Below are 60,948 nucleotides of genomic sequence, written 5' to 3' on the forward strand. Positions count from 1 at the left end.
TGAAATGACTCAAAGCTTTTGAAAGGTTTGGATCACTAAACATAGGCCAAATCATATCAATGCCTTGGAAGATCGAATAAGGCTCAATCAAACGAATGGTTGGATCAATGAAAATCAGTGCAAATATATAAGATTGGTTTAGATAATTGAAATTCAATCCAAATATATCATCAATTGGATTACTAAACATCAGCTTTCAAATATAACTTAGGTTTAAATCAACGAAATGGCCATAGGCTAAATCATATCAATGCCTTGGAAGATCGAATAGGGCTCAATCAAACGAATGGTTGGATCAACGAAAATCAGCCCAAATAAATAGGATTGGTTTAGATAATTGAAATTCAATCCAAATATATAATCAATTGGATTACTAAAAATCAGGACATTACACAGGTGGTGTCCCAAAAGACCAAGGGTTTGATCACTAAAATGTGGGCATCATTATAATGCCTTGGAAGATCGAATATGGCCAATCAAACGAATGGTTTGGATCAATGAAAATACAAATAATAGGATTGGTTTAGATAATGAAATTCAATCCAAATATATAATCAAGTGGATTTATTCCAATATAACTTGGCTTGGATCAACGAAATGGCCCAAAGCTTTTAAAGGGTTTGGATCACTAAAATGGCCAAATCATATGAATGCCTTGGAAGATCAAATAGGGCAATCAAAAAAATGGTTTGGATCAGAAAATAATCCAAATAATAGAATTTTAAAATGCAACAATCCAAAATAAAAATAATTTAAACACTTCCCAAATCAGCTAGAATTAAGTTCAACCATATATCATAAAATTTCCCAAATATATAATTAAAAATGAGTAGGGCTTAATCAAACAAATGGTTTGGATCAAATACATACACCAAAGATTGGTTTAGATAAATGAAATTCAATCCAAATAATAATAAATATAATAATAGAAAATGGCCCGAAGAATTCAAAGGGTTTGATCACTAAAATGTGGGCCCCACAATAATGAATCATATGTCACCTAAGTGGCTTTTGAGAAAATCCCTTTTTTTTTTCAATCCAAATAATACAACTTTATAATTTGGCTTGGATCAACGAAATGGCACGCTTTTAAAGGGTTTGGATCACTAAAATGGCCAAATCATAGAATGGAAAGGAAGATGCAATAGGGCTCAAACAAACGAATGGTTTGGATCAATGAAAATAAGACCAAATATATATGATTGGTTTAGATAATTGAAATTCAATCCAAATATATAATAATCGAATATAACTTGGCTTGATTCCATGAAAAGCATTTAAAGGGTTTGATCACTAAAATGTGGGCATCATTATAATGCCTTGGAAGATCGAATAGGCCAATCAAACAAATGGTTTGGATCAACGAAAATAAATATAAAGGATTGGTTTAGATAAATGAAATTCAATCCAAATATATAAACGTCGAATATAACTTGGCTTTGATCAACGAAATGGCCCAAAGCATTTAAAGGGTTTGGATCACTAAAATGGCCAAATCATATGAATGCCTTGGAAGTTCAAATAGGCCAATCAAACGAATGGTTTGGATCAATGAAAATAAGGCAAATATATAGGATTGGTTTAGATAATTGAAATTCAATCCAAATATATAATAATAAAAATATAAATTGGCTTTGATCAACGAAATGGCCCGAAGCTTAAAGGGTTTGATCACTAAAATGTGGGCCCCACAATAATGTCTTTGAAGTCAAAGGGCTCAATCAAACAAATGGTTTGGATCAACAAAAGCCCAAATAAATAGGATTGGTTTAAAAATTCAATCCAAATATATAATAATCCCCTCGAATATAACTTGGCTTGGATCAACGAAATGGCGCCCTTTTAAAGGGTTTGGATCACTAAAATGGCCAAATCATATTAATGCCTTGGAAGTTCAAATAGGCCAATCAAACAATGGTTTGGATCAATGAAACAATCCAAATAAATAGGATTGGTTTAGATAATTGAAATTCAATCCAAATATATAACTGTCGAATATAACTTGGAATGACCCGAAGCATTTAAAGGGTTTGATCACTAAAATGTGGGCCCCACAATAATGTTGGAAGATCGAATAGGGCCCAATCAAACAAATGGTTTGGATCAACAAAAGCCCAAATAAATAGGATTGGTTTAAAAAATTAATTTAAAATTTTTCAAAATCCCCAATATAACTTGGCTTGGCCAAATTTTAAAGGGTTTGGATCATAAAATCCCAAATCATATAATGCCTTGGAAGTCAAAAACCAATCAACAATGGTTTGGATCAAGAAAATCAAATATATAATTTTAATTTGAAATTAATAAAATTAAATCAATTAAATTGGTTATAACAAATATATCAAAAATTTATAAAAATGGCCAAATCATATGAATGCCTTGGAAGATCAATAGGGCTCAATCAAACAATGGTTTGGATGAATCACCAAATAAATAGGATTGGTTTAGATAATTGAAATTCAATCCAAATATATAACAGTCGTCGTCGAATATAACTTGGCTTGGATCAACGAAATGGCCCAACCTTTTAAAGGGTTTGGATCACTAAAATGGCCAAATCATATGAATGCCTTGGAAGTTCAAATAGGCCAATCAAACGAATGGTTTGGATCAAGAAAAGATGGCAAATAAATAGGATTGGTTTAGATAATTGAAATTCAATCCAAATATATAAAGTCGAATATAACTTGGCTTGATCAACGAAATGGCCCAAGCTTAAAGGGTTTGATCACTAAAATGTGGGCCCTCATATCAATGCCTTGGAAGATCAAATAGGGCCAATCAAACAAATGGTTTGGATCAACGAACAGACCAAATAAATAGGATTGGTTTAATAAATGAAATTCAATCCAAATATATAATCAATTGGATTACTAAACATCACCCTTCGAAAAAGCAGGGTTGGATCAACGAAATGGCCCGCTCTTAAAGGGTTTGGATCATAAAATCCCAAATATAGAATGTTGGAATTAAATAACAAATAAACAATGGTTTATCAATGAAAATAAGTGCAAAAATGGATTGGTTTGATAATTAAATTCCCAAATATATAACCTGAATTAATTGGCTTCATCAACGAAATGGCCCAAGATTCAAAGGGTTTGATCATAAACATAGGCCAAATCATATAATGCCTTGGAAGATCGAATACTCAATCAAACAAATGGTTTGGATCAACAAAAGACCAAATAAATAGGATTGGTTAACTAAAGTTTCAACCAAATATATAATCAATTGGATTACTAAACATCCGTTGAATATAACTTAGCTTGGATCAACGAAATGGCCCGACTCTTAAAGGGTTTGGATCACTAAATATCGGCCAAATCATATGAATGCCTTGGAAGTTCAAATAGGACACAATCAAACGAATGGTTTGGATCAATGAAAATAAGTGCAAATATATAGGATTGGTTTAGATAATTGAAATTCAATCCAAATATATAACCGTCGAATATAACTTGGCTTGCATCAACGAAATGGCCCGAAGCATTCAAAGGGTTTGATCACTAAACATAGGCCAAATCATATCAATGCCTTGGAAGATCGAGTAGGGCTCAATCAAACAAATGGTTTGGATCAACGAAAATCAGTCCAAATAAATAGGATTGGTTCAGATAATCGAAATTCAATCCAAATATATAATCAATTGGATTACTAAACATCAGCCTTCGAATATAACTTGGCTTGGATCAACGAAATGGCCCGAGCTCTTAAAGGGTTTGGATCACTAAATATCGGCCAAATCATATGAATGCCTTGGAAGTTCAAATAGGACACAATCAAACGAATGGTTTGGATCAATGAAAATAAGTGCAAATATATAGGATTGGTTTAGATAATTGAAATTCAATCCAAATATATAACCGTCGAATATAACTTGGCTTGCATCAACGAAATGGCCCGAAGCATTCAAAGGGTTTGATCACTAAACATAGGCCAAATCATATCAATGCCTTGGAAGATCGAGTAGGGCTCAATCAAACAAATGGTTTGGATCAACGAAAATCAGTCCAAATAAATAGGATTGGTTCAGATAATCGAAATTCAATCCAAATATATAATCAATTGGATTACTAAACATCAGCCTTCGAATATAACTTGGCTTGGATCAACGAAATGGCCCCAGCTCTTAAAGGGTTTGGATCACTAAATATCGGCCAAATCATATGAATGCCTTGGAAGTTCAAATAGGACACAATCAAACGAATGGTTTGGATCAATGAAAATAAGTGCAAATATATAGGATTGGTTTAGATAATTGAAATTCAATCCAAATATATAACCGTCGAATATAACTTGGCTTGCATCAACGAAATGGCCCGAAGCATTCAAAGGGTTTGATCACTAAACATAGGCCAAATCATATCAATGCCTTGGAAGATCGAATAGGGCTCAATCAAACAAATGGTTTGGATCAACGAAAATCAGTCCAAATAAATAGGATTGGTTCAGATAATTGAAATTCAATCCAAATATATAATCAATTGGATTACTAAACATCAGCCTTCGAATATAACTTGGCTTGGATCAACGAAATGGCCCCAGCTCTTAAAGGGTTTGGATCACTAAAATGGCCAAATCATATGAATGCCTTGGAAGTTCAAATAGGACCAATCAAACAATGGTTTGGATCAATGAAAATAAGTGCAAATATATAGGATTGGTTTAGATAATTTAAATTCAATCCAAAGATCGAATAGGATTGCATCAAACAAATAGGGCCTTGGAAAATCAGCCCAATGAAAAGCATTTGAAGGGTTTGGATCACTAAGCATAGGCCAAATCATATGAATGCATGGGAAAATCGAATAGGGCGCAATCAAAGGAATGGTTTGGATCAATGAAAATCTTCCCAAATATATACATATATTTATGATTGGTTTGGATCATTGAAACATATGCCAAATACTAAACATCAGCCTCTGAATATAACTTTGCTTGAATCAATATAATGGCTCGAAGCATTTGAAGGGTTTGGATCACTAAACCTATGCCAAATCATATGAATGCCTTGGAAGATAGAATAGGGCTCAAAATCAAACGAATGGTTTGGATCAATGAAAATCAGCCCAAATATATAAGATTGGTTTAAATCATTGAAATTCAATCCAAATATATCATCAGGATTACTAAAAATCAACTTTTGAATATAACTTTGTTTAAATCAACGAAATGGCCCGAAACATTTGAAGGGTTTAGATCATTAAACATAGGCCAAATCATATGAGTGGCCTGGAAGATCGAATAGGACTCAATCAAACGAATGGTTTGGATCAAAGAAAATCAACCCAAATATATATGATTGGTTTAGATCATTGAAAATCAACCCAAACATATCATCAATTGGATTACTAAACATCAGCCTTTGAATATAACTTGTCTTTAATCAACGAAATGGCCCGATGCATGTAAAGGGTTTGGATCAGTAAACATATGCCAGATCATATGAATGCCTTGGAAGATCGAATAGGGCTCGATTATACGAATGGTTTGGATCAATGAAAATCAGCCTAAATATATATAATGATTGGTTTATATTATTGAAAATCAACCCAAATATATCATGTGAAATAAAATAAATTGCATCTGGTCTTGAGCTGCAAAATCACGCAGCTTCTATTGGCAGATGCAGCCATACATCCCGGTTAATTGTAATTGTACCATATTCCTCATCAATCTGAACATGAATATCATTTAAACCACTTGTACTACCAGTGCGGTTATATATTCGATGAATGAGTCGTTAGCTCAGTGTGAATTTCCCTTGATTTTTGTGCACACTATCTCCATACTGGAACTCTTGAGCTGCAAAATCACGCAGCTTCTATTGGCAGATGTAGCCATACATCCCGGTTAATTGTAATTGTACCATATTCCTCATCAATCTGAACATGAATATCATTTAAACCACTTGTACTACCTGTGAGGTTATATATTCGATGAATGAGTCGTTGGCTCAGTGTGAATTTCCCTTATTTTTGTGCACACTATCTCCATACTGGAACTCTAGTAGCACTTGAACCAGGCCCAACTCGAACTGTAGTGCGGCAGCCCTTGCACTTGACGGGAGTGCGGCACCACCCCACACCGTCCCTGTCCCCCTCTCTATTTCCTCTTTCTTACCTACTGCCTTGGTAAAGAGTCCGATCATCTCTATACTCAGAAAACTCAACTAAACGTGCCCAGAAACACCAGTGGATGCAGCACTACACGACTGAGTCGAACTCGTCTCAACAACCTGACTTCCTTATTCTCTTCTGCTTTCCCTTTCATTCATCATTTCATGGCTGACCATTTGTCTTAGGGCTTGATGACTGAATGTCAAGGATGCAGAGACAGTGGCTACAACAGTAGCTACACTCGTGGGTGATCAATGGAGAAGAAGACGAACTCCAATGGCAGATCTCAAATAGGAGCCTCTCTCTTCAAGATGGAGCTTCTAAAAAACCAGGATGTATCCTATATGAGGCTTGAGGAAGGAGGAAAACAAAGCTCCATTGAAGATGCATGATGGGTTCGAGTTTAGAAGCTCTCGGCTAGATTTCAGAAGGACCGAGAAGTTGTTTATGTTGTGGTTTCTCTCCATCTGGCTAGGTTTTTGGGGTATCCAGGATGGTATATCCTAGCTCGGACGGTCTGGATTCATTTAAAACTAGGGTTTTCTGTTTTTGGACAGACAAAGAGAAAGAAGAGGATAAGCTTTCCATTTTTACGTAGCCTAGTCACTCCATGCGAACAACGAATGGACAATCGAGATTCGTTCAAATGGAAGGCTAGGATTGGTGGAAAATGGAAGGCTGGGATTGGTGGAGGAATCCTCATGTGGATCACAATAGCTGGCTGGAGAAAGGGGTGGGGATAGTTTCAGTTTTTGGAACGGGTCACTTGCATGGTGGTGTCTGAATTTTAGTACACACACGTATGCATGCATCTATGTGGGGTCCACCATCCTGGATGAATTTGAGAGGCCTACAATCTGAACAGTTTGGATCGGCTCAAGGTGGTCCATATAGATCGAGAAAGGGGTGGGGATAGTTTCAGTTTTTGGAACGGGTCACTTGCATGGGGGTGTCTTTGAGCCGAATTTTAGTACACACACGTATGCATGCATCTATGTGGGGTCCACCATCCTGGATGAATTTGAGAGGCCTACAATCTGAACAGTTTGGATCGGCTCAAGGTGGTCCATATAGATCGCAATGGTTTGCTTTAGAAGTTGCTGGAAACACAATTCCTTCGCACGCCAATCTTCTTGTGATCGACGTCGTGTGTACATACGGGCCCACCAGCTTGCAAAACTTATGAGGGTGGGTCAGTTGTGGCCCCTCTACCAGATGGACGGCTCAAATCGTGCTCCTGGCCATGATGGTGGGCCACAAACCAAGCACACGGGCAGCGTCACCCGTAGGCGGGAACAGAAAGGAAGAGGGCTTCCTCCGGAATTCTCAGTCAAACTCAGTTTGATCAAGTCTCTCAAGCCCAGTGCATCGTTGGTGCATACACATAATGCACTCTCGAGATCGATTGTGGGGTCCACAGGATTGTATGGTACCATCCACACAGACCATTCGTTTTGAATAGTCCCTATAGGACATTAGACCAAAGATCTGGTAGATTTGATGCTTAGGTTAGGTGGGCCATACTTTTAGGTCTTGGCATTTAATTTTGGGTTCTTATCGGTCCAATGGCCAAATTGCATTCGGATCTGACCATCAATGGTTGTTAGAGTTTCTTGTCCAATCTAGATGGGTTCTTGGGAGTTGTTTTCATAATCAGGTGGTCAAATTCTACGATTAGGTGATGATTGGCTCAGTAGGGCGTGGTGGACACGATGAACGATGGATCTTGTGATCCGGGGTTCTAAATCTAAGATGGTCGGTTAGATTTGTGTATCAATAAAATTGAAATCCTAAGAATAAGTTTTAATGATGTGGTGGTCCATCTTGAATAATAACGGATGGATAGCTTAATATATGGATGAGAACTGCTTTCAATGGTTGGATTTAGACTAGAATGCACATGAATGTTCGCTTTAGCTAGGTTTGTATTTATACTAAATTAGGTTACATGGTAACACCCAAGTGCTGAAAAGTACAGGGTATTACAATCTACCCCCCTTAAAGAAAATCTCGTCCTCGAGATTTGGTAACGCACGTCCCGATTATTAGTATGCGAGTGGTTTGGTCATCATAATGGTGTACCCTATTTCGAATATGCCTAAGTGTGAAATCCCAACATATGTCCTTAACAAGCTATACCTAAATTTGTTACAATCCAAGTTTCTAGTCTAGCAGATCAACTAAAGTATTTAAGTTCCACTAAGGATTGGAAATCATTCCAATATAAACCAAATCTAAGGAATCATTTTAACGCTTATCAACATCAAAATTTCCTATATCATTTACTAAGGCTGTCAGTTCATTTAGGTGGCAACTAATGTTAATATTACATCTTTCTTTTTATTTTCTCTTGCTTTTACTGATAGTTCTTCGTTGTCTAAAGTACAGTGCAGTTTTCCATTTTCTGTGTTTGAGGTAACAAGAACGGATGGTTGTAATAGGTTTGAGCCAGATACATCGGTCCTTTGCCTGCGCAGAACAAAGGATCCACCGGTATCAATTCGTAATCCTAGAAAGTCTTGATCCTCTGCTTGATCAGGGCATTGAGATCATTGAGGTTTGCTAGGTCTTAGAATTTGAGTCAAACCGCGTAGACTTCGCTTAAATATGGTTCCATCAATCCGTGATCTTGATTATTCTAGACTCCTAGGGAATATCATATAATCTTCTAATTTCACAATACAAGTGCCTGAAATCCATGTGAAGCAACTCAAATGAGCGTCATGGATTGATCCACCGGTATCAATTCGTAATCCTAGAAAGTCTTGATCCTCTGCTTGATCAGGGCATTGAGATCATTGAGGTTTGCTAGGTCTTAGAATTTGAGTCAAACCGCGTAGACTTCGCTTAAATATGGTTCCATCAATCCGTGATCTTGATTATTCTAGACTCCTAGGGAATATCATATAATCTTCTAATTTCACAATCCAAGTGCCTGAAATCCATGTGAAGCAACTCAAATGAGCGTCATGGATTGATCCACCGGTATCAATTCGTAATCCTAGAAAGTCTTGATCCTCTGCTTGATCAGGGCATTGAGATCATTGAGGTTTGCTAGGTCTTAGAATTTGAGTCAAACCGCGTAGACTTCGCTTAAATATGGTTCCATCAATCCGTGATCTTGATTATTCTAGACTCCTAGGGAATATCATATAATCTTCTAATTTCACAATACAAGTGCCTGAAATCCATGTGAAGCAACTCAAATGAGCGTCATGCTTCCACTGCGCACTGAGGTAAACTTAATGCACTATATGAAATATCAAGGCCAAGGTTTTCTACATGAAATCTAGGTTTGAAATTTGCCAAATTCACCTAGGATTTCAAATTTAGCCCCCGATATGCTCAGTCTATGATTGGAAATTTACCCAAAATTCTATAACTTTACCTTTAGTTAACCCTAAGTGCTAAAATTTGTGAGAATTATAGTATTTAACTAACGAGATGTATTAGGGAATTAAAATTACAATTCCTAGTATGATTCCCTAAGTTCAGAGAGTGCTTATGTTTAATCTAATGTACGATTCGGTGGGTAAGGAGTCGTCCATTGACCTAAGGTTGTTTCATCTACTAAACGTGATAACGATGTTATTTCTAACTAAGGAAAATTATGGAAAAAGTTCAAACTCTAGATTTCTAAAAATTGTTTCTTAGGAGTAAAGTCTAAGGAATGTTCTCGTTTGGTTTTATGTACATATAGTGGATATTTGTTCTCCCACGACACCAAGGTTTAGTTTCTAAGTTCAGATAACAAGACATGAAATTTTCAATGGGGCCTAAAGTTTTAAGTTTCTATGTTCTCAACTTTCCCTAATTCTAAGGGAATTCCACATAAATTCGAATGGTTATCCTAATAATTTTTAAGGGAACCTAAGTTTGGGTTTCTAGGCTCATCCATATGCATCAATGAGTTGACTGTTTGAAAGGCTCATTCTTTGCTTAACGAGCCGACTATTTGAAAGGCTCACTATCTTACTTGAGCGGGTCGACTGTTTGATAGGACCTGAATGTTCCCGTTTGTCATCATAGTGGGTATTTGTTCTGCCACAGTACCAAGGTTTAGTTACTAAGTTCAAATAACAAGAAATGAAATTTTCAAAGGGGCCTAAAGTTTTAAGTTTCTATGTTCTCAACTTTCCCTGATTCTAAGAGAATTCCCTGATTTGAATATAACTCAGCTTAAATCAACGAAATGCCTCGAAGCATATAAAGGTTTTGGATCAATAAACATAAAACAAATCATATGAATGGCTTCGAAGATCGAATAGGGCTCAATCAGACGAATGGTTTGAATCAATCAAAATCGGCCCAAATATATGTGATTGGTTTAGATAATTGAAAATCCAAATATATCATCAATTGGATTACTAAACATCAGCTTTTGAATATAACTTGGCTTCAATCAACGAAATGGCTCAAAGCATTTGAAGGGTTTGGATCACTAAACATAGGCCAAATCATATGAGTGGCTTGGAAGATCAAATAGTGCTCAATCAAACGAATGGTTTGGATTAATGAAAATCAGCACAAATATATATGATTGATTTTGATCATTGAAAATCAACTCAAATATATCATCAATTGGATTACTAAGCATCAGCCTTCGAATATAACTTGGCTTGAATCACGAAATGGCCCAACGCATATAAAGGGTTTGGACCAAAAAACATAGGCCAGATCATATGAATGGCTTGGAAGATCGAAGAGGGCTCAATCAAACAAATGGTTTGGATCAATGAAAATTAGCCCAAATATATATAATGATTGGTTTAGATCATTGAAAATCAACCCAAATATATCGTCAATTGGATTACTAAACATTGGCCTTCGAATATAACTTGGCTAGAATCAACGAAATGGCCCAACGCATATAAAGGGTTTGGACCAGTAAACATAAGCCAGATCATATGAATGGCTTGGAAGATCGAAGAGGGCTTAATCAAACGAATGGTTTAGATCAATGAAAATCAACCAAAATATATATAATGATTGGTTTAGATCATTTAAAATTAACCCAAATATCTCATTAATAGGATAGATCACTACATAGGGGGCAGTAACAAAGCAGGGTTAGATAAGCCTTCAAATATCATTTCGCTAGGACCGATGAAAATTACTCGAGTCCTATGAAGAGCTTAGATCACTAAATATAGGCCTAATCATGTAAATGGCTTGAAACATCAAATGGAAGCCCCATCATATGAAGATATGGATACATGAAAATCAGCCTAATCATACCAACAAGATCGAATAGGGCTCAAAATCAAACGAATGGTTTGGATCAATGAAAATCAGCCCAAATATATATGATTGGTTTAGATCAATGAAAATCAACCCAAATATATCGTCAATTAGATTACTAAACATCAGCCTTCGAATATAACTTGGCTTGTATCAAAGAAAAGGCCCGACGCATATAAAGGGTTTGGATCAGTAAACATTGGCTAGATCATACGAATGCCTTGGAAAATCGAATATGGCCCAATCAAACGAATGGTTTAGATAAATGAAAATCAGCCCAAATATATATAATGATTGGTTTAGGTCATTGAAAATCTACCCAAATATATCATCACTAGGATGGATCACTATATAGGGGCAGGTAACAAAGCATGGTTAAATAAGCCTTCAAATATCACTTCGCTAGGACCGATGAAAATTACTGAAATCCTGTGAAGAGCTTAGATCACTAAATATAGACCTAATCATGTGAATGGCTTGAAACATCAAATAGAAGCCCGATCATATGAAGATATGGATAGATGAAAATCAGCCCAATGATACCAACAAGATCGAATAGGGCCCAATCAAACAAATGGTTTGGATCAATTAAAATCAGCCTAAATATATACAATTCATTTAGATCAGTGAAAATCAACCCAAATATATCATCAATTGGATTACTAAACCATCAGCCTTCGAATATAACTTGTCTTGAATCAACGAAATGGCCTGAATTATATGAAGGGTTTGGATCACTAAACATATGCCAAATCATATGAATGCCTTGGAAGATCGAATAGGGCTCAATCAAACGAATGATTTGGCTCAATATATATATATATATATATATATATATATATATATATATATATATATATATATGTATGTATATATATATATGTATATATATATATGTATATGTATATATCTGTATATATATATATGTATATGTATATATATATATGTATATATATGTATATATATATATATGTATATATATATATATATATATATATATATATATATATATATATATATATATATCATCAATCCATTAACAGTGGGTCCCACCTTCTAATATAACTCAGATTGAATCAACGAAATGGCCCGAAGCATACGAAGCGTTTGGATCACTAAATATAAGCCAACTCATATGAATGGCTTGGAAGATCGAATAGGGCTCAATCAGACAAATGGTTTGGATCAATGAAAATCAGCCCATATATATGATTGGTTGGTTTAGATCATTCAATATCTACCCAAATATATCATCAATAGGATGGATCACTACATAGGGGGCAAGTGACAAAGCATGGTTAGATAAGCCTCAAATATCACTTCACTAGGACCGATGAAAATTACTCAAATCCTATGAAGGGCTTAGATCACTAAATATAGGCCTAATCATGTGAATGGCTTGAAACATCAAATAGAAGCTCAATCATATGAAGATATGGTCACATGAAAATCAGCCCAATCATACCAAAAAGATCGAATAGGGCTCAATCAAACGAATGGTTTGGATCAATGAAAATCAGCCCAAATATATATGATTGGTTTATATCAGTGAAAATCAACCCAAATATATCATCAATTGTATTACTATAAAAGATACACATCAATCTATCGTATCCCTCCGGGTGGAAACTTCGTATCGAGTGGCTGGGAACATTCCTTTCACATTCAGTCATCGAAGCGAGTGTATAGAGATGGCAAATTGTTTGACTAAAAACTCCAAATTTATGTTCCTCTTCAACGACTAGTGCTCTCAATCATCAGAGCATTAATTCAAAGCAGCTTCAATCATTGCAATTCATAACAATTTCAATTGTCTATGATGGAATATCAAAATATGCAAAACATGTTGACATACTGTCACTTTGTCTTACAAAGGAGCTGTTGTCTGTCCAATAAATAGGTTGTTGACATTTTCAGCAAGGCTTATTAAGGGAAGGCATTAAACTATCATAAATAAATAAAGAAACACACAAACAAAGAGCGCAGAATTAATTATGATTATACTAGCTTATTACTTTAATTACACAAAATGTAAGGGTGTGTTAATCACTTGTATTTTACAATGTTAACATATCACAAAGGACCTAGTTTCCTTTTCACACACCTATTTCTTCTTATAGGGTGTTTCTTTCGTCCTCATTTGCTTGTTGTTTCCTTTTGTTTTTGTTTTTTTGTTTCTTTTCCTGCTTTATCTTTGTTTCCCTGTTCTGTTCAATGGACAATTTTCCTGTTCTCCAGCCTTATTGCTCCAAACCAAGGGGGATCATTCTTCTCATGTCATGGTTCTATCAAGTACTCCGTCACATACCTTAGGCCTGAACATGCCGAGCCCATCTTTGCTTCTTTCTTTTGCCAACAAGAGTGAACTGAAACCTTTTCTACTACAAGTTCCTTTTTTTTTTGGGGTGGTGGTTGGGGCAAGTATTGCCTCTATGTTGTATTTACTAGCTGTAAAATGTTTGATCCCTTTGAATTTCTTGAGTTTTCATTTCCAGAAATACTCTGAGGTTATTTTAACTTATACACTTCTACAGAATCATCAGTAGAGAATGAAACAAAGAAATTTTCTCAGCAATGACAAGGACAAAAGCCTGGCTGCTCGTAACAGAGATGGGAAACTCAAAAATCTGCTAAAGAAAACATACCTAGGATGTTGGGTTGGCAGATGGATCTCCATGGAAATGAATCTGGTGTTCGTGTGAATAATGATGAGAGCAGTCCCATGAACAAAAGACCAAATTATTCTGTGGATTTCGCAAGGTCTGTAACAAAGCAGAAGGGTTGGATCAGGCTTCAAATATCACTTTGCTAGGACCGATGAAAATTAACCAAATCATATGAAGAGCTTAGATAACTAAATATAGGCCCAATCATGTGAATGGCTTGAAACATCAAATAGTGGCCCGATCATATAAATGATATTGCATAAATGAAAATCAACCCAAATATATATGATTGGTTTAGATCAGTGAAAATCAACACAAATATATCATAAATTGGATTACTAAACCATCATCCTTCGAATATAACTTGGCTTGAATCAACGAAATGGCCAGAAGCATTTGAGGGTTTGGATCATTAAACATAGGCCAAATCATATGAGTGGCTTGGAAGATCGAATAGAGCTCAATCAAATGAATGGTTTGGATCAATGAAAATCAGCCCAAATATATATAATGATTGGTTAAGATCATTGAAAATCAACCCAAAAAATGAACTTTTAATAGCCCTGAATAAGGGCCCGGATCATTAAACATAGGCCAAATCATATGAGTGGCTTGGAAGATCGAATAGAGCTCAATCAAATGAATGGTTTGGATCAATGAAAATCAGCCCAAATATATATAATGATTGGTTAAGATCATTGAAAATCAACCCAAAAAATGAACTTTTAATAGCCATGAATAAGGGCCCTGCAATATAGAAGTATTGATCACTGTGAACCAACTCAATCAAATAAAAGATATGGATCAACTTAGCATATCGATTACCTTCAATCACTAAAAATAGAGTCAATCATATGATGAGTCCGGATCACTAAAAGTGGCTTAAATCATATTATGCTTTCTGATAAATGGATATGAGCCCAATCATGTGAACAGTAGTTTGGATCCACTAAAATGGCCCAATCATGTCATAGATTTGAATAACTAGAAACAGGCCAAATCATATGAACAATTTAGATCATCATAAGTAGACCTAACCATATTAATGGTTTGTATCACTAATATGGGTCAGCCATATGAACAGACAGAATTGGAGAAAATAAGCCCAATCATATCAATGGTTTGGATCAAATTGAAGAAAACGAGCCAAATCATATTAAGGTTTGGATCATTAAAAACAAGCCCAATTGTATAAATGATTTGGAATACAAAAAAGGGCGCTATCATAAGACCACAAGGATCACTAAAAATTAACTCAATCATATAAACAGTTTAGATCATTGAATACAGTACCCTACCCTCTGAATGGGTTGGATCCCTGAAAACAGGCCAATTGCAGTTGACCTATGCACCAAATGTCTCAAACAAGAAAAGATTGCAAGTCTAAACTTAGTAGCTAACAAATTGACTATTAAGAAGGGAAATACCTCAACAGTCTGCATTCAATGGCAAAAGGTCAAAATATTCCATGAAAAAATTCCTCCACCCATGACAATTTTTAGTGGATGTCGACTCCAACAAGCATTGTAAAACATCAACAGATTTGATTGTTGGACATAGATCTTGGCATCCAACAAGCATTGTACAACATCCTAATTTAAACACCTGACCGAGAAAACTGTATCAGCATTTGAAGTTGTGTAGCCCAAAAGGATTCTTGTAACTGACCCTAATTACTTGGGATAAGGCTTAGATGACGATTTGAAGTTATGTAGCCATAATAAAACCTTCAAATAAGACCCTTGTATTCTTACATGGGCACAGACAAATTGATTCTTCAATGGCTAGAGCTAGTTACCAATTATTTCCAATGCCCATACAGAGATCAATGCAGGTTCTGTAATCGACCACTCAGCCAATCAAAGGTCACCAATGTCTCTTCAGCAATTATATAAGCACAAAGACTATTAGCGGCATCAGGCCCTGCGCCCATACAAGTGAGACCCATGGCTCAGTTATACATACTGTCGATCACGCTCTGTTGATGGGGCCACAAAAATTGCCCAAATGGGACAATGCTAAGCCTTTGAATGGTGGCCATTAAATGGACAATCAAGAAAACAGTACGGCAAACATTCATACTTGAAAGATTGAATGCTAGGATCTTCCACTCTGGGTTATTTTATTTTATTTTAATGATTGGGACAATACAACCAACGTTTTAAAATCATCAAAATGTGGGGCCCACAGCTCTGAACTCAATACTCAAAAAAATAATACACATAAGGCAGAGAATCATACAGTCCCTCTCTTCTCATAAACATCCAAAATTCATGCCCTACTATCATCATCTATTTAGTTCGATCGCATTTCCCAGCATCATAAAAAAAAAAAAATAATAATAAATAAAAATAATAAATAAATAAATAAGAAGAAGAAGAAGAAGAAGAATATCAAAACCTTAGAAACAGAACTTCACAGAAATTCAACCATCAAAATCTGTAAAAGTACTGAGACACAGAAGATCGAAGAAACGAACCTGAAACCGACACATCGGTGACGGCATCCTGAGATGGAACCACAAACATCAACGATGGAGATGCCGCCGGTTTTCCAGACCCCATCTCTACTCGCATGCTCGAATCCAGAAACCAGCAATCGAGATCTGAAGGCAAGGATTGGGAAACATTGGTAGGGTATTCGGGGATTTGCCCGGTTTTTCCTGTTTCGTGAAGATGCCGGAAATATCCAGAACGCTAGTTTTGGCAGGTGAGCCCTAGCGTCCTTAGACGAGAGAGAGAGGGAGAGAAGGTTAGAGAGAGAACGCTGAAAGAGAAGGTAGAGAGGGGAGGCGTGGCAGAGAACACGGACAGAGGGTCGAGAGAGAGACGTTGCTGTTTAAACAGGGAGAAAGGAAATGGAAAGTGGAATCATAGCGCGTGGGATACCGAGATTTTATCGATCCCGTTTTCTCACTTAAGCCAATAACTGCTTGACACGTGTAGGAAGAATGGAGGGAAACTCGACCGTTACATGCTCTTACTTGCGTATTAAGCAATATAAGATTTGTGAGAAATCCACCCCATCCGTCCGTTTTTCCAGTACATGTTACGACGACGCGGATTTCCTTGCGAAAAGCCTTTGCCAGGAAGGATTCTTGGTGGGGCCCACCTAGATTTTTGTGAGAAATCCACTCCGTCCACCCTTTTTGAGAGATTATTTTAGGACATGATACGAAAAATGATGTTGATCCAAAACTTAAGTGGGGCACACGAGAGGAAAAAGGGGGGATTCTGTGTGAATCGTTGAAACAATCTTGGCCATAAATTTTTTGTTACAGGCAATTATTTTTTGTATTTTTACTTCATCCCAGTGGTGATGACCTTATAAACGGCTTAGATGGCATATAAACATCAAGTGGATCCCAAAAAGGTTTCAACGGTAGGAATTTCTTCGCCCAATTTTCCCTCTCATGTGACCCACTTAACTTTGGATCCACCTCATTTTTTGTCGCATGTATTAAAATGGGCCCTCAAAACGGATGGACGGGGTGGATCTCTCATAAACATCTCTATTGGCCCCACCCAGGAACTCCTTGCCAAAGGCTTTGTACGCGTCTAAAATGAATACCGTTGAAACCTTCCTGGATCCACCGTGACGTTTATATGTCGTCCATTTCGTTCATTCGATGAACTGAAAAAAAAAGAAAAAAGAAAAAAGAAAAGAAAGTATTATCGTGATACGGAACCTACGTGTCCTCGCGAATGCTTAAGGGTGGACATACAATCCTTATTGTTTCCTGCCTTGATGCCCACTCTAGTGGTGGATCTCCCACATTTATGGCCACATATAACATGATCCCATAAAACTGATGGACAGGATGGAATTCCCACAAACATAACGGTGGACGGGGTGGAACTTCGTGATACTGGCATACGCATGGCCGTGGGCCCATCTTGACGGTCCATCCATTTTATCAGATCATTTTAGGGCATGGATTGCGGATCATACTAAAAAAACAAAACAAAACAAACAGGGGTGATTGGAGGCCAACCATTAAAAACTTCCTAAAGCCCATTATAATGTTTATTTGCCATCCAATCGGTTTATAAGGTCCCACGGACCTGGATTAAACAAAAATCACAAGATCAGCTTAATCCAAAATTATTTTGACCCACAGAAAGGTTTTAATGGTGGGCATTCAATCACGACTGTATTCTGTGGTGTGGTCCACCTAAGATTTGGTTGTTTTCATTTTTAGACCCATCCCTTAAAATGAGTTGAAAAGATGGATGGACGGTTCAGGTATCCAAAAGACCAAAGTTTTTAATCAAGCTAATATTTATGTTTTACCTTTGTTCATTACTATGTGATCTTATAAACAAGTTGGATGGTAAATAAACAACATGATAGCCCCGAGAGATGACTGTCATTGTTCCACTAGTTTTTATGGTGTGGTCTACTTATTTTTTTTATTGGCCTAAAATAATATGGCAGAATGGATGGACAATAGAACTTGTCACGTTAACACACTACCTAAGTACACACCAAGCAATTCGCGTCCGCTTATACTTATGCATGGCATGACGCTTGATAACAGGGCTAACAAATTGTACACATGGCTTGGATAAAACAGACCAATTGCACGTGCCAGTGTCTCAAAGGCATGATTCCAATATCATATTATTTTGCATATACTCACCTCGGGTTCACATGCACTTAGTTGTGGAAATATAATTATTAGAATATTTTCATTTTTATTTGTAAATAATGATTAACAATTCAACACTTATAGAGACATAAATTAAGTAGTGAGGCCCATTCCACCCTTAGTCGTGGTGTGGTGATGTGGCAAGATTTGATTGGTGGATCGTATGCTATCAAAGATGAGCCGAGTTTGTACTCAGATAAAAAAAACCTTCAAAAAATGATTGGGCAATCCTCAGCCCCATAGAGCAAATATCACCGTATCACTATATCATCCTTAAGATATATAATGAGCTGCCCATCACCTAAACAGTGTCCTAGTTAAAAATATAAGGGTTTTTTTTTTTTTTTTCCAAAACATCGATGCACTTTTTTAATAGTTCAGATCCTATTTCGTATGTCATGTCTACAATTTTCAAGTAATTTCTAAGAACCTGTGTATTATACATTAAAATCTATGATAATATGAAAGGTTTTGATGCCTCTTCTTGTCAAAACACTTGCCTGATGCATGTACTCATTAGGTATGTGACTATTCGATAATGTGGATAGAGGACTTCATGCCAATGAGATCTTCTCCGCCTATTAGGTGTGCCACCTTGTGTCTATTATGGGCCAAAAACTTAGGAAAATTTAAAACTCAAGCATAACACTTTGCGTTAGCAAGCCAAAGCTTTAGGGCGGAGAAATCCACTTTGCCCATCAATTTTAACAATAAATCCATTGTCCATCAATTTTTACAGCTCACGTTAGGACATGAGGCAAAAGTGAGGCGAATCCAAAATTCTAGTGGGACACATCATAGGAAGTGGTGGAGATGGAAGCACTAACAGTTGGGATTGCCTTGGCACTACAACAAAACTGTTCTACACCAGCAGCGGTCAAAACCGCCGGTAAAGGCTGCCTCAGTAAATAATTTTCCGGCGGCCAGAATCCTTTATTAGTATTTGTATATTGTAATTTTACCGGCGGTCATGAAAGCGCCGGAAAATGTGCCAATATGCTGCTATATGTGATGGCCACTGTTTATATTTGATTAAAACCTGCGTTCTGTTTTTACACATAAAAAAGTTTGTACTTATTCACATGCAAAACACAGGCATAAATTGCTGCTCACAATATCCAAAAGCCTCCTGTGTCCAGATTTAATTGGGATTGAAAATTAGGAAAACTTAACCTAGACCTTACCTGTGTCCGGATCCATATCCTCTTTGCTCCAGGTTTCACCTAAAACAACCCTGACCCAACCAAATCCAGCTTATGTTGAGTTGGTCTAGAACATTCCTTGACCTGCCCAACCCCATTTGTACCCTATCAAGCACCCTATCATTCAGTGTGTTCGATTAAATATTTCAATATGACAGCATGTGAAAGGAAGTAAACCAAGCCTGCAAGAACCCAACAAAAACAGAAATCAAGGCCATCAGGTCATCAATTGTCCAAGTGATGCTTGCGCCGCACGTCTGAATTGGCACACATGTGAAAGATCTGATCTATCCATCAATCAGGGCACATACCCAAAATCAGGCCAGTCACTTGTAGACAGCTAGAGCAAAAATAACTACATTTTTATATTCAACATACATATGTTTCCTGCCTGATTAGCGACCCAGCCAGATTAATGGACTCGATCTTGCAAAATCCAAATGTTGATTGGAAGACACCAGAGAAGAAGGGTGCAGTGAAAGCCAGCTTTCTGTATGTGAGCAGATCAACAGAAGGATCTACTACTTTCTGAAGCATGGAAGACAGCAGCAGCGAAATTACCACAACTGGACCGATGGCTATCTCCCTCAAACTCCTCATAGCAGCATAAATCAGCAATGTGAACAAAAGCACATACCCATGCCCAGCTATTGGGATTAATAGCTTCATATAATGGCCTAACGATCGGATAAAACGAGCTTTGGTGCTAAGAACAATTTCCGCATTTGGTCTCTCTATAATCAGTTACCACCAGTCGACAAAACCTTCCCAGGTGCAGACACAACTCTGCTAGCACTTAGAATTCATTGCAAAACCAGTACCATCTAAAGTTCCAAAGCAAACAACTAGAAAGCTGCTTCATTTTCCAATTTATATCTAGAGAAAAATGACCAACTGCATTTCTAGATTCTATATTTCAACAACAGAGCTGGTGAAGATTGGAATCAAGAGATTTGGCCACAAAATGAACTTTTCATAAACCTGTCGACTAGACAGGGCCTTATCTATCCCTTCATAGTTACCACCCTGAAAATTAAGTTTTATTACTCATGAAACCGAAACAGTAATGCACACACCAGCAAATTGCACAAGCCAATGATATAAGGAAAACTTTTGTGAATGGATGAAGCAAATTCTTCTATCGATGAAGGAAGATGGCCAAAACATTTACTGCATATGTGTGCAAGATTTGTATCATGGAAAATAAATAAGATACCTTATGATGATAGGGAAATTATAATTTTACCCATGCCAATAAGAAAGGCCGAATTGCCTTTTGACCAATTTGGTCTGAATTTTAGGCCTTGACCCACGTAAAATGGGCCCACATGTTGGACAATTTAATTTCAGGTAAATGTTTGTGATGCCAATGGTTATCCACATGCATATGGATCATCACACTCATAGTCTAGAGTATTAAATGAATAAAACTGAAATTAAAACATATATTTAAAGAACATTTAACATAAAACATATATTTAAAGTACATTTGACATAATTTCTAAACAACATAATTATTCCAGGAGCTCAAGAAGTCTGAGATATTTATATACTATTCCCATTAGGTTAACTATAAAAAATCGACCCAAACATAATACATGATAATTAGACAGGAAGAGTTTGACAGTTTTATGCATTGCCTAGTGATTTTTTTCTCTTTGGAACTGGCTCTATATGGCATTGGGATTTTGAGGCTTAGAGGATATGGTTGGTTTGTTCATAGTTCCCTCATATTCATGTGAGTTTGTTTGGAAGATATTGTGATGAAAATAAGAAACCTATTAAAGAGGAGTAAGATTACAAAGTACATGCAATAGATATGTGCATACTGATACATCCATATTTATCTATTGCATACCGATATATCCAGATTTTCTTTCCAGAAAAGGTACTTATGTTGCCTGCTTATTCAACTAAATCTGCAATTTAAGAAAACACAAGTCAATGTTTTAAATTCATTTTTCTGACATAATCAACACCCAAACAATACATCATGGCTTGAAGTGTATATTTAGAAGCAAGGAAATTACAATTTGGTCATTTCAGTTTATAAGTACAAATAATTGCAATTTGTTTCAACAACACATCCAAACATTCACATCAAAAAATTGGATAAATTAGAAATTTTACTTGTCCCAGTTGATTTCTCTATGACCAATGGATTGACTTGCAGAAGGAGAAGAATCCATGGATGCCGAAATAAAATACTCCGGAGCCCTTCAAAGCAAGGAAGAATCAAGCCCCATTTTGAGAAAATCTAAACAAATGGATGGTTTGAGAGATTACTAAGATTTGCAAATGCTGGAGAAACAAGAAGAACAAAAGGAAGGGAGGATTTTTTTAAACAAGAAGAACCCAGCCAGTGCATCAACAACCTGAAATATATTCCTACAACAACATAATCTATTCATGCACACATTAGAGCAATGCCATTGATCATTGAAACAAGCGGCAATAATCAAAGAAATATGTCCACCCCACCATGATGATTATATAAAATCAACTCTAAACATTACATTCGAAACAAAAATTTAGTCATGGAGACCAAAATAAGGAAGAAAAACCCAATTTCTTCATCAACATATTTCAGTCTCAGCAAAACATGAACCATGGAAAAATTTGGCATACACTTTGCAGTGCTCTTGCCATCTAACTTGGACCAAAATAAGCAGGTTTCCAGCAAAAAATTTCAAGGCCACCCACAGAAAGCAAAGTCCAAACTGTTTGGAGGCTATCATTTTTTCATCAAAATGACTAAAAACATTATTCTGCTTATATAGATGAAATGGGTGGTGGGCTATCGGTTTTAGGTAGAATCAATTCCATCTAGTACAGACTTCAATGATAACAATGTTCTTTTTCCCACCATGCACTCATATATATCAACCAAAAACCAGAAATTAAGAAGAACCAAGTCCTTATGCTCAATCGGATTTCATTCAAAGTCAACAAAAGAATCCCCATTCTTAGAAATCAACATATATAAAAGAAAATCCACAATATTTTACCATCACACACTCAACCAAAAAGATTTATAAAAAAAAAAAAAAAGTGATCCAAATATAGCTCAGCACAAAAGATTGAACAGCTCTGTTCGAGTTTCAAGTTTTTACAAGTGAAGCCCATGCTTCACTGAATCCAAATAGGTGGATGTCATCATCCTTTCATGTGAGTCACCAAATAGATGTCTAAGAAAGAAAAACAGCAAGAGTTCATACCATGATATCATTCACATATCTCTGTCAAGGAAGTGCGTCATGGATGAGACATGAATTACCTTCAGTTCAGACCCATACTCTAGTCTTGAGCATATCCCAACTATGGAATGTTCAACTCTGCATTCCCTTAAGAAGCATCCATGTGAAATTATGGAGTCCAAATTCTGCAGTAATAACAAGTAAGCACAGGTAAATATTTGTATCAAAGAGTTCAAGGCTCATCAGCAAGAATAGTAAATACACATCATACCCAGCATTTTTCTATCTTTGTTGGCGGTAGAAACCTAGGAGATGTGAAGATTGGCTTCAGCATATCATAAAATTGAAACTTGGGAGGCTTCACCAAACATTAGACAGCTTCAGTTTGAAAAAATTTGTCAAACTAAAAAACAAAAAACTGTACACAGACAACTAGTTCATGGGAGATTTACCTAATCTGTGAGAGCCAATTTAGCATCAAAAAAGGACTTAACGGTCCCAATATCTTTCCAGTAGCCATTAAATAGATATGCCTGACAAGGTATGAATGTGACAGCCTTGTTAGAGACTTCTACTTCTATGGTTTAAATGCCCAATTTTTGTTCTCAGAAAACTGAGACCAATATATGGTTCCTTTCTTTATATAAAGGCTGACTGGAACCTGATAACACACTCTTAGGCCTAGAAAGGAGCCAACAATTGCAGCAGCAGCCCCCTTGTAAACTGGCCTTTGAGAGAATCTACACTTCTTCTTTTTTTGAGAGATAATCTACAATAATACAGAGGCTTTTGAGGAATTCATTACCTGAACATTGTATTCTTCAGCAGCCATTGGAATGATCTCTGATCCAAAATCCATTAAATGTAGAATTCGATATGCTTGGAAAAAGAAAAGGGTTGTGGAGAGTAGTCCATCCTCTGCAAGAGCCGCCCAATGGACTGCAGAAGCTTTTGACCTTGTGTTAATGTTTAAGACTGCAGGAGCTTCAGGTTAGCTTTGGTCCCCACGTTTTATAGATGTTGTCAAATTGTCATTGATCAAGCTAAATAGGACGATAATTCCACCTTTCCAACTTAGATTTGAGATGCTACTAGCAAAGGGAACTCCTGTCTTGTTAATTGTACCATCAAGATTCAAGATAGAGTTAGTATTACATGTAGCAAAAAATCATCACAATAGAAAGTTTAACCGGGCCAGCAAATTTGCAATACATGACAAACCCATTCAAAGTGCATGTGCCACTTAAAGGGCATGGAAATAGAATCAAGATACACTACAAGGATGAAATGGTCGAAGAAATGCCTTCAACAAGGTTCAACATTTGCTTGATGGCGATATCGTCCGATGTGCCACTTAATGGGCACTGCCACATTGATATAGAATCAAGATAGACTACAAGGTTTCTGTGCTAAATGAAATGTATTCACCATAGTTTTGCATTTGCCTGATGATGATGTCATTGCATGTACCACTTAATCAGCACTGCCACATGGATATAGAATGAAGATAGACTAGTACAAGTAGTCCATGGTAGAAGAAATGCCACCATAATTTACACTACATTTGGTGTTTTTAGACTTCTCTTTTTCTTTTTTTCTTTTTCTTTTCTTCACTTGATTCCACCTCAGGAAAGAAAATATCAGCTGCCTAATACCAAAGGTCCCTCATGAAGATATATAACTTCATGTAAATGACACTAAAATGAAATGATATATAAGAACTAGCTGCTAAGATAATACATACATGCATACATATATACATATACATACATATTGTACTAAGTTGCATATAAGGTAAATCAAAGGATGTATGTTGTTCAAGAAGATCAGTGTACAACTGAATAAGTAAATCAAAGCAAGGGCACTCCACGATTACATTAAGCACCTCTTCTTCCAACTGTCTCAGAGCTTCCAAGAAAGGCAACGCCCAGGAATGGACTATTTCTTGACTGTCAGCATACTCATCTTCGGTATTCCACTGCTGAAAACTAAGCCGTAGCAAGCTCACGGAATGGATAGCATTGAATGGATGCTTTCAGGATGTTTCCAATGCATCATTTGAAGCAGCCAATTCAACCAACTCCAATGAAAGCAGAGGTAGAGGTTGTGCATCAACATTAATTTGAAGATGAGCAGTAATATCTCTCCAGCAATGCATTATACAACTCCAAATTGGATGGTTTCTTTCTTGTTCAAGTATCGTAAGAAACGAATTGAAAAAGCAGCAGTATGGGTGCAAATGAGAACTATACCATTTAAACTAGAGAGCATATGGTATGAGGTTACTTGCAGTGGCCTGTTCAATTGTCCAGTTGGCAGTAAAGAGAAGCATCCTATTGGCCAGTTCCAAATCAAACTTGGTGAGACCCATGTTATTGATAACATGCTTTTTAAAAGCATTTGGAAATAGAGTATGGCATATATTCTGCACAGGAATTACTGGCGGTTGGAGTTTCACGCAATCATTCAAGAAAGCCCCGGAGTGACCATCAGAAATGACAGAACCTGCAGTTACCAACGGAGTCCTGGGTATCATTAAGATTTGTTTGTCAATCATTCGAGAAATTACAGAGTCCTCACTCTGATATTTCTTCCAACTACAACACAATAAAACAAATTTTCTTTTTCTTTTTTCTTTTTTTCCTTTTATTTTGATAGGTATTGAACCCAAGATAACAATGTTGAAACAAACCCTGTCTGCCATTGCGCTATGGACTCAAACACAAACAAATGAAACAATTAAAAGTCCTTATTTTCAAATTCTAATGTACTAACTTCAACTTCACCTAGACAAGCAAAGATTGATGAGGGAGAAATTTTTAAATCCAATGGTCCTCAGATGATATGCATGACAAATTTCCATGCAATGGCTTGCAGGTGAATATTCCACTAAATGTTACCATGTGTCTTTCTAAACAACAGAACAAAAAGAATGTAATAGGTTGTAGGTGAATATTCCCAATTAAGATAATGTCTAATCTTGATACGGTTTAACAACCACACATTAGACATTTCATAAAAGAATGTACTCTTAACTTGTATCATTGCTCAATTTTGGTGGAAGTGGACACAGGGAATGGTATCCAGTGGTTTTTTTTTTAAAAAAGGTGTCTAGTTTCTGGTTCCAATATTAGCAAGCATCATAGAGTGATTTTTTATTTTTATTTTTTTGTCCTTTTTTTTTTCTTTTTTTATGCACGCACACACACCCCACACACTCACGCCATAGTGGAATTTCACCACCTATGGGTACTCAAACCCTTGACCAGGTGTTGAAACTCCTGAGAGTCTACCACCGGAGCAAGAGTAAGGACCCTGATAGAGTGATTAGCAATCAGAGATATTGTTGGATCGCCTGATAGTGATTTCTTCCACCTCCCAAGAGAAGTTAATCAAAAGGTAGACCACTTGAAAGGCCTATCTTAATTAAATTTAGTTATCATTTAGAAAACGAGTTGGTTATTTATCCCCCAAACAAAAAACACTTCTTCTATGGTGCTCTCATGCCCAAAGAGCATCATGCACTCTTATGGCTGAAGATAATATATGGTGTCGACCCTAACTTAGCTTCATGTTGCATACTAACTACTGACAGGTAACAAGCCAGCAACACCCATACTCTAGTGAATTACTCGCAACATTAGCATAACAGTTAACATTTGAGAAAGATGCCAATGTCCTTATTATGAAGAAAAAAAAAACACAATGAGAAAATGCAACATGATGATTCCTGATCAATGCATCATGTGCAATTTAGAACTAGAATCAGTTGATCATATTTTTATTCACTGTGCTATGGCCAAGTCTGTTTGGAGTTGCTTCTGAGGAAGGTTTGAAATCAGCTGGATCTTCAATGCCCCATTTGGGGATTGGTTTTCTTTGGGATCCTACAGAGGATTTGGAGGGAGAGGAACAATGGGATTTTCAAAGACAGTCTTCTAGTGCAGTTTTTATTGACTTGCATGTGTGCTTAGAGAAACTCCACTAACAAATCTGTCCATCATTTTACAGGCATGCATACATGGTTGATCATTAGAGATTAGGCTTTAGAAGAGTTTTATTAGAATTAGGATTTCTATTAGAGTTAGAATTTTACTATTTTTGGTAATTGCTAATTTTGTTTTTTTTTGTTTTTCTATATTAATGGTGTAACAGGGACACACACATTAGACTATTATCTAGCAATTTATTTCGAATTTTCTAGAATTACTTCTAGTTTCTATCTTTCCTCATGGATTCGAGGTATCTCTGTGAGTCCAGAGAATCTCTATGGATTTGGAGTAGTTATCCCCCTGAGGAAGATGGTGCTCGACCTCAAAACGTCCTTCCCTGCATCAGTGGCACAGAACCAGATGAGTTATGGGGAGGTGGACATGAAAAGCATAGACATTTTCCTTAGACAAACAGACATGGCCAAGTGCCATATATCTAATGAGCTTCTGCGTAGACAGAAGTTCAGATAGTCTTCTCACTATGCTGCTGCCAGATTGAGGCAGGGCAAGTTGCTCTTGGTTGGTAATAAAGTTCTGCTTGCCTTTCAAGAAAATTAAATAATAAAAATAAAAAAGAACTGATGCCTAGGAAGTAGGACAGAACAATGGCTATAGATAATAATGCACAACAACTTAAATGCGACTTAGTACAATATGATCACATGATATTTAGGGTTACAATAAAAAAGAGTTCACAAATGCAACTTATTGGGACTCTAGTCTCCAAATAAGCATGTCACTTGTTAGTCTTATTGTGAGGTTATGAGCTTTATCTCTACATTCTCTTGATAACATCTACATTCCGCCTCTGCCTCCAAGCAGAGATAATTAACTTTTGCACAGAATCCTGAATCTTGTGGTGAGTTTCTTGGAGGACAAGATGGTTAGGACCACATCCATGATCCGTGTGTCCAGCTTCTAATATTTTCTCCGGATCCCACAACATGCGGCAGCCCTTCATTTAGAAACAGACAGGCGTTTAGGATGCTTAAACATATCCTGGAATCAACTGCTTTGTTGGTTGTCACTTCATAGAGCTCCTTTTCTCCCAACTACTTAGGGGAGATAGCTCTGCGCCACAATGATTGTATGGTCCTTCATTAGGATTCTCCATTCTGACGCACATTGAAAAATGTGCATCACCAATACAAATCAAAACATCATATTGGGAATCTGTATCAGGCAAAACACCACGTATTGGCCAATACTTTTGGACCATTGCTACAACAACAACCATGATAATGATGATTGTTGGGGAAAAATAGTGGACTCGTCTATGGAATGGACCAACTCTACTGACTCCGCTCGGGATCCCGAGACAATAAACCCGACCGAGGCACGTATAACCAAAGCCTAGAGAGACTTGGCTCGGATCGCAAGAAATCAATCCAGACCAAGACTTACAAAGTCCTGAGCCATAAGGTAGAATCTCTGAAATGCACAAAGTTGGCTCGATAAATGAGGCAGCGGCATTCAAATAGGCTGAATAAAGGCCCAATGCTCAGAAGCCACCTGACCAGCCATAAAACCGACCTATCGGGTCGGTTACAGAGTCGACTATCAGAATAAGAAGGCGCACCGATTATGGATCGGTCCCGTCTCATCCGATAGAGGGCAAGTAGCTCAACCTCCTATAGCTAGCCGAGACTCACTTATTAATAGAGTCGGTCAGGCCCGATCCAATCGGCAAAATCCTCCGAGGAAGGAAGAAACAGTGTAAAGTGAAACACCTTCCCAAAAATCCAGGAAGATCTCCAATCCCGAGGATTTCGAGATTGGCTGGAGTCCAAAATTGGATTGGCATAAAATCTCCAAAATAGCAAGAAGAGAATCCTAGCACGATGGGATCCTCCCCCTCCTATAAATATGAGGGACTTCAAGAGTAAAAGGTACACAAAAACTCTTGTTAAAACCCTTGAATACGATTCTAGTCTTGACTTTGGCATCAGAGAGTCCTCGGCTCTAGACAGGGTCTCCATTGTCTTCTTCTTGTGCAGGTAAAGGATCCAAGGAGGGCACACCGATTTTTTGCATCAAAATGATGATGATAATGATGTTGATAAACATAGCTTCTATAGTTTTTTATATTTGCGTTGATAGTTGATACTTGGAAAAGGTTACTCAGTAACACTATTAATTTTATACAAGATTTTAGTTTATAGGTAAAATGTCAAGTCGGAGCAAGCTGCAACTCAAATTCATCTCCCTTCAATTTAAAATCATTAACAACCACGAACCCTACACCATGTCATTCTTTAGTGATTCATAGAATTCATGTACAACATCAGTAAAAAATTCATGTACAACATCAGTAAAACAAAATTAAGTCCAATCATGGATCACTTTCTCTAAGGGGGAGTTTGGATCGTAAGTTACTTTACATAAACTATTTTCGCCTCAAGTAGCTTAACTTGGTTTCAACTTGTCAGCCAAAAAGTAAAAAAGTATGTTTGGTTTACTTATCCCTTAAGCTTGTTTGGTCCCCCCTTAATATCCACCATCCATTATGTGAGCCCAACCTTTGATGTGGACCATTCATTATGTTGGGCCCACCTTGGCCTTGTCTTCAATGTGGATCAAAGATCATATGGGGCCTACCTTCAATGTGGACCATCCACCTTGCAAGGTTGATCTTCAATGTGGGCTATCCATCATGCAAGGCCTAACTTGGATGTGGGCCATCTATCACATCGGACATTGAATGTGGGATTTCCATCATGCGGGGGCCATCTTTAATGTGGACCATCCATCATGCATGGCCCAACTTTGAAGTGGACCACCCGGGGCCCACTTTGGATGTGGGTCATTCATCAATATCAAGGGGTCGGGCCAAGATATTTTACTCTGTGCCTTTAAATCGCATGAGTTGCGTTCACGGTTCAGTGATCCAATTTATTCTATTATGGCCCCACAGTCCATGTATTTTATATATATATGGGAGAAGGTACTATGCGCTCGACCTCACCATTAGCTCCCGTGAGGTCGAGCTGTGTGGGCCCCACCGTGATGCGGGTCGACCATCAACACCGTGCATTTGATGGATACCCTCTAAATTATGGGATATCCCAAAAATCAGCCGTATACAGAACTCAGGTGGGCCATACCATCTAAAATCATGTGAAACACCGTTAAAACATATAAAAGCGCTTGGTGGGGCTCACATGAGTTTTGAATCTGATAAAACTTGGTCTGAACCCTCATGCAAGTGGGACACACATAATGGATGGGCTGGATTTGCAAACCACATCTCTGTGGGCCCAAAAAACTGATTATGAATGTTTTAATGGTGCACGGCCCCTCCCCACTTCTGTATGTGGTGTGGCCCAAAAAGTCACGGATTGACTTGATTTTTGAGACCTAGGCCCACGATGGAATGGTGCATCTGACTGATGGGTTAGATGTTTGAAACTCATCACGGTGGGGCCCACACAGCTCCCTCATGGGACAGACTCGTGAGGTCGAGCGCATAGTACCTTTTCCCACATATATATATATATATATATATATATATATATATATATATGGATTTAAAGATCTATTAAAAAATTGGCATTTTATTGCTTGTATGGGATCCGTTGTGGTATTTTGATATTTTCTTTACTAAGCCTGGATTTGCTATCCAGGAGTATTGTTTGGTGGACCATACGTCACGTGGCTAGAAATATTGACGGATTGGATCACTATCCGTACAAACCCAAACTGCCCCAGTTACAGTTTTAAATATCCATATCAGTTTACGCTGGCATGGGATCCTACCGGCCTTTGTATGGCCGATTTTAGAAAAATCCTCCACACTAGAAGGACGAATCAAAACCCTTCAATGTGGGGGGCACCTTTGATGTAGACCGTTCATTGTGTGGGCCCCACCTTCGATGGGAACATTCCATCATTTGGGGCTCCTTTGATATGAACCATCTATAGCATGAAAAGATGAGAGAGAGAGAGAGAGAGAGAGAGAAACATAAGTAGAAAAGTAAAAATAAATAAAAATTGTAACAAGCACTCACACCACCACAGTGAGATTTCACCACAATGGGTACTCCTAACTCATGACCTCATCATGTTCAAACTCTTGAGAGTCTACCACTAAGGCATGAGTAACTATCCAAACAAAAAAAAAAAAAAATGTTAAAAAGCAAAAGCCAAAAACTTAGGAGCATAAGTAACTTTCATTAGTCATGTTACTTTTAATCATACTTGCGAAACTAACTTAAGGTATGAAAGTAACTCATTATCTTCTTTTTAAGTTACTTATTGGGCAGTATACAAATGGGCCCTAAGAATCAAGTTGAATAATCTGATTTGATCTACAAATAATAGGCTTGTAACAGAAGTGGTCCAGAATAACATGAGAAGTTAGCAATCAAGCAAAAAATAATTTAAATTTCAAGGATGCCATAAACAATCATGGAACGATAACCCATCAGCTTTTATGATGAGGATAGAGAATCAAGAACATGATGCATTATCTCTTTCATGATCATGTATAGCAATTAGCCACACATTTCAGAAGTTCATTGATATTGTGCATCTTACTCAGCTAAAACATTTAGGGAAGTCATTCAGCTCGTCTAGCTACGCAACAAAATCAATGTCAAAGCTACCCTCTTTAACAAATACATGAATTCTCACTTTGCTAATATCTATCATTTCAGAGATTGCAAAAGGGGAAAAAAGCAAATGTTCATAATTAACTAAAACCAAAATCTACAAATGAAAGACTTCAAAATATCAAGACATAATCGATTTCAATGAAGTCCACAAACCAGATGAAGAGCTCCGCATCATATAACAAGTAAACAACCCTATCAAAACAAATCACTCTATTCAACTGCCTTCTCTAACTGGCTTTGTTCTTCTCTTCCCCCCTATCTCCTCCTCTTCTTCAACTCCCAGCCCCCCGCTCCTCCACTTGTTCGGCACAATCTCCGCCGCCCCAATGACTGCAGCGACCAGATTCTCCATAACCTTGTCCTGCCCCATCGACACTCTCTCCACCTTCAAAACGCAGTCCGCACCCACATCCAAGACCTTAGGCCTGAGCCCTGCATGGACCTAACACAGTAGACGCAAAGCTGAACCTGAAATTTTAGTTGGGTCCAGGCCTGACCTCACGGTTGGCTCAACCTAAAATTTAATAAAATCCATACTTTAGGCTTAAAATGTTGTTAATCAAGTGGACCACTCATTTACAAGGAAATAAAGGCCTGTTTGGGAGCATGGATTTGGAACCCTTGGATTCGGAAACCCCTGAACTTAAAATCCTCGTATTGTGTTTGGCACCCTTGATTCATAATCAACTTTAATTCAAAAGTAGATATGCATGGTATATTTATAAGGGTTTGAATTTAATTACTAAATCAACTTTAATATCTTTAACTTGTGAACGTATGTAATGTTTGAGATAATGATTGTAATAAGCCTGCTTAAATATATATTTTGCTTGAAAATGATGAAATTCCAAATCTCAAATGGGCCACAAGCACAAGATTACGTCCGAGTGACTAACCAATGATTTTTAACCGTTAATTTACATGGACAATGTTTGGACGGCATTGATCATCATTTTAAAGTAATTATAGTATTGCAATTGATAATATAATTATTTTGGGATATCATTGGTGGGCCACGTGTCCAATAGATTAATAGTCTAGTGACGCACATGTTACACATGCAACTCTTGGTAGAATTTTAGATGTAATCCAAGCTTACATTTGAATTTCAAACCCTTTCTTTGAGGTGATCCCCGATTACTCTATGGTGCCAAACGACCCATAAACATTCCATATTCAAGATAAACATCTTGGCTGTCTAACAAGGCTATCCTACCGTGAAAATGGTATCCACTAAAAATCAGCCGGTTAAATCATGAAAATGGGATGACCCTAGTGAATATGGAGTTTTTTTTTTTTTTTTTTTTAAATATTTATTTAGTCCTGCATCAGGGACCATTTGATCAACGATTGGATTAGGAGCATTGATGTGATTTAGTCATCTTTGTGATGAGCCGTTCATTCAATTTTTTTGGGGGGATTTTGCTCGAAGGACTGTCAGTAGGCTGGACCCAAGGTTGTCTTAGGGCCGGATTTTATACTTTTTGGGCCAAGCTGTTGGGCCAGCCTTAGTCAAGGTCTAGCCCATTGAAAGTCTACTCAGGCCTAGTCTCGGCCCTCGGACATCAGTGTCACACCGGTCCTGCCTAGCCATCCAAACCAAACCCAAACAATTTCCACCCGCATATGTAGATCAATCATGTTCATAGAGTTTAACTCCCCAGAATCAATCATATACAATCCTAACCATCAAATGGATGGTTGAAAGGAAAATTTGAACAGTCCAATTTAGATGAATGGTGTCCAACGATTAAGATCATCTGATTGCTGAGATTTTAGGGCTATGCTCCATCCTCAATAGGCCCATGATTTGAGTGGTCTTGATGGCGGTGCGTGTATGGCACGTGGATGGTGGATCAGTAACTTGCAAAAATGACAGAACGAGGCACATGCTCATATGGTGATTTGTTAGGTCTGGCCCTCATGGGGCTTATCATTCCATGTATATAGGGTAACTGATCCAGATCGTCAATCTGATGGGACCTTCTGTGGTGGGGGATCCCAAACATTTTCCGTTTTGCAGCTTAAAGCGGACCTGATGATGTGGCTGACTTGAAAATCATCAAGATTGGAAGATCACAACCCTTCAACCAAGGCCCATGAAAAGATGGTCCAAATTCAAATACAACTTTCAAGCGGGTTCAGCTCAGGCCGAGTCTGCAAGCCCGATTTTTGGGCCGTGCTCGGCTGACCTCTGACCATGACCCAGCCCAAGATTGACCCATTGACATCCCTACTAGCCTTCAAGGAACAGATCCATTTGCCTAGCTACTTGGTTTTCTGCACTGCATAGATTGTATTTTTAACTAGGTCTCCATTCTCTTTGTGATTTGAACATGGTATTATGTTCTTTGGACGGTGGAGATCTTTCTCGTTGTTCCTGAACGGGGATTCGGTCACCTAAAAATCGACTAAATTTGGCCCATTTGGGCGATTTCAAGATTTTCATCATTTTGAGGTCCACAAGCACATCAGAAATCCTGTCCATCCAGTTTTCTACGTCACAGATGAGCTAATTTGCTATTTTGTACCATGTCCCACCCACAGTATGGCCCACCAGAAATAAATATATAGTCATGAAATAGTTTCTGCCATCTCCATACACGAGTACAGCAGCAACTTGGATGGGTATAGATTCAGGAATTCGTTGAGCCAACAAACTCTACATGTGGGGTTCACCCTCTGGTGATGTGAGTAGTTAAAATGGTGGGCCTCATCATGATCAGTGGTCTTGTAATTACATGGTCGATTTATACTAACCATGTTGCTAGTACCATCTTTTCCTTGATAACCCTTCTGCACTTGCAAGGCACCAAACGAATGGCTCAAATCATCTTATTAAAAAATATTGGGTATGGTCCATTCCATGATGAGGCCAACCAGATCAAGGCTTAGATTGTAGACTGGTAATGTTGGGTTGAACTAAAAACATGTGTTTCTGCATCATATAATACCTCATTTAGGAATGTCTCTGGACCATTCAGATGAGATAGAGCTACTGGGGCATTGAGTAACAGTAGCTCCAGGAGAAGCGATTGTCGAATGGGCTGCCTTAATTCCCTGATGTATTGAATTTGGCAGTCTGTTAGGGCTAATTTCATAATACTAGTCCTTGATTTTACGCAAACATCATGTGTTTGGCATCATTGAAAGATCAGTCAAGCCACTTAAAAAATCTCTTATGAGAGAATGAGATGGACTTTCTATAGAAAATCATGTTTAATGCTGAAACTTGAAACCTATACAGTTTTCACCTTTGTTATATGGTGGGGGATCATTGAATGGTCTGGATCATATAATATAGAAAGGCAGAAGGCAAGCAGTAGCATGGGTAAGGAGCCATTGCTGAAACATTTTTGTAATATGTGGCCCACATTAATGCAATCGGAACCATTAGTCTGTGTTAAACAACTTGCTTCTCTTTCTTCTTCTTTTCGGTAGTAAATGGATGATTTTTTACACAATGGAAAGGAATGTCCAATCTAGATTCAAATTGCAGGAGCCCACCAATTGGACATTCCAGATCATCATATCAATTTGAATTTGGGCCAAGGCACCTCATGGAAGTGCCTCTGGATCTTGTAGGCGTGCTTTATGCAAGATGCATTGCATTCATGAATGGTGAAAGTGGGCTGGAATAGATTAAAGCAATGGGACCCACCCACTAACCCAGTGAGCCCCATCATTGAGGTGGGCCCACTACTACCTTCCTTTGAAATAGCAATTAGACCAGAGGAAAGGAGGGAATAAAATTTCAAATACCATTCACTGAGTAGATTGTCCGCTCATTAAAACCATGTTCGGTGAAATTTCATAAATCCAGATCCAATGAACCCAAATCCAGATTCAAGAAAAACTGAAGGGTGCGTTTGGTTGTATCAAATATCATGAAATTGCATGATTTTATCAGTCTAATTTGGTAGTTGGTGCAACCAAACGCTCCCAAATTCTTTTCTTCCTAGAGCAGGGAAGTTCAATAGAATTCAGATATCCCAAACAAGAGAAGAAGAAGAAGAAGAAGAAAAAGTACACAAAAACAATAATTCAGTAAAAATTTCTGTATTTGTATTCATTTGAAATGGGAGAATCAACACAATGAAAATCCAAAGAAGATAATGAGGAATCAAAAGATTCAGAACCATTCATCCTACTATCTTGAGACCCATCTGCATTCCCGCCCTTTCTTTTTCTTCTGCACGCCAACTCCTCTATCGAATTAAGAACATGATCGATGCTCCCATCTCGATCAGATGCTTTGGATTGGCATTGCTGAAATGGCAATAAGAAAACTGATTTTGATTCAGAAGGGCTTGCGATCTCCTTCCCCTGAATCTGAGATGAATTCGAATTCTCGTCTCTTTGACCATCTCTCATCATCTTATCTAACAAAATTAGCAAAGAATCCTCTTCTTCCACTGGAGAAACAGAGGGCTCTGCTCCTCTAACATCAACCCAATCATCGTCCCAAGATGATGAATCTGGTGGCGGCCCTGTTGCCAGCTGGCGAACCCGATCAACCAGAGATGATGGGTCCAATTCCCCTTCATTGAAAGACTCTGAATCAGAACAGAGAGAAGGCATCGAAGAATGCAGCGACGACACCCATGGAGGAAAATCGAACATGCTCCTCGGAGAAGAAGTGGCTTTCAAAGCTGACAACGCACCATGTCCTTCAATCATCTCCTCCACGATGAAGGGATGATTGAGAAGCATCTCAGCCGTCCATCTGTTCGCCGGATCCCTAACGAAACACTTCCCCAAGAAATCCCTCCCTTCATCCGACAACATCCTAGGAATCTCCGGCAATTCATCGCCGAACCCAATCCGGAACAGAACACCGCTCACATCAGCATTCTTCGTGCACCTCCACGCCGGCTTCCCGGCGATCATCTCCGACACCACACATCCTAGCGACCAGACATCCGACGGCGCTTCATACTCGCTCCGGGCCACCGACTCCGGCGCCATATACAAAGGGGTCCCACGCAAGCAGATCTTCCCATCTTCCATCTTCTCCCCGCACTTCTTCGCTAGCCCGAAATCGGCAATCTTAACCTCAGAATCAGAAGAAACCAGAATATTGCGAGGCTTAATATCGCAATGAACGTAGCCCTTCTTATGCACGAAATCAAGCCCCTTCAGAATCGACCGCGCGTAACGCCGGACGTCAGATTCCGGCAATCTTCCGATGCCGGAGCAGGTGAGACGATCGGCAAGGGTTCCGCCGGAGACGTACTCTAGCAAGAGGTTGTAGAGTGTTTGGCCGTCTTCGGTGGTGGTGTCGTCGCCAAAACAGCGGAGGATTTGGGGGCAATCTTGTAATTGTGATAAAATCACGCTCTCTTTCTTGAGGGAAGACGATTGGGAGAGGAGGGTAGATTTTACGGCTATGATTGGAGGGATGTCTACCTGTGATTTGCAGAAGGGAGTAGCTAAATTCACGGTGCCGAAACTACCCCTGCCGACGATTGCTCCTCTCACCCACTTCATTGTTGCTGTTCCGCTCTTTGCTTCTGCTCGAAGCTTTCTCACTTCTCTTTCTTTCAAAAATCACAATAGCCTACAACTACTGTCCTTTTAGTTTCTCTTTTAAATAGGATGATTTTGGAGCACGTGGGAGGTAAGGGTATTCGCAGCTCTTTCTTATTTCGCTCGGATCTCTTTCCTATTTGCCGCGTCAGCCAATGTGATCTCGACACGTGTCTGTTTGGGATTTACGACGGATTTTCGGGAGGCGGATTTCCTGCGAAAGCCTTTCGCAGGAAGTTCCTGCGCAAGGATCTGGGTGGGACCCACTACAATGTATGTGAGAAATCCATTCCGTCCATCCGTTTTGAGATCTCATTTTAGGGCGTGTGAAAAAAAATGAGGCGGATAAAAAACTCAAGTGGGTCACACGAGAGGGAAAATTAGGGAAAGAAATTTCTACCGTTGAAATCTTCCCAGTCTCCACCTTGATGTTTATATGTTATCTAAACCGTTTATAAGGTCATTGTCAATGGGATTAAGTGAAAAAACCAAAAATATAGACTGATACAATAATTTTTTGGGCATACGAATGCTTCAACGGTGCTCATTGAATGATCACTGTTTCCTCTCGTGTGCCCCATTTTAGTTCTATATACATCTAATTTTTCATCTCAAGTCCTTAAATGATCTCGAAAAACGGATGGACGGATTGGATTTATCAAAAACATGTCTGTGGGCCCCACCTAGCATCCTTGCGCAGGAACTTCCTGCGAAAGGCTTTCGCAGGAAATCCGCGTCCTTTCCTATTTGCCGCGTCAGCCAATGTGATCTCGGCACGTGTCTGTTTGGGATTTACGGCGGATTTTCGAGTGATTTACGCGGACTTTGAAGGGATGAGACTTACCAGCATCAGAGAGCCGTGTGGGGCCACCCATATGTTCGCGTAAAATCCACTCCGTCCATCAGTTTGTAAAGTTCATGTTATGTTAACATATTTAAAAAAATAAGCCAGATCAAAGGCTTAAGTGGGCCACGGCACAAGAAAAGTGGGGACTGAATGCCCACCATTGAAACCTTATTGGGCCCACAGAAGTTGTTTATGAGGCTGATTTTCTCCTCTGTCTCTTCATCCATGTGAGAATCACGTTATGAACGGGTTGGATGGCGGCACGTGAACATCATAGTAAACCCTGAAAAGATTTCAACGGTGGGCATACATTTCATTTGTGAATTCCTTCCTATCCATATAATCACCTCTCAGGTGGGACATTTCTACCATAATCCTAGCCATGGATCCCACAGGGGCTCACCCACTGATCATACATCCATCGATCCGGTCCATCGCTAGCAATATTACCTTGATCAGACCCACGATTGAAGGGCTATGATCATGTAGAGTGTGACTTTTAGTCCACGGCCCACTCAAACTGGCTTTCCGTTGATGGTAAACAAATAAATAGAGGATTGCTATGATATTCTAATTCACACACTTGGGCCAATCCAATTAACGGTTTAGATCAAGAAGACAGGGCCCACCTGTACGGTATTAAAAACCTACTTATATCTGAATAATTCTAAAAATAGAAATAACCGGGCGACAAAAGAAGGGCCCGTATTTCCGGTGGTTTTCGATCCGATTCAATGGATCATGTTAATTATACTTCTTCTCTGTTTCCACCTTAAACTCATCGCCAGTTTCCCAGACTGGGTAGCATGTGAGTGGTATATTCGTAATTTTTGAAATAAACAGGGGCTGTTCTTCCCATTGTTCTAACTGAATTCCCGTTTGCGGTTGCTATGGAAAGCGCGGGAGAGTGGAATTCTCGCGGGCAAGTGAATATCTATCCAGTCCGAGGCCGGCTCCTTTGCAAATTTTGAATAGGTTTTCTTCATGTTATTCACCTGCGAATTAAAAGTTTCTCACCTGTGTAGAAGTTTTCCACCATGTTATGCACTTTGGCCTTGTGAGGCCCACCGTGTTGTGGGTATACCATCCAATCCGTTCATTAGGTTATTCCTACCATTATGACTGGACGATCCAAAAACTAGCCGTATCCGTTCACATCATAGAAAATAATCCACAACCACCCAAAAAAGTCCAAATTCATGCCGTGGTCCACATAATTGTTGGATCCGGTTGATTTTTGGTGAATTAAAACTTCATGGAAGGAGGACCCTTCTGGACGTGTTGGATTCCATGTACAAAACACGATGGGATCCATGCACAGCCCTTCTAGAAAAAGCTTATTGGAAGGATGCCGATTAGGCGCAGCCTCCGCCTCACCCAACACGGTACGGCATTGACCGTGGGGCCTACCTTGATGTATGTATTGTAAATCCACGCCGTCCATCCGTTTTTTCCCGGCATGTACCAAAAAATAAAGCAGATCCAAATCTCAAGTGGACCACAACAAACAGTGGTAAGTGAATAGCCACCATTAAAAACTTTTTAGGGCCCGCCATAATGTTTATTAGCCGTCCAACGTGTTGAGAAGGTCACACATACCTGGATGAAGAGCAAAAATATATATATATATATCAGCTTAATCCAGAACTTTTGTGGCCCACGAGAAATTTTAATGGTCAATCGAAACTGTTTCATGTGGTGTGGTCTATATTAGAGTTGGATCTTCTTCCTTTTTATGATTATGGCTTAAAATAATCTAGAAAAATGGATGGACGGCGTGGATATGAAATATATAAATCAAGGTGATCCCACGGTCAGGGCCGCACCTAATCCACTCCCCCATTCTACGAAGACTTGACGAGAAACGACCAGCCTCATTTGCGGAGCCAGAGCCGAAAAGGTCACGTTTTCCGCCTGTCAGCTGCGGTCAGCACGTGATCACATTCTATAATAAAAATAATAGAATACGATGGACGCGGGCAGTGGTCCAACTACCTCTAAGTAAACAGTCATATCACGTGCTTCTGATGCGGTGGACTACCAAATCAATAACCTCTCACGGGAAAGGCGGATGGCCTGACGGTCCACTTAACTAGATGATCCCACATTTTCCGGCCACTTGGAGACAAATAAATAAAAATTTACATTGAGGAGTATGTCCATCTGCGTGCACGCAGGTGGCGTTACTTGTACCTAAATCTGTACCGTTCAAGCTGGCGGTCGTACTGTAGATGGATCATAGGCCAGAAATCACACTACGAGGATGACCTTTAATGTTTGATTGGAGGCCATAAAACGGACGACTGGAATTCAATCAACAAACGATCCAATCAACCAAATGCTAGAATCCAATGTGACGTTGATTCAGATCCCACGGTTTTATTAGTTTAGATTGAGGTACATTCATGCCACGAATACTCTAGTCTCGTACATGTATATAGATGTTCCTGTTATGGCAGGTCATATAATGGAAAGTTATTTGATACTCTGGAGGAGGGTGATGCTTGATACACAGGAATCAACAAAATTGTACAGCTCCGTGCATTAACTCAATCTTTACAGCCCAATTTGTGAGTCCTCCGTAGATATAGATCTCAATACAAACATTGCAGTGGTTGAACAATCCTGACCACTGATTCTTGGAGACTCGATTGTTGAATCAGAACCGTGGGATTGTTTTCATTCACCTGTCTAATAAAGTTCTACCAATTGGTTAGTTTACATCAGTGTAAATTTTGATTCGTGATCCATCTAGTTTGGGCCTTACAATTTGAACGGTTTAATTTTAGTTACTTATATCCGACTTCTACAATTTCTTAGCATATGTATATCAACTATCACGCTTTGTCTGAGTATCAAAGTTTCGGTCCTATATAATAGCTTCCTTAGTGGAAATAATGAGATCCATCATGAAGGGCCATCTGTGTAATATGTGCGTTCTCAATTGAGAAGTGTACACTCTGGAGTATGTGTTAGGTAAGGTAACCCACCTGGCATGCAGTTGTCATACATGTACATGAGTATGGACGGTTGGGATCATGGGTCCCAATGTGGATGAGCACAGCAATTGAACGGTCTTACCAATCCCATTTATGGCATCGAATAGTTTTAGCCGATCGTTTTTCTTTTAATCGACCATATGATATGATGATCCACAATTAGTTGGTTTCAACCGTCCGATGATGTGGGAGCAAAAATTGGACGGCTTAGATTCTCATACATGTACGCCACGTGTGCTTTGGATGGGTGCAACCTTTTTGTATAGTGGGTTTGCCCTTTTAAAGTAGTTGAGTGATGACCAAGCGTGTGTTCAATCTTCTATTCCTTAGTAAGGAAGAAAAGAAGTACACTATCAACCTAGGGAAATAATCTAGTGGGCCAGGTGTATGGAAATCTTTCCATGTACGTTCTTGCAATCATCTCTCTTTTGCAGCATCTTATCTGGACCGTCCACGAAGTCCAGTCTACTCTTTAGAGGATGTCCTGAAAGAATCACACTCATCAGATTATTCAAACCATAAACTCAATGCCATTCAAAAATGGATGGACAACATTGTTTGTGGAAGATAAGTCCATCCGTGTATATTTACAACCATCAGATTGCTGTGAATTTTGCGTAGTTATAGCGGAAGAGTGGCCTGAAATTAATGGACGGTCCAGATAGGTGACGCGGGTGCAAACAAGTTCAAATGAAACTAGGTGCATTGGAGCATTTTAATACTCCTTGAACGCTGTCATTTCCTTCCAGAATATTGAATAATGATATCATTCTATAAAGTGTTTTATCCACTTTCTGAGGGGATTTGTGACATTTATGAGAAGTAACTTCCTCCTAATCAAAGTTTTAAGACTAAGACAAGTACCATGTGACTAGTCCGAGTTAACTCAGACTCTCCTAGAGAAGATCCTGTTGGATACTGTGTCGGAACTGAAAATAAGGGGTGATTGGGTCCGATTCTACTAAGAAATCCCAACTCAGCCGAGTCACATCTCCACTCAGGAGCTAGGACTGAACAAGTCGCTGTAAGTAGTCAAGAACGTGAATGCCTTGGTGGTAGATTCACGAGAGTTTCGACACGAGGTAATGGATTCCGGCACCCATTGTGGTGAAATTCCACTGTGGTATGACGTGTGGGTGTGTGTGTGTTAGAAATAATAATAATAATAATCAAGGTCTAAAGTATCAGCCGAAACCAATGTGATTGCCTTACCGATATCACCCATGAACAACAACACAACATATTAATAACCAAACTAAGCTTGTTAAACAATTGAGATCATTACATTTCACTACACTCCATAGCTGATGTATGTGATGGCTAATTCTAACAACTTTGTTAAAATTGTACACGAGTTGAGCCGAGTCGAGTTTAGCATAGCTTAGCTAGGCTCGGCCAACAACCAACCCCAACTCGAACTCAGCTCAGCTCGATCCTCAGCTAGATTGGCCATTTCTGATCGGTTCCATCAGCATTTCGGGCTAACTCAAGTTAAATTTAGGCCTATATGAATTTTCTCAAACATATAATGCATCTTCAATCTCTCGCACTTTGAATACAAAACAGTAACAATACTTTGCAGACATTTCATTAAACACTTAGCGAGTAGCATTAAAATTAAGACATTAGAGCAGTCCTATAATGTAAAGTTTTTTTTTTTTTTGATAATTTATTTCTTCAATCTTCTCTCGAATGCTCATTTCAAGAATACCCTCATATGAGTGTATTCCAAGAAACAATACTTTGTTGAGTCATTTTATCAAACACTCAGTGAGCAACATCGAGATCAAAATAACCAAGGCATCGAGCCAATTCGATCCAAGTCTATTCGAGTTGGGGTTCGAGTCGAGCTCAGGTAAGGTCGAATTCGGCTCAAAATTTTTTCAAGCTATAAAAACAAGCTCCACTCGGATCGAGCTGTAGTTACCAACTATATAGTTTTTCGAGTCGAGCTTTTCCGAGTCAAGTCGAGCGAGCTAACTCGACTTGTTTACAGCTCTACACTATGTGATGGCACTCATTATGGCCACCTTTTCATATAACCATTTTCATAGCATGATGATTGCACTCTGGTTATCCACACTCTAGTTATCCAATTAACATTTTCCATGACGCTCTTGTCTAGGTTGCCATTTCCATAGGTCCCTCAGTTTAAGTTGAAGACATATCGTCACTCAAACATAGTACATGGTGTTGACTTTGTTGGCCTAGAATTCGGTCACATGGTAAACAAGTGAGAGACTTTGGCGTACCAAAACTAATTGGGTTCAATTCAAACCAAAACGACTGACCATTAACATTGAGATAAAGTGATGCTTGGTCGGGAGCATAACCAATCGTCTATTCAGCCAATTGTCGAGTGTAATATTAGATGATTTTGTGGAGGTTGGAGATATTCCTCTAATGAGTTTTTTTTTTTGTCTTCGAAATCAAGAACTTTCGAAGGTACAGCAATTGCATGATGGAGTGAAAATAAGTCAAAAGAGAGATGTAAAAAAGTGAAACTTATTAATAAAATGAAATCACCAAGTTAAGAGCAGAGGGGTGCTTTGTGGAGCAACGCACTAATTAGCGATGACTAAGTAATGTTGGAGTTATAATTCTATTATTAACCTAGCATATGAGTGTAGGTGAACGATTTGTAGAGTTACTGTCTTCCATCAGATCCAGTGCGTAAGCGCAGATGGAAGGAAATTACAGCTATTAATTAACTACCACTAAGTTGGCCCGGTATGATCGCATGGACAAATGGAGTTACTCCTAAGCTAAGGTTTTCGCAGCTACTGAGTAGTGGAGAGGGCTAAGCTAAATGTCTTAGAGGACTATATAAACAGAATTGCACTGAATTGATTAATTGTATTATGTTTGGTTTATTGATCATTAATCTTTTTCTTTGAGTCTTCTTTTACTATTTATAAAATTCTTGATAAAGTCGTGAAAATAACAATTATTTATATAGTGATTTTTCATGCTGCCATTTGTAAACTAGTAGTTATCTTTACCCGTACGTGCCCTTATCTCATAAATATCCTTCTGCACATTCTTTAGTGTTGTTTGAGCTACAGGCTCTTATCTCTAGGTCACATGCGCAGCATGCTCTTTCAGAGATTTACTCATTGATAAGTTGTATTCCAAATATTAAACATGTATCATGACGATATCATATGTGCCACGTGGTCACATCTACACTGTTCATGTAGACTGTCAAATCTTATCCAAAGAAATTCTAATATAATTGTTAAGAACCTCACCAATACACCCAAAGCCCGAAGATAAATGAAACGCATCAAATTAAGCTCTTTAAACACTTCGGATTGTAACACAATTGTGTTAACCTAAAACAACCTGATAGAGAGCAGCATGGATATATGAATACTTTGAAACCTGATACCCGACGCACAGATACACCAGTGCAAGTAGCATGACATCAATCTTGATATAATTAAGGTTTGAGATAGCTGTAATTAATTCCTGTTAGACAAGTAATAATCCACGTATAGCTTGTAGTAAGTGTCACATATGTGCTGATTTGGGAAAATATGTTGGTTTGGATAATGACATTTCAGTTGGTTGGATCATGACATTTGGTGCAACTCATTTTTCAATCAATAAAACAATTAAAAAATAAAAAACCATAAAAGACGCGAGAAACACACCAAAATCAAAAGATTCATTTACTTGAAGAACAAGTGAAATGAGCATGCTTCTAGGAGAAAAGCTGAAGTCTGCAAGATTCGACCTGTTTCGCGTGATGTGTAAGGTGAGTAATATAAACATCTCATCATATATTTCAGTCACCACCAACTCACTCACTTCATACTCTGCTAGAGTATCACTTCACACATACAAGCCTTTACTGCAATATGCTTGCGTGAATCTAAACCGTCCAAATCATGGGTCATAAGTTGAAAAACACACTAAAAGGGGGCCATGAAATGGACGGTCAAAATTCAACAAAAGGATGTTCATGATTTGAGGTTTGGATCGTATGATTTGGACCCTTTTTGGATTAAGGCTCATGCACGTACATCTCCCTACTCTGCCAGAGTATTAAAAATAACTCCCGTTCATTGAACTTTTGAACTTTTTGGTACACACGAGCATCACGAGGCAGGTTGTACAAGTAGCATGTAAAAAGATCATGACAAATGATAAGGTGTAGCCAAAAGAACGACGTACGTTAGAATCGTCTTCCTAAAGTATGATGCATCAATAAGAGCCGTCCATCTACCGAAGCCTATCGTGGATGTGCTATTTTTAAAAACTCACATCTATTTATACAATCCCATCCGTTATTTTTATTCACTTTCCATCAACGAATGATAACCCTCAACTACTTTTGATTATAACCGTTCTCTTGCCGTCCAACAATCAAACCACGAGGATCATCTGATGAACGTGTAATTAAAAACCCATTTCATCCACAGTACCATAAACTAAATGGACGGTCTAGATTGATACTTTACCTCCCACTTCAGCTGCGGAAACACAGACGTACATGTAGCTGTTCTTGTAGCTGTACCACATGAAAAGGAAATATCTCCATTTACTAATTTATATTTATGTTTGGACGGCCTAACTATTTTTGTCCATACATAGGTAGCCCACGTGAGTTCAAATTCCCTCCGATGACGTCATTTTCCCTTCGGTGCGTGCATACATGGAATGGACGGTCAGAATCAGATGACCAGAAGCAATGTAACATAAACGTCTGCTTGACCACCTCCCAGTCATGATCATCGTCATCATCAGAACTGGTGAGGGCCCACTTTCTAACACGTGAAAACCCGCACTAGAGGCTATAAATCAAGTAACCGAAAGCGATCGCCGGCATTTGGGGTTTGTCGCTTCTTCAAATTGCGACGTATGAAACAGATACAGCAGCTATGGCTGTCACTCTCTTTCACATGAGACAACGTCGTTAGAGGGCTACTCTATTAAGGGCCAGAATATTTCATTAGATATTTATAGGAGAGTTCAATTTTAGAAAATATATAAAAGTTTTTTTTTTGCGGTGTGGCGGCATGGCGTCTTGCACGCTTGAGAACAGAACACGTGTGTGATATTCAGGCCCTACATTAGTTGCACCCTCACATGTACATGCCGTGACCTGAGTATCAACTCCAGCCGCTCATCAGGTGGGACATCACAATATTAAAATATAATGACAATGAGAAAAAATTGTCCACGGGTTCATGCTCGGCATACGTATGCGCATGTCCGCCGGCTTGATTTAAGGGCATTTTTATAATAAGGCCTGGCGTCTTGGATTTCCCACAAGCATGGGGAGTTGGATTTCGTACAAGTATTTACGCTGAGTCGGCACACACATTTATGTAATTTGTATTTTTACCGATGCTTTATACAGGCATTAGAGTCATTGCTTCACTGTTTAAACACAATTTATCCATCACTAAGCCATGACTCCGAGCTTACTAGGAATATTTATTTATAACATTTATTCTTATATTAGTTTTATAAGGTATGATGTCCTCCATGACTGTCCAAATTCAAGACACCTCATCAACGTGGATTGGATGTTACCCCACTTACCCTATGCTGGAGATAGCTTAGGGCTCTAAGGAGCCATTGTAATATATTGCTTTTATCCACACTGTTTATCCATTTGTTATGTCATTTTATGGTTGAAAATATTCTAGGGGCACAAAAGTTTTAGATCAAGCTGATATTTGTTCCTTTAGATCAAGCTGATATTTGTTTTTTCTCTTCGTTCATAACCTTAAGAATAGTTTGGATGGCAAATAAGCATTACCGTGGACTTTGGGAAGGTTTCAACAGTGGGCGTCATTAGTACCACTGCTTCTTGTGGTGTGGTCCACTTAAGCCTTGAATCTTTCTCATTTTTAGCACATAACCTAAAATGATATGGCAAATGAATAAATGGCATGGGTAAAAGCTATACATCACAGTGGCCCCTTAATTAGAACCCTTGCATGTCCTGAGCTCAGAACACGCAGAGCAGCACCCAAACCACATCCACCTCACATGCGCACACATGACAACATGCATGGTCATGGATAGCCTGTCATGGCAAAACTTGGCCTGAATCCAAGCAACCCAGATGTTTCTCAGATTTTCTTTTGCAACTCAAGTCTCTTTGTATTCATTATGATGGGGAAAACAGTGTACTCATGAAAAACCTGTAGAACCTCGAAAAATGCATAATCATAGGATCTTATAGTAGTTGTCATTTGGTTTAGAGTAGTTTCTCATGAAAATATTAAAAGGTCACTGGTCAAAAGTCAGGTAATACTTTTAGCAACCAAGTAAATCTATACCATCACGGTTATTTTTTAAGAAATCAAAATGCACAAATTTAAATTAAAATCATGAAAATGAAAACCAATTCATGTTATTCTCAAACAAGAGAGAACGAAATATTTTACAAATGAAACAGATGAATAGGAAATGTTTGAACAATAATAAATATGGAATGTCATACCTGTTTCAACAATCATGAAAGTAAAAAGAGTATTGAAATATGTCTACTTGAATGAGGTGTAGATGCAGTCACTCTCTTTGAGATAATTTGTGCTTCTTGACAAAATTTAGTAATGCATCATATTCTAAACGCACTTATCTAAGAAACAATTAAAAAAAATATATAAGGAGAAATGATTTTTGGAGAGGAAAAGAGTGACAGCTGTTCTTTTATATATATATATATATATATATAATACATTCGGACTACAGGAAACATATCTCATATAATACATTCGGACTACAGGAAACATATCTCCCGTAAGATCTGTCATAGAAAAAAGTGGGTTGGACCAAATTTTGATTAGACCACAATTTAAAACTTCTTTAGAAGTCCATGAAGTCGAAAGTTTTGTAAGAACTCTCGAGTCTTTTTTTTTCCTATTGGATGTGAGACAAAGCTTAAGAGATGACTCTTCAAGTCTTTTTTCTAATTTGATGTGGGACAAAGCTTTCACACTACAAAAGAAGAGATGACACTCTTCAAATCTTTCCATGGAAATGATTTTCTTTTCTAAAAAATTTTCATCCATTCCGATCAGGTAGCATGTAATCTTTGAATTTTGTATGGGTATTTTCTTATTAACACAATCTGGATTTATACACAAAGCAGCTGTGTGTATCATGGGACACATACGCAGCTACACAAGTATCTCTGTCTGGCTAATATCTAGATACATCTACTGTACATGTACAGTAACGTAATCCACCAAAACCAGATCTAGCAAATATCTGATAGTGGTCTGATCGGCAAGATATCAGGGGCAACCTGTATTTTAAAATGCATGCGGAAGGGATTGCATTTTTCTAACTTTTTTCACCCCAAATTGCAAGCAGCGACGTTCGGGCTATACCTAAAAGCGACCTTGCTTGTTGTGTAGGCAGAAAAGCATTATTCCCACAGATTTTTGCTGCATCCAAATTCGGCTTTATTCTTTCTAGAAAATCACCAACATGGGTATGCTTTCTTCAATTCTATCTTATTAAAAATCCATTTGGATGTACCTGAAAATGGATTTGGTTTGTCTATTCTAGTGGAATTGTTCTATACTATTTATTTGGGTGGCTTGGAAAGTGAAACTGGTTCCATTTTTCTGCTTTTTATACTCTGAATCTTGCTCTTTTTTCTTTTTTTTATCAAGCTTGATTTACATACACACATGCATGCACACACACAAATGACAGCGTCTTTGTCATTTTTCCTTGTTTTAGTTATACATTCCCATCTCGGTCGAAGAACTTGGTCCGCACGCAAAGGCCTACAAGTTATGGTGGGAATGAATTGCTGATGGTGAAGCTAGAGCCTATTTGGTTGGTGCTAAAGCTGAGTTCATCTGAATAAGAAAGAGTAAAAGAGAGTGCGAGCAGCCAAGAAGGTGGGAGGGTGAACCGCTCACAGGGCAGCATTCCATAATAATATATAATTACGATTAACTAAAATGAAATGAACTGATTTTTAGGCATCTGCCAAACATGCACTTAGCATCCAGGCCTTTTTAATATGATCTCTTCAATGCATCAACGGACACCATCACAGGAATGACTTATTAGAAACTAATTAGAGTTGCAGCGGATCATTGGATCAATGAAATTGTAGATATGGAATAGATGGTCCATATCTGATTATTGATTTGCTCCATCCGCTATTGCTGGCAGAGTGCGTACTTGTTACTTTTCTAGTGGCATAGATGAGGTGTACCACTGACTTAGATATAAAAATGCATTTGGTTTTCGGAATCGGAATCATCATTAGTTAAATGAATAGGATCTAAAGGTTAACTAGAATTGTAGAACGCAAGATTTTTTAAATCCAGTAATTCTTGCAATTGGTTTACAATCATAGATTCCAGATAAATGTCTCATTGAGAAAAAAATGAATGGATTAGGCACTCTCTTTTGCCCTCATAATGTGCAAACTCTACTTCATGAAATTTTATAATTTTAGGGGGATTAGCTAAAATTTCAACATTTTAGGTGCTTCGCAATGCTTCGTTTAACCCATGAGGAGATGGGCATACAAAAATAAAAGGATTCTAACCCTACTTTATAGAGTCAAATAGGAAAAATAAAGAAAAATACAACAAATAAAATGAGACGTGATCCTAACCTTAATAGAGTTTAAGATTCAGGGTAAGCAAATATAATTTAAATGCAATCCTAACCTTAATTTATGGAGTTTAAGATTTTGGGACAGGAAATGAAATAAAGAGAAATAGAAATGAGAGATGACAACAAAATAAAAAAAAAATAAAAAAAAAATGCAAGTTGATATTGTGAATATGTTGGGAATGTGTAGAATAGGATGTGATCTGAGCTCGATCAAGATATGAGAAAGAAGAAGGGAGGCCAGACACATTTTCCTTCTTATTTAAATGGGATAATCAGATATCCCCGGTTTCAACCCTAGTCTTACTTCACTAGCTTCTTCCGTCGGCTATTTTTTAAAGGGTTGGCCTCTTGAGTCCGACAGGACCTCCACATTAATTAAGAATCTCCAAAATTCCTAGAGAATTATGACTTCTTGGAGAACTAATACCTCTAAAGAAAAAGGAAGATCAGGTGCATTTCTTTAAAAGGGATGATCAGATGATATCCCCGATTTCAATCATAATCTTTCTTCACTAGCTTCTTCAGTATGGTATTTTTTCAGGATTGGCCTCTTGAGTCGAGCAGCACCTCAGACATCAGTCAAGAATCTCCAAAATTCCTAGAGAGTCAAGACTTCCTACAGAACTAATACTTCTCCTAAAGTCTTTTACTTTTCTGTAACCTCTCTTTGACTATAGGCCCCCTGAATGACAACCGTTGCGTGGAATTTATAAACTTCATCCGTCCGCTCATGGGCAACCAATGATGACATTTTCACCGCCCATCAATGACGAGATGAGGTAATAACTAGGCAAAATGTTTGTTAAGTAAAAAAGAGCTAGTGGTCCGCTTTGTCCTCTTTTTGTGTGTTCTTCACCATGTACAGGAGGTAGTTGATACCTTAGAGGATTTGGTTGTTCACTAGATGTTTGGTAACCCTCGTTCGGGATTAGTTAATCGATTCCATTGGATATCTCCAGAAAGTGTCAGGGATCCTCTTGGCTTGCCCTGTTTAGATTTTTGGTGTTTATTGGGTAGGCCAAAAATCAGTTTTATTAAAGAGATGCAGGATCATAGTTTCTAAAGCATGTAAATTATCAGTCATGATTTGATTTATTAGGTTTCAAATTTGTACATCATGTTCTTCTATCATTCCCTTGACATGCCATTTGACCGATTTCGATTTTCATCAAAGTTTAGAGATAGTTTATTCTCATTTTGGGTGGAGTGTTTATATTCATATGAGCGTCCCTTGGATTGCTCTTATTTTGTCATTGGAAAAGGTCTTATCAGTGATGTGGACCATGAATCACATAGGCAAAGCTTTGATTATTAATCTCTCTTAAATGCCGCTTTGATTAGATGATCATAACCATCAAATCAATGCATAAGAAATGGCAGACCAATATTTATTATAAAAAGTGTCCAATTAGTGATATAATAATACCACCATGTGAAGCCCACATTTGATTGTTGATCATTTTAAAAATAATAATTTGATTGGATGATCCTAACCATCCGATCAACTGTTAGAAAAATGGACATCCGTGTAACCGATAACAGAGAAGGTTTGATCATCTAATCTAAATAGTCTATTTGAGTGTATTTGAAATCCAAATTGCACATTTTTTGTGTTTGGTAGCGAAATGGGGGAAAAGTATTTAGAATCCAGTGCATTCCAAATCTCCCAAAATTAATAATTTGACAGAGGTGGGCTGACCATGATTTTTATGTGAAATCCACTTCGGCCACCAGGTGCATCACCTCATGTTAGGCTCAACGGCAAATAATCAACCCTATTTTTGATTTAGGTTGACCACAATTGGAATCAGTAAACAGTGAAACAGGGACCTTTGAAATTGTTTTCCTTGGTATGGCCCACCTCAATCATGAAAATGCCTGATTTTTTACACCCACGCCTAAAATTTTGCGTAGCATCTAATGATTGGAGATTTCACATAATCATCACAGCGGGCCTTTTAAAAATCAAAGGTGAACATTTCTCTACCAACTATTTCTTTTCGGGGGCCCACCTGAATCACAGGTTAGGCTGATTTTTTTTGCCATCGGCGTAGCATTAGATGATACACCTAATGGCGAGAGTGGATTTTAGGTACAGTACAGTAGTGTGGCCCAAATTCAACATTGAACTAATATTTCAGATGTTTTTTAACATTTTATTCTTATACCGTTATTTTGCTCCACCATGCAGTGCTCAAGAGAAATTTACGACTGTACTTACAGTCCCATTTATGGCCCATTTACGCATTGAAGCCCACCGCATTTTACTTTACCAGGAAAAGTCCCAGCTGTACGGACGACTCGCCAAAGGTCGAAAATGCCCCTGCATTTTCACCGCTTTGGTACCTTTCGCTACGGATTATAACCGTAGCTATAGCTATTGCTCTAGCTGTCCCATAACCCGCTGATTGCAAAAGGGTGGACAGCGAGTTGGGGTCGACTGGGTTTGAACAACGTCGGTCAACCCCGAGTCACTATCCCATTGACCCGGTCGACCCCAACTCGTTGTTCCACCTTCGCAATTTTTTTTTTTTCGTTTACAAGGAGAACTTTTTCTCTCCTACATTTTTCTCTAATACATATTTATATAAATATGTATATAAGCATATAAAAAAAAAATTTCTCTCTTTTTATTCATTCCGTTCTTTATTCATTTAATAAACATATCTCTTAAACCAGAATGAGTTACTTGAAGTACCATATAGGATTTGGGGGTAGGAGATGCTACTTTAGCTAACCAACCTACTTATTTTCTAAGATTCCATCAGGTCGATGGTCGAAAATTCATTTCATTCACTTCGAGGCCAATTTCAATTTGTTCATGGTCAATTTCATTCCATGGTCAATTCCATGCATTTCACGGTCAATTCCCTTCACTTTCACGGTTAATTCGCTTCACTTCGCGATCAATTCCATTCATTTCACGGTCAATTCACTTCAATTCATGGTCAATTCCCTTCACTTCACAGTCAACTCGCTTCACTTCACGGTCATTTCCATGTATTTCACAGTTATTCCCGACGATTTCATGTTGATTCACAGTCATTTCCATGCATTTCACGGTCATTTCCTTTCACTTCACGGTCGTTTCCACGCATTTCACGATCAATTCGCTTCACTTCACGGTCATTTCCATGCATTTCACGGTTAATTCCCTTCACTTCATGGTCATTTCCAGACATTTCACGATCAATTTGCTTCAATTCACGGTCATTTCCATGCATTTCACGATCATTCCTGACGATTCCGTGTTGATTCACGATCATTTCCACACATTTCACAGTCAATACCCTTCACTTCATGGTCATTTCCACACATTTCATGGTCAATTCGCTTCACTTCACGGTCATTTCCATGCATTTCACGGTCATTCCTGATGATTCCGTGTTGATTCACGGTCATTTCCACGCATTTCACGGTTAATTCCCTTCACTTCACGGTCATTCCCGGCGATTCCGTGTTGATTCACGGTCATTTCCACGCATTTCACGGTCAATTCTCTTCACTTCACGATCATTTCCATGCATATCCATGAAGTGAAGTGATTGGACCTTGAAATGCGCGGAAATGACCGTGAAGTGAAGGGAATTGACCGTGAAATGTATGGAAATGACCGTGAATCAACATGGAATCGCCGGGAATGACCGTGAAATGCATGGAAATGACCGTGAAGTGAAGCGAATTGACCATGAAATGCATGGAAATGACCGTGAAGTGAAGGAAATTGACTATGAAATGCACCGAAATGACCGTGAATCAACACGGAATAGGCGGGAATGACTGTGATATGCATGGAAATGACCGTGAAGTGCAACGACTAGACCGTGAAATCGTGGAAATGACCGTGAAGTGAAGGAGCATGACCGTGAAATGTACCGAAATGACCGTGAATCAACACGGAATAAGCGGGAATGACGGTGATATGCATGGAAATGACCGTGAAGTAAAGCGATTGGACCTTGAAATGCGCGGAAATGACCGTGAAATGCGCCGAAATGACCGTGAATCAACATGGAATAGGCGGGAATGACCGTGATATGCATGTAAATGATCGTGAAGTGAAGCGATTGAACCTTTAAATGCGTGAAAATGACCGTGAAGTGAAGGGGCATGATCATGAAATGCGCTAAAATAACCGTGAATCAACACGGAATAGGCGGGAATGACCGTGATATGCATGAAAATGACCCTGAAGTGAGGCGATTATTCTGCAAAATGCGCGGAAATGACCGTGAAGTGGAGGGACATGACCGTGAAATGTGCCGAAATGACAGTGAATCAACACTGAATAGGCGGGAATGACCGGGTAATGCATGGAAATGACCGTGAAGTACAGCGATTGAACCTTGAAATGCGCAGAAATGACCATGAAGTGAAGGGACATGACCATGAAATGCATCGAAATGACCGTGAATCAACACGGAATCGCCGGGAATGACCGTGATAGGCATGGAAATGAATGTGAAGTGAGGCGAATGGACTGTGAAATGCACGAAAATGACCATGAAGTGAAGGGGCATGATCGTGAAATGCACCGAAATGACCGTGAATCAACACGGAATAGGCGGGAATGACCTTGATATGCATGGAAATGATCATGAAGTGAAACGATTAGACCTTGAAATGCGTGAAAATGACCGTGAAGTAAAGGGGCATGACCATGAAATGCGCTGAAATGACCGTGATATGTATTGAAATGACCGTGAAGTGAGGCGATTGTACTGCGAAATGCGCGGAAATGACCGTGAAGTGAAGGGGCATGACCGTGAAATGCGCCGAAATGACCGTGAAATGCGCCGAAATGACAGTGAATCAACATGGAATAGGTAGGAATGACCATGAAATGCATGGAAATGACCGTGAAGTGCAGTGATTGGACTGTGCAATGCGTGGAAATGACCGTGAAGTGAAGGGGCATGACCGTGAAATGCGCTGAAATGACCGTGAATTAACACGGAATTGGCGGGAATGACCGTGATATGCATGGAAATGACCGTGAAGTAAGGCGATTATACCATGAAATGCACGGAAATGACCGTGAAGTGAAGGGGCATGACCGTGAAATGCGTCGAAATGATCGTGAATCAACACGGAATAGGCGGGAATGACCGTAATATGCATGGAAATGACCGTGAAGTGAAGTGATTGGACCTTGAAATGCGCAAAAATGACCGTGAAGTGAAGGGTCATGACCATGAAATGCACTGAAATGACCGTGATATGCATTGAAATGACTGTGAAGTGAGGCGATTGTACCGCGAAATGCGCGGAAATGACCGTGAAGTGAAGGGGCATGACCGTGAAATGCGCCAAAATGACCGTGAATCAACATGGAATAGGTATGAATGACCGTAAAATGCATGGAAATGACCGTGAAGTGCAGCGATTGGACCGTGAATTGCGCGGAAATGACCGTGAAGTGAAGGAGCATGACCGTGAATGTAACGACCTTGGAATTTTCTGTGCTAATCTTTCCTTAAATAGTTGTTTTGGGGTAATTAGCGCTTTACTCGATTGTTTGTGAAATTCGCATCAATCACTTTAAATTGTATCTGCATGGATCTAAACGTGTAGATCAGTGAGCGCTACGTTACTCTGAAATCTGGGATCCATCGCTAAATCCAATTGTTCTGGGGAATTTTTGGAAGATCTGGGTCGGACCTAGACCGCGCGTCGAAAGTCCGATAGCGATGATCTTAGGCTGTTGCGGTCACCGAGTTGGGCTTGATCTTCACCTCGAAAATTAAGTCGATCTGATGTTCTGGGTCGATTTGGTTGAGCTCGGAGTGAAGAGTGTGAGAACGGTTGGAATTTATTAAGCTTTTATTGAAATCTGAGTCGTGTCGCTTGCGCGACGATTTTAAGCATTTGGACCGTTGGATTCTGACCCAATTTCACCCTCTGATCAGGATAGTTGGCCCAGGCATATCCTAGTGCTTGTGGACCTGATCAAGTTTCCGTGACCGTTGAATTGAGTGTGGTCCGCCACGGCTGATCTGAAGAGCCGGTCGGTACGAAAACTCTGCTTGACCTAGATCCATGGTCAAGGAGCTTAAGTCCGACCTTTCGTGGTTATAGGCCCACCAGAAGTGCTTCGTTGGATCGAGAAAGGCGTGCTTTGGTTATAACCTAAGTATACCTTGACCCTGGGGTTATTTCCATCATTTTAAGGCCTATATATAGTCCTTAAACCCTAGCTCTCATTTCCATACGAATTTTCTCTAACCCTAGCTTGGAAAGAGAGTGGAAAAGAGAGAGTTAGTGAGAGAGATTGGTTGGTGATTCATCTTGATTCTTCCTTGTTCTTCTTCACCTTTGAACCTTTACTTTGAATCGTTCTTCTGACGGTTCTGAGTTCCTTTGGGGTAAGTTAACCTAACCCTAACCTGTGTTAGAGCTTAGATTAGACTTGGTGTTGTTGTATCTCATTTCTATCCTTATTTTAGGGTATTCTAGCGCCGTTGACGAAGACAACTCGTCTAAATCAGCTCGGCGGTTCTTTCTTCGCTTAAGGTGCGGACTTTAAGTGTATAGGTTATGGTTTTCAAGGCTTTCAATCCCAGTTAGTGATTTATTCTTGTTATGGATGAGATTTCACATGTCAAATGTTATGTTTACATCGCTCTCCTGATATGCATGTGCTATATTGAGATTTGTGTATTCTAAGTGTATTTATAAAGTACCGTATACATATAAAATACGCACTTGTGTTTGCCATGATTATTTGTCATGTATGTATGCTAGATGCATGTATGACAACTCCTTGGTAAAAGGAATTGTCTAAGTGCATGTATTCCAACATACGCTATATATGTTGTTCCTTGTATGCTAAGTGTTTGTAGAAATGCATGAATGATCTAAGTGTAACTGATTACACTAATTGTGGGCGTTGAGAAGTGATTCTCAATACTCCTATTGATGCGCATGTTTTCCTTTATGCAGTTACATTCCAAGTTATTTAAATTCAAGCATCTCCTATGCTTACATTTATGTTAAGTTGATATTCTTCAGATGAGTATGTACCATGATTTGAGTTGTTGATCCATTACTGTTTTACATTCCATATGAATATCTGTCGTAGTGTAGGATGTTTGGGACTATGCCTTAGTCCAGGAAATCGGTAATTGACCCTATGAATCGTGGTTGAGATTGCTTTCGCCACGTAGGACGTATTAGACGAACCCGAGCCGTATTAGAGTTGTCGGCAGTGGTTTGGCCACGCGGAGTGTTTGCACACTCTATGTCGTTCAACTCAACATGCGCTTGTGCTAGTCGAGTTCGTCAAATAACCCGATTGTCCGATGTATGTTAACCATGTATGGACGCTATTGCTTGAATCTAGGGTACCGAACTTACTAGTGAAATCCTAATAACCATGGTACCTGATCCGCTAAGACTCATGAGCCGAACATGGTGGTATGGGACACCGTGGTCGAGCTGTCGGCCTACGCTGGGGTGACGAGCCTCCCCGTAGTGACCAATGAGCAACTAAACTCGTGAGCCGATTATGGTGGTATGGGACACTATATTCATGCTGTCGGCCTACATTGATTGGTGACGAGCCCTTTGTAGTGACCTCGAGCATACCTGGATACCGCAAGGAGGTGACGAGCCGATCTGTGGTAGTAAGGGCATGAAAAGCGTACATTGATTGGTGACGAGCCCTTTGCTACGACCTCAAATATAAAATCGTATGAGATGTCTAGGATTGACGACCCTAGTATGGATCACTGTTTGGATGGTGACATGAGGAAGGTATCTTAGCTTCCCAATCCTGTTGTATGAATTGGACTAATAACAACTTGGTAATCATATCCATGCACCGCATTTGCATGTGCTTTGTAGATGTGGCGCACTTTGAGGCGATGTCATGCGTAACGTAAGATGAAGACGCTGAGGGTGTACGTGTGAGGGCACGCATCATATTGCATTCATACCTGCATTAATAAGAGTACTTAGGCTTTATCTAATTGTCCTGCTTTATCATTACTGTTTGATTGAACTGATAACATGTTAACCAGTGCCTTATTGTTCCACTGAGTTGATCACTCACTCCCACGTTTCTGGGGCGGTGTTACACACCCACCAGACTCTGTCTTAGGCCCTGATGTTGCAGATGTGGATGCGACGTCTGAGGCAGAGCGGGAGCTGGATGACGACGAGGCTGCCTTCTCCTTTATGCAGTTTTCAGACGGGTTCTAGCGAGCCTCGGTCTGATGTGTGGGATTCCTGGGATATTTTTGGGGACTGAAATGATGTAATTTGATACTTATCATTTTGTTAAATAACACTTTTGCACGATCTGGTTGTATATGTAATTCAGGAATTTACACTTGTACACATTTTACTATAAGTCTTCCGCTTGCTTTATTCACTTGTCCCTGAAGCATATCTGTGTTTTGGCTTAATCTATTCCATGTTTTATGCACTAATACAGTCAACATACATTCATCATTCAATATGTTGCATAAGTGATGTTTTGGAACTCGGGAGCTGAGTTATGCTCGACCCCCGAATTTTAGGGCGTTACAGTGAAATGCCTCGAAATGACCGTGAATCAACACGGAATTGGCGGGAATGACTGTGGTATGCATGAAAATGACTGTGAAGTGAGGCGATTGTACCGCGAAATGCGTGAAAATGACCGTGAAGTGAAGGGGAATGACCGTGAAATGCGCCGAAATGACCGTGAATCAACACGGAATAGGTGGGAATGATCGTGAAATGCGCCGAAATGACCGTGAAGTGTAGCGATTGGACCTTGAAATGCGCAAAAATGACCGTGAAGTGAAGGAGCATGACCGTGAAATGTATCAAAATGACCGTGAATCAACACGAAATCGTCTTGAATGACCGTGATATGCATGGAAATGACCGTGAAATGAGGCGATTGTACCGCGAAATGCGAGAAAATGACCCTGAAGTGAAGGGGCATGACTGTGAAATGCACCAAAATGACCGTGAATCAACACGGAATAGGCGGGAATGACCGTGATATGCATGAAAATGACCGTGAAGTGAGACGATTGTACCGCGAAATGCACGAAAATGACCGTGAAGTAAATGGGCATGACCGTGAAATGCACCGAAATGATGGTGAATTAATACGGAATAGGCGGGAATGACCGGGATATGCATGAAAATGACTGTGAAGTGACACGATTGGACCTTGAAATGCGCAAAAATGACCGTGAAGTGAAGGGGCATGACCGTGAAATGCTCGAAATGATCGTGAATCAACACGGAATAGGCGGGAATGACCGTGATATGCATGGAAATGACCGTGAAGTGAAGTGATTGGACCTTGAAATGCGTGAATATGACCGTGAAGTGAAGGGTCATGACTATGAAATGAACTGAAATGACTGTGATATGCATTGAAATGACCGTGAAGTGAGGCGATTGTACCGCGAAATGCACGAAAATGACCATGAACTGAAGGGGCATGACCGTGAAATGCGCCAAAATGACTGTGAATCAACATGGAATAGGTAGGAATGACCGTGAAATGCATGGAAATGACCATGAAGTGTAGCGATTGGACCGTGAATTGCACGGAAATGACCGTGAAGTGAAGGGGCATGATCGTGAAATGCGCCGAAATGACCGTGAATCAACACGGAATTGGCCGGAATGACCATGAGATGCATCGAAATGACCGTGAAATGAGGCGATTGTACCGCGAAATATGCGGAAATGACCGTGAAGTGAAGGGGCATGACCGTGAAATGCGCCGAAATGACCGTGAAGTGCAGCGATTGGACCTTGAAATGCATGGAAATGACCATGAAGTGAAGGAGCATGACCGTGAAATGCATCAAAATGACCGTGAATCAACACGGAATCGTCGGGAATGACCATGATATGCATGGAAATGACCGTGAAGTGAGGCGATTGTACCGCGAAATGCATGGAAATGACCCCGAAGTGAAAGGGCATGACTGTGAAATGCGCCAAATTGACCGTGAATCAACACGGAATAGGCGGGAATGACCGTGATATGCATGAAAATGACTGTGAAGTGAGACAATTGTACCGCGAAATGCGCGAAAATGACCGTGAAGTAAATGGGCATGACCGTGAAATGCACCGAAATGACGGTGAATAATACGGAATAGGCGGGAATGACCGGGATATGCATGGAAATGACTGTGAAGTGACACGATTGGACCTTGAAATATGCGAAAATGACCGTGAAGTGAAGGGGCATGATCGTGAAATGCGTCGAAATGACCATGAATCAACACTTCATGGTTATTTTCGTGCATTTCACGGTCCAATCGCCTCACTTCATGGTCATTTCCATGCATATCACGGTCATTCCCGGCGATTCCGTGTTGATTCAGGGTCATTTTGGCACATTTCACGGTCATGACCCTTCACTTCATGGTCATTTTCGCGATTTCACGGTCCAATCGCTGCACTTCACGGTCATTTCCATGCATATCACGGTCATTCTCGTCTATTCTGTGTTGATTCACGGTCATGCCCCTTCACTTCATGGTCATTTTTACACATTTCAAGGTCCAATTGCTTCACTTCACGATCATTTCCATGCATATCACGGTCATTTTCGCCTATTCCGTGTTGATTCACCGTCATTTCGATGCATTTCACGGTCATGCCCATTTACTTCATGGTCATTTCCGTGCATTTTGCGGTACAATTGTCTCACTTCCCGGTCTTTTTCATGCATATCACGATCATTCCTGCCTAATCCATGTTGATTCGCGATCATTTCGACGCATTTCACGGTCATGCCCCTTCACTTCACGGTCATTTCCGTGCATTTCACGGTACAATCGCCTCACTTCACAGTCATTTCCATGCATATCACGGTCTTTCCCGCCTATTTCGTGTTGATTCACGGTCATTTTGGCACATTTCACAGTCATGCCCCTTTACTTCACGGTCATTTCTGCGCATTTCGTGGTACAATCACCTCACCTCACAGTCATTTCCATGCATATCACAGTCATTCTTGCCTATTTCATGTTGATTCACAGTCATTTCGGCGCATTTCACAATCATGCCCCTTCACTTCACGGTCATTTTCGTGCATTTCGCAGTACAATCGCCTCACTTCACAGTCATTTCCATGCATATCACGGTCATTCACGCCTATTCTGTGTTGATTCATGGTCATTTCGGCGCATTTCATGGTCATGCCCCTTCACTTCACGGTCATTTCGCGCATTTCAAGGTCCAATCGCTTCACTTCACGGTCATTTCCATGCATATCACGGTCATTCCCGCCTATTCCGTGTTGATTCACGGTC

General features: G+C 39.1%; 1 protein-coding gene and 1 pseudogene across 1 annotated transcript; both read right to left on the reverse strand.

Moving 5' to 3' along the window:
* Positions 1 to 19,704: 19,704 nt before the first annotated feature.
* On the reverse strand, positions 19,705 to 26,003 carry LOC131245662 (glucose-1-phosphate adenylyltransferase large subunit 2, chloroplastic-like; annotated as a pseudogene).
* Positions 26,004 to 35,727: 9,724 nt separating this feature from the next.
* Positions 35,728 to 37,261, reverse strand: LOC131245663 (mitogen-activated protein kinase kinase kinase 20-like). The gene has a single exon (XM_058245267.1). It carries the CDS (start codon positions 37,172 to 37,174, stop codon positions 35,729 to 35,731), a length of 1,446 nt encoding a protein of 481 aa, XP_058101250.1. The 5' UTR covers positions 37,175 to 37,261; the 3' UTR covers position 35,728.
* Positions 37,262 to 60,948: the final 23,687 nt, after the last annotated feature.

This window comes from Magnolia sinica, chromosome 5 (genome assembly GCF_029962835.1).
Source record: "Magnolia sinica isolate HGM2019 chromosome 5, MsV1, whole genome shotgun sequence".
Lineage (NCBI taxonomy): Eukaryota > Viridiplantae > Streptophyta > Magnoliopsida > Magnoliales > Magnoliaceae > Magnolia > Magnolia sinica.

Excerpts from the sequence above, each read along its gene's own strand:
- LOC131245663 (XM_058245267.1), bottom strand. The coding sequence starts at position 37,174 with ATGAAGTGGGTGAGAGGAGCAATCGTCGGCAGGGGTAGTTTCGGCACC.